The sequence below is a fragment of the Neovison vison genome, chromosome 3 (assembly GCF_020171115.1).
Source record: "Neovison vison isolate M4711 chromosome 3, ASM_NN_V1, whole genome shotgun sequence".
NCBI classification, from domain to species: domain Eukaryota; kingdom Metazoa; phylum Chordata; class Mammalia; order Carnivora; family Mustelidae; genus Neogale; species Neogale vison.
In genome coordinates this window covers 35,446,330-35,518,418 of record NC_058093.1, presented here as the reverse complement: position 1 = coordinate 35,518,418, position 72,089 = coordinate 35,446,330, and the positions used below count along the sequence as shown (strand labels likewise).

Sequence of the window (72,089 nt, the reverse complement as noted above, 5' to 3'; positions counted from 1 at the left end):
TTTAACCAAATGAGCTACCCAAGCTCCCCTCAATAAATTTTTTAAAAAGATTTTATTTATTTATCTATTTATTTGAGAGAGAGTGATAGAGCACAAGTAGGGAAAGGGCAGAGTGCCCCTAGTTTGCATATCCCAGCTCTTGTGATGGATTCCCCACTCTCTCATCTTCTAGCTGTTGCTGGGTCTTCCCCATTTTGCTCTGATCTTCACTTTTACCACTAGACCAAGTATTCTAACATCATTTTATTCAATATTCTATGGGATTTCAGTCTTCATCAGTGTGTAAAGGCTGCCACAACAAAATACCACAGACTGGGTGGCTCAAACAGCAGTTATTTTCTCAGTTCTGGAGTCCAAGATCAAGGGGTTGACAGGCTAGGTTTCTTTTGAGGCCCCTTTCCTTGACTTGCCGGTGGCCACCTGTGTGCTCACATGGTCATTCCAATGTGAGCAATGGTCATTCCACTGTGGATCCCTTTCGTGCTGTCTCTCTGCAAGTGAAGATTTCCTCTTTTTATAAAGACACCAGGCATATTGGTTAGGGCCCATCCTAATGGCCTCATTTTAACTTTATTACTTCCTTAAAGATCTTATCTCCAAATGCAGTTCTATTCTGAAGTCCCAGCAGTTAAGGCTTCAACATATGGAATTGGGGACACACTATTCAGCCCATAAAAACCTTAAGTTTTAAATACACTGGTTTTCAAACTTGCCTCAAATTAAGTCCACTTGAGAGCATAAAAAAAAAAAAGTACAGCTCTAGGTCTTCCTTAAGAGACTCATTGAGTACATTTGGAATATGGTCTGAGAATTTAGATTTTTAAAGTTCCCTGGATAAGAATGATGATCAGCCAGGTTGGGAATTACTCTTTGATCATGCATCCAAATGCTGCATACTAAGAAATCCAGACTAGCATGTGTGATGCACCATATGTGACTCTTCAAAGGCATGGTGTTTGCATCTTTATGCATCAGTTGTGAAAATTAAGTCAATTTAAACTAATTTTTCTCAGTTTTTTTCTGATCTATGATACTTTTAAGCAGAGCCAGGTACACTTGGAGAAAAGATTAACTTTCAAGGATGAGGCCAGTTTCCCAGGATGAGGTGGGTTCACTCTGTCTGCTTTTCTCTAAGTGATACTGCTCACATGCACAGAACTAGTGATGATGAGGGTTCCAGATAAAGACCCTCAGGCTGTATGCTGCTAAAAAAATATTTAAAATTTTGATGTGCCCTTGATTCTAAGTATCATTAAAAATTATAAGTAACTGAATTCATTAGCATGCATGCAATAGAGAGCTCAGGACCAGGTGGCCCAAGCTGTCTACTCTGGTTCACTTCCCACCAGACTTTTATAGGATTACTCTGTTGCAACCACCCAGCACTTCTCACTGTGCTTATGCACACGTTTTCCTCTCTATGAAAAGTTCTTTCGTTTACATTATACCTTTTTAAAATTGATTATTTAATTAGTTAATTTTTTAACATTTTAAAAATGTTAATTCAATTAATTAACATATAATGTATTATTAGTTTCAGAGGTAAGGTCAGTGATTAGGTAACACCCGGGGCTCATTATATCATGTTCCCTCCTTAATGCCCATCACCCAGTTGCCCCATCCTTCCACCCCCCAGCCCTCCAGCAACCCTCAGCTTATTTCCTATGATTAAGAGTCTCTTAAGGTTTGTCTCCCTCTCTGGTTTTGTCTTGTTTTATTTTTCCTCTCTTCCCCTATGATCCTCTGTTTTGTTTCTTAAACTTCACATATTGCTGGGAGCATATGATAATCATCTTTCTCTGAATGACTTATTTCGCTTAACACCCTCTAGTTCCATCCATGTTGTAAATATTATGTCTTTTTAAAAAAAAATGCATCCACAATCTTGATGTCTTCCCCACATCCTCAGGAAGAATTACTTATCACCTCTGTTTATTACTATTTACCTTCTAATATTGTAAATCTTGTTTATGTGTTTACACTGCTCAAGAGATCAGAGATGTCATCTACCACCCTTCATCTTCATATTCATTATAGACATTGATAGTCTATTATGGCCCTCTTGCCTGCTTGGATATGTGTGGACTCACAGCCCAGTTCACAAAGTTTTCCAGAAAGCCACCACTAACTGACCATTTGGCTTGTGAGATTATACATGCTTGCCATTCAGGTATTGAACAGACTCTTAAGAGTAGAGACTGACAATGAAAACTTGACAAATACAAATTGAATTAATGGAAACTTGACCTAAAAGAGAATAAATACAGCTTTTTTTTTAAATTAAACTTTTTATTTAGAATTATTTGTAGGTTCATAAGCAGTTGCAAGATATAATATGGAAAGATGCCATATACCCTTTATGCAATTTACCCCAATGGTAACACCTTGCATAACTGCAGTACATCACAACCAAGATGCCAACCTTAATACAGTAAGATACTGAACATTTTTGTCACCCCAAGAATCCTTCTTTTGTTGCCTTTTCATAGAGATCACTACATTCCTCCCATCTCCACCCCTTTCTTAACTCATAGCAACTACTAATCTGTTTTTCATTACTATAACATTTGTCATAATGAGAATGTTATATAAAGGGAATCCTACAGTATGTAACTTGGACTTGGTTTTATTCACTCAGTATAACTCTCTGGAAATTCACTCAAGCTGTTTGTGTACAATAATTTGTTCTTGTTTGTTTGTGATTGGTATGCTATGGTGTGCATGTACCATAGTTTGTTTAACCATTCACGTGTTGAAGGATATGAGTTGTTTCCAGTGTGGGGATATTATGAATGATGCTGTTATAATATTTGTGTATATGATTTGTATAAGCATATGTGTTCATTTCTCTGGGATGAATGTCTAAAATACAATTCAGAAAAGTAGTTACATGATAGATTTTTTAAAAAACGGCTAAACTATTTTCTAGGTAACTGTAGCATTTTACACTTCCACCAACAATGTATGAATAATGGTTTTCCCATATCCTTCCTGGTACTTGGTGTTGTCAATATTTTTAATTTTATCATTCTGATAGGTGCTATTTTGGTTGCAATAGGTTGTAACTCAAAGACCCTACATAGGTTCAGACTTTTGAACTTCTATAGGCAATGGGGAACAATGAAAACATTCTGAAGATGTGTGGATCATGTGCAAAGTCATCTTTCAAGAAAGTAATCAAGTTATTGAGTGCAGAATTGATAGAAAAAGTAAAACAAAACAAAAACAAAAAACAAAAAATAGAAGAGAAAGTATAAATCGTGAGCCTGTTGGCAAGTTTGAGAGACATATAATTAGGAATGGATCAGAGTATGGAGGAAGGGTGGTAATGAAGGAAATCCACAACTCTCCCATTCCATAGCAAGTTTTATGTGGGTAGATGTTAATGATAATTCTACTCTCTTTCAGCCATTATTTTAACTTAAGTTAAATGTTTTCTTTTCAAAAATTAGAAAACTCAGAGGTTCGTAGGTGTAGTTCAAGTCTATCCCTTAAGTCATGTCCTCCATAATTCCCCTTCCTTCCTAGTTATTGCAATTTTAACTTCCCTCAAAATCATGCCCAACTATGGGCTTTCCCCATTCCTCTAACAATGTACTTTTTTTTTTCATTTTTCAATAACACATATCAGCTTTAACATAAAATATGTTTTGCTTCTTTATTACGACCGTTGTCTGTCTCCTCTGTAAGTTCTACAGGGTGGATATAGTATGAGCTCAATACAAGTCTGCTGAATGCAGGCATGTATGAGGAATGAATGAATGAACGGTTCAGTTGCAGAGCTGGATTAGATCGTACCACTCAGTCTTTCTAGACATGCTTCCCTGGCATTTTTTTTTTTTTATAGGTTTAATTGACAAATAACTTGGAAGGTATTCTATTGATATTTGCAAACTACAAAACCATTATTGTGCAGTAAGTAATTATATTGGAATTTGAAACATTCACCTCAATTAGACTCTCCAGTGATATTACAAAAACAAAGTTGAATTAAATTGTGCACTCATATATATCCTTCAGTACTAATCAGTCACCTGTTACATATGGACAAGGGGAATTCTGGGAGGGTCACTAAAAACAGATGATCTTTCAGGTCACATGTCACACCTAAGAAGGTGTGCTCTACAAACGTGTGGCCATACGACAGTGCCCTGGTTAGCAAGCAGGTCTGTGGGACTAGATTTTGGCTTATTCAAAGACAACAAAAGAAGCCAACCATATGGTGTTATTTCAAGGATGTCAGAAAAAAACTTTGTATGCATTCCCAAATGCTTTTACTGCCTACTTATCGCTGCTTTTACAAGGAGGGGAGAAGAAAAAAGGGAGGAAAAAAAAAACAACTTTCTGCAAATACATATGTGGCTTAAAATAAAATTATTTGGCCAAAGTTCAACCCTGACTGAAAAATTCATTAAGGTATGAATGAGAGCAATCTTTTCCCAAGAGGAGGTTTTAATGTGGAGATGGCAGTGCAGAGGCACCGCAAGCCTGAGGAGAGGGAAGCTGAGAATGCCAGAACAGGTGTTTACATACAAAGAAGGAACGGAGTGCATTCAGGGAAGCATCTTTCTTTGCTGCAACATTAATGAGTTCAGGCCTTTCACATGTTTAGGAAGGTGGATTTACCTCTCATTGTCCTCTTCCTTGGGTCATCAGTATAGTTAGTTGGTAGAATGATTGTCTCATGCAGTTTATAGAATAAAATATTTTGATGTTCACTTTTGGTAGGTAAGTCACCATATAAATTAAGCACCTTTCCCAAGGTTCATTGGACTTAAAATAAGACTGAATTCTCTCTGCTCTGGGTGAACTATTGAATGGAGGGTAAAAGATTGTGAACTAGTTAACTAATCACAGAGCCTTAAGGGAATAGTTTCTTGTGTCCATAACTATTAATATCTTTATCTATTCACCAGTGGGATAAGGTGGTCTCTAACTGGCCTTCCATCTTTGAGATCCTAGACTTTTTTTATTCTTGCCAGCTCATGAGTAAACCAGATAAAACCTGATATCAGTGGACAAGGTCTCTGAAGGAGCTGTGATTGGACAATTTTGTTTAAATGGATCCAACTCTGGGGATGCCTGGTTAGCTCATTTGGTTAAGTGTCTGACTCTTGATTTCAGCTCTGGTCATGATCTCAAGGTCCTGGGATCGAGCCATGTGTCAGGTTCTGTGTTGAGCAGGGAGTCTGCTTGAGGACTTCCCTCTCCCTTTGACTATCCACTCTCTCATTCTCTCTTTCTAAAATAAATACATAAGCTCTTAAAAAAAAATACATCCAACTTTGAAATGTGCTTTATTGTTAACAATTATCCTTGTTGAGCCTTTGGTTTCCCCTTCTATGAAATGAAAATGTGGAACTATAGATTCTGTTTCTTTCTGATGAAGTATTTCATGTTTCTATAGTTCTGATATCAACATTAGGTTTTATAGTTGAGACAAGTTATGTAGTAAATTCATACAATGAAATAATGGGACTAACATTAATTACATAGTCTTTCCTTTGGTAAGAGAACAGCTGCTTAAAATCCCTTCTGTTCCCTTTATAACCCATTCAAGGTGGTAGGAAAATACATTAAAAAATTATAAATTTAAAATAAACAGGAACCCCATACATAGAAGAAGCAAGCTGAAGAGGTTTTGTTTGTTTGTTTGTTTAGAATTCAAAGTTATACTGTATACCTTGATCTTAGCATAAAAGATTTCTTTTTTGCTCGATCTGGAAAGTAAGGGAGAACTGCTAAATGATGTTGGAGTTGCATAGATTTTGTGGAGTTGTTTTATGTAAGAAAATTCAAGGGAGACTCAGATATGTATCTGATCTCATTCATTTACTTGAGCATTCTCACAAATATTTTTAACCCATTTTATTCTAGAAGAATAGAAAAGGTACTATTTTCATTCTTTTCTTCTTTCCTTCTACTAGAATTTACAATTCTTCTTAAATCACTGAGGTCACCATTAAACAAAAACGGGTTAGTCACTGTGTTTTCCAACATTTCAAGTTTGAATTCTTGTGGATTCTACTTGTAAAGGTAACATTTCAACTGCATTGCGTTCAACCTTAATTTATTAACTAGCAGATTCTTTTCTGCTAGCCAAGCTCCTGCTTGCCAAGTCCTTCATCCTTTATTTCATTATTTCCATCCTTTTTGTTTTGTTCATCTGCCTCCTGTAGGAGAAATATCCTCCAGTCAGCAGATTTTCTCAGAATCTGTGAAGAGGGGGCGGCTGATCTAAGTGCTTGCCAGCCATGAGAGGGGTGGAGCAGCACCGGGGGTATCCCTCAAGGTAGAAAGTCCCCTTGTTACCAGATTTGATAGACTGAAACCAAAATATTGAAAGAGATGACATAACATTATCTGGCTTTAGGTGCAGGTAGAAAATGAAACAGAAGACTTTCTGTTAGATTCCCAGAAAATATGAGCCTGCAAATGGACCTGTAATTGCGACAGTGTGCAGCTCATCACAGTTGAAAACCTTATTGCTTTGTGTCCCTGCAACTCCCATTTGCATGTTTCCTGGATGACCATACTGGCAGTAATCAAACACGTTCACATCTTGGCTGGCTCATTGCCTCGCTGAAAAGCCCTTCATGACAGCATGCTTTGTTGTTTACCTAGGTGTGTTGTCTGTTTTCTTTAAAGGAGATGTTCTGAGACAAAAAGAGCAAAGGGACAATGTGCCACTGGCACAGAAAACCCATTAAGGTTTATGTCAGGCCCGTTCTGTGCCAAATACCAGGGAAATCACAGGTGTGTTCTGAGACAATGAAACCCATGTGCTTGGGCATATGAGTAGATCACTAACATCAGCTCCATTGGGATGATGTTTTTCAAATATAAATCAGGTTAATAAGTACCACTATAAATTAAAAAATAAAATCAAATCAAGATCCAATGGCGACTGGGGACACTGCATAATCCTCATAAACTGAAATAATATAAAAATGTCTATGAAAGAGACAGTCATTTTCTGCCTATGGTTTGCTGTCATTTGCATTCTCTTCTCAGAGCTAGTTGATTTCTGCTGGTTTCTCTTTGCTTTTCAGGAACAGAGAGAAAAGGACATTTGTCAAATTCATGCTTGTTTCATACAACCTGGGCCCTCATACTGGATTTTGCAGCCTATAGAGTTCTAAGTTTATAAAAAAGATTCTTATTTCTTCAAAATCAACTTTCTTTTTCTCCAAATAATAATACCCTCCATGTTTTTTGTTGCTTTATAATAATAAACCCATTTTCACATATTTGCCCATTTAAGCAATACAGCACTCTTAGAAACTTTGGTTATTAAGTGCATTTCATAAGGTCATTAATTTTTATTATTATTTTGTTTTCTGTATGTCACCTCAAAATACTAAAAGAATGAGATGGATATCATTTTTAAAAAATAATAAATAAATAAAGCCAACATAGTGGTCCTAAAATAATCCTGACTGGGTCTCGGGTTCTTTGGTGCTTGGTTCAGTGGTTTCTGCCATCTCAGGAAGATCATCAGAATTAGTCTTACTCAGAGTTTCTGGGTGACTCAGTGGGTTAAGCCTCTGTCTTCGGCTTAGGTCATGATCTCAGGATCCTGGGATCGAGCCCCCCATTGTGGGGGGGGTGTCTCTGCTCAGCAGGGAGCATGTTTCCCCCCTCTCTCTCTCTGCCTAGCTCTCTGCCTACTTGTGATCTCTCTCTCTCTGTCAAATAAATAAATAAAATTTTTAAAAAAGAGAATTAGTCTCACTCAGCAGTTTTCATTCCATGACTTGTTATGCTCCACAACAACTGTGAGAATAAATGTTTAAATTGCTCTCAGAATTAACCATTTTAGTGACTTGGGAAAGTTAAGGGTGAGGGAGCCTGACTGGTTCAGTTCTGGGCACAAAGTGAGAATGGGCAGTTTGTCAAGGTGCATGCATTTCCTCCGTAATGAATTCCTCCACTAATTTAAAAGGGATTAAAGGTGGCCTGTGTTCAAGATGGTACTACTTGCATTTAGGAACAGAAGATATAAAGAACCATTGTTTCTATTCTTTACTGCCTAATACTACTAATAAGAATTGAAATAAGGTGTTGTATTTATACATGGTGGGCAGCTCATGGGTGGTAGTTAAAGCTCTGTGGTAGATAAGGTCATTTCATTAAATCACATAAAATGAGAGGGATAAAGGACTGAAAGTCAAACTCTGGTGAATAACATTTACATATTAAATGGAACAATAAGATTAAACTCTGAAAAGAAGTGGGAAATATCAGGAAATCATGTAATAGCATCCTGAGCATGAAAGGAGGGGAATATATTAATTTTTTAGGGCTGCCATAACAAATCACATAAACTGGGTGGCTTAAAACAAGAGAAATGTGTTCTCTCACAATGTAGAGGCTAGAAGCACAAATTCAAAATGTCAGAAGAGACATGCTGTCCTTGAAACCTGGAGGCAAGGACCCTTCATTGGCTCTTCCAGCTTCTTGAAGTTCCAGCCATTACTTGCTTGTGCTGTATCACTTCTGTCTCTGCCTCCATTTTCATATGGTCATATACCTTCTGTGTCTGTATCTTCACATGGCATTCATCTCTGTGTGTGTATCTGTGTCCAAATTCCCCCCCCCCTTTTTTTCAAAGATTTTATCTATTTGAGAGAGAGAGTATACAAGCAGGAAGAAGGGGCAGAGGCAGAAGGAGAAGCAGACTTCTCACTGAACAGGGAGCCTGATGAGGGATTCAATCCCAGGACCCTGAGGTCATGACCTGAGCCAAAGGTAGATGCTTAATCAACTGAGCTAACCAGGTACCCCAAACTTCCCTCTTTTTATAAGGACATCAGTCACATTGGATTAGGACCCACCCTATTGACCTCATCTTAATTTGATTACATCTGCAAAGCCCATTTCCACAAATCAGGTTATATGCACAGGTACAGGGAATTAGGACATCATTAGGTCTTTTGAGGGACATAATTCAAACCGTACCAGTGTTAGAAGAAAGGACAGTAAAACATATGAAATGAAGCAGAGAACTGGTAGGGTAAGGACTAAATGTGTCCGTTGGATTTCATGATTAGAAGTTGGTTAATAACCTTAATTTCAGCAGACTCATTAGAAGAATGAGAATGATGGCAGATTCTTTAGGGTTGGGAATGGGTAGTGTAGGAAAATCTGTGATGAGGGTAATGACCAGAATGAGATGTAGGGATGATGAGAGTTGTGTGAGTGAGTAGGAGTAGGTGCTGTGGAACACTTGCATATATGTGTGTATTAGAACAGATTTTCATGGTTCCTTCAATCTACTTATTCCTTCCTATTGGTCTTTATTACTAGGCAATAAGGAGTTTTTGCCATAATAACACTTAAGTGATGTGCTTGAGGTCAATATTTGTGAGAAAAATATCTGTAGCAACTGAAACCATGTATCAGCATGAAGCCAAGACCATTCCTTCTGAATGAGTTGATAGAAATGATGAGAAAGCAGTGAGATGTTCCACTCTATTTTCCTGCAAGGATGGCACATTTGCATGCACTGTAGCTGGATGGAGTTGCCAGAATAAATACAGGATGTCCAGTTAAATTTAAATTTTAGATAAAAAAAATAATGTTTGTATAAATATATTGTGCAATATTTGAGATCCACTTAGATTAAATGTTTTTCATTGTTTAGCTGAAATTTAATGGGATGTCCTGTGTTTTTATTTGCTAAATTTGGCACCCCAATATCTGAGTGACTATGTGTAGTAGAAGAAAAGGGAGAGAGAGGGAGTGAGAGAGATACTATGACTATAAGAGGAGTCCAGACAATAGGAAGGGAAGAATCAAGAGCTAAAAGGGAGCAATTAACTTGAAATACAAAAAACAATAATTCTTTCACTGAAGCAGGCAGAAAAATGTGGACTAAATATAAATATTTCCAATTAGGAGAATAGGAGTTTGTGATAATTCATTCCTAACATCTATACTTTTAGCTGAATTAGGAGGGAACATCATTTTCTAGGATTGAAGAGGTAGACAGGAAATTGGGAGGAGGAGCTTGGGGGGAAGTAGTGAATATTTGTAATAGCCAGTTGGGGGGACTATATATCACAGGAAGTTAGAGGTGATGATTGGTGGTCTAGGAGACCACTAATTGAGCCTCCCTGTGGTGCAATATGAGCAGCAAGAAGAGCAACCCGATTTCTCAAGAGTGCTGCCGAGGAAATGGTTTAAGTTGTAGAGTATGGAGAATTGCCAAGCCGGCACATCCCCAAGTCTGGGAAAGGGATTGATGACACTGGAAAGGGGAGAGAATACTGAAAAAAATCATCTCTCTCTCTCTCTCATGTTTTCCTTCATGTTAGTTTATTGTTAGGCAGGCTCTTATATCACTGTGGCAAGATGCCAACAGAAGTATTAGCCTTAGGCTTGCATATTAGGTTGATAGAAACCGTTGATTGTCTAATCCTGGACTAGGATTGGGGAACAGGGTCAAGAAAACTGGAGTGCCATATGGTTTAATGGGCAGATATAACCTGTCACATATATTTCCAGAATTTGAGAACTAGAAAGATGGAAAATGATGTTGGCGTGGGGGAGGGGGAGGACATAAAAGAGCCAAACATAAATTGGATACTTTGGCTTAAGGTTTATCCTCCTTTTATAATTTTACGTGTCCACTGACATTCAGCCTAATCATATAGAACTCATGGGTTGCAAAGGAGAATTATGGTGGACATAAGAAGTAGCTTCCTATTTGCAGGTGAAACTGAACTGAAGTATGTTAAGTTGATGGATGTCTATCTCGTTCTTCTAGATCCATAACTGCATACTGGCTAATAGTTATCCTAAGAGAAACATAGTAATTTGTGGTCAGAGTAATAAAGGCATGATCTAATTCAATTCAACAAGTCAGTTTAACAAGAATCTACTGCATGTCTATCACAAAAAAAATCACTGTGTTAGAAATTAGGAAATATGGTGTGCTATGTACACAAGTGTTCTCAGAAAATATTCTTGAATGGATTTACTGACATATATGAGGAACAGGATTAACAAATCACCTGAAATTTTTGTAATAAAAGTTTAATACTAGTAAGGATTTGTGTGGATGTTATTGGGAGAATAGTTATCATGAAGACTGAACTTTGAAATTTCTTCTTGTGTAACTCATGATAGTATAAGTTAGACTGTAATGAGGGAAAACAATTTTTTCAAATTTCAGGGGAAGAAAACAACGCAGCCTTGACTTTTTTGCCCACGTAAATGTTTGTCTTTCATTGGCAGGGTGCTGTGCTCTATATGGTCCTTACTGAAGGTGACAAGGTGGTATGGGTTGTGATCATGCAGAACACCAGCAAATAGTTCAGAAGAAAGCAAGGCTAAAGGATAGTGTAGTGCCTCTTATGTGCTTCCATCTAGAAATGACACTTCTGCTATGTCCATAGCAGAAGTATCTTTGGACATATATCTATGTCCAAAGAAAGTCCCATGGTCACACCTAACTTCAAGGGGGCAAAGAAATAAAGACTTTCCATTTGCATGGAGATAGAGAGAAGTGAGATGGCTGTCAATATTAACCTATCTCCATTTCTCAAAGCTGAATCAAAATATCCAGTCATTAGCTGCTTCACAATGAGGATATCATTATGAGATTTTAATGGCAACCACCACTTATAAGCATCTATTAAATTCTAGGTATTAATCTTGCAACACTGGGTGGTAACATTGGCTTTCTCTTTGTGTAGGCAAAGAAAATGAGTTGCGGAAGTTATAAAATTTGTCCACAGTCACAAGAGCTATTACATGACTATATAAATGGTTCACATTGTCCACTTCTGAGAGAATTCACAAATACCTCAGATGTTTTTACTCAGGGAAACTTAGTGCCTGATAAATGCATGTTGACTAACATTCACTGAGTAATTAATAAACCACTGACCTAAACACTGCTTGTGTATTTTCCCATTTAAGGAATAAACATCTGCCCAACTGTACCAGTTCTATAATTTGCCCTTTCCTTGAGGGATAGGTAATAAATTATTTCATTGCTATAGTATAATATTTACAAGTATTCAATTAGGCCAAAAAGAGCACTCAAAGTAGAGAGCATTACACAGAGAAAACCTGAGACTTGACATGGAGAGTTCACTCTTCATTTCATCTCCATCTCTCACTCTCTGAATGAATCACTCAACTTTCTCCCACCCTGGCTTCCTTTCCTGTAGAGTTAGTGGGTTAGATCAGTGACCACTATTCACCTACTTGATACTATCTATGATGGTTTTTCTTTATTCACTCTATATCCATTTAGACTAATTCAACAAGGCAGAATTTGAAGCCTCTATCACTTTTTAAAAAGGGTCTCTAGAGCAAGAAAGAATAATGACTACAATAATGGCCAGAAAAGGACAAGGATATGCTCAGTCCTCAGCAGAGGAATTAGCTTACTAGGGAACTCTTTGTTTATGTCAGGTTTTGAGGGATTACTTGCAAAGGAATCAGCATGACTAATTAAAGCAATGGTCCTGATTTATTCTTTGGATATAAAATAGGCCTACCAATTTCTCAGCTTATTACAACTTCTCTACAGCCTAAGGTTTTCTGCTTGGCATCAGACTTAATACTGTACCATGAATATGAATCAAGTGGAAGGTGAAGTCAGAAAGATGTTAAATAAAAGGTTAAAAAAAAAAACCCAGCCATTCTTCCCTCATTTCCAGCTTTTTCATTCCTTAAAGACTTTGAGATCATAATTCTCAGTTGGTGACTGAAATCACCTCCTTTCATGCTCCTACAATATTAAAATATCACATTTCTAAAATGAAGTGCTATAGCAATGGTATGAAATGTAGGCTATTTTATAGATTCAAATAACAATTTTCTCTCTAGACAATAAACTCACCACACCAGTTTTTCTCAAGTGACAGTAAACATACCAAAGAATGACTTCTTTCTCAAAATTTTAAAGTTAAGTGCATTTGCTAAAGAATAGGTTATATGATATGAAAAATGCATGCTGCATATAAAGTAAAGTTGTAATTATATCAGTTCAATCATACCATTATGCAGAAAAGATAGATGCTATTATATAATTCAGCTATGATGACCAACTGAGTCTCCAAACCTAGAGATTCAAGAAAGATTGAACTACTTGGGAGCATAAAGTATTTCAGGTGTCCAGCCAATTATTACCATAGATCATATCCAAGGAGTACAAATACCTTAACATAGTTTGCAGACTCCAATCTACTACTTGCTATTTCAGAGAAATCAGCTAGAGTTTCTTATTGAACAGAAATAGCCAATATTTCTATAACTTTTTTCTATATATAATTTTTTCACAAAAGTTATTTGATACTGTAACACCAAAAAGAGAGTATTATATTGATTTTCACTTTAAAGGAAAGGAAGCTGAAGTTCAGTGTCCAAAGCTCAGGTTGTATTAGGGAGATCACGATACAAAGCCAGGTCCATAGTCTCTAAAATCTATACCATCTCGCTGTCACACATAAGCCCTAAGTTGACCATTATATTATCCATTGCCCTCAAAGAAATAGTGACAAATGAAGTAGGATACTTCTGATGTAGCACAGATATAGTGTCTAAGACAAATTCAAGAAACAGATATTTATTGAGTGTCTACTATGTGCAGGACATAGCAATGGGCAAGACAGATCTAAATGTCTGCCTCATGGATTTTTTTTTTTTTAAAGAAAGGGATAGAGATGATAGGGACAGAAGGAAATGCAGAGAGATAATCTTAAGCAGGCTCCCTAACCAGCACTGAGTTAGGGAAGGTCTCCCTGAGAATGTAATATTTAGCAATAATTTAAGTCAAGAAAAAGAGATCGAAATGAAGGTAAATTGTAATTCAAAGAATTATCAGGAATAAAACTGAGAATAAAACTCTATCATAGCTTCCCAAATCTCCAAAATCCTCCACATTCAACTGAAGGTAGGAGGTATGAGGATAAGCCTTGCTCAGCCATCTTGGATTAGCAGGTGCTAGAGAGGAAGTGAACTTTGGGTTGACTCCAGATGGTATCAGTGGTGAGTGAAGTGCTGGCAGTCAAACACAGGGAGCGCCAAACTGACAAAATTCCATTCTCTTGAGGGAAAGGGTGTTTTTCCACTTCCCAAGTTGGGAGGGAGTTCCAGGACAGGACTCTAACTTTTTCTCCCCCTTTTTCCCTAAACACCTGGCACCTTTGCTTCTTTTGTTTCCCTCATCTTTTCTTTCTAATTTCTATATAATAGGAAAAGAAAAACAGTTTAAGAAATGGTAATTCCTCCTTTCCTACCCCCTACTCCTAATAATTTTACTCACTTCTCATCCCCAAAGTTGTTTTTTCCCCCTGGCTATACCTAATTCTCTTTTTTCATGTAAACTCATTCTGTTTGAGAATTTAAGAAATAAAGACTATATTTGCATGCATAAACAATATCTTCCATTGGGTGATTGATGAGCTTAATCTTCAAGGATCCAGCCAAAACCATTTTAAACCTTTCTTTGCTTTTATTTAGTGAAATATACCATTTTACTGAACTATTACAGCTAGACTGGTCAGTTTGGTGTGGCAAGTGTGGGACATCCTACAAAGAAAAATAAATTTGAACCTAACCATCAATCTTCAGTTAATTTGGACTATATAAAAAGAAGTGCCAAATATTTTTACTGTAATACTTCTGGATAGTATTGGAAGGTAAAAATATTCTCACTTTCTCCCTCCTTCCACTTCCAACAGGTGTATTCAATATTACACCAGATTGCCTTCTGTGCTGCTGTCCCAACAAATCATCCATCTGGGTTTCCTTCATCCTTTTTAAATCACAGTGATGAATACCTGACTTTAAAACTTTACATATGGTGTCTCATTTTGGTTGGCCTTTCTTTAAAAGAAAATTTATTATTTACCTGGGGGAAAAATAGCTCCTCATCTCACAATTTTCTCAAAACTTTCCAACATTTTAAATATTTAGTGCTGTAAGAATAAATGGAATGCCCTAACCTGATTACATTGATAGATGCCAATAAGGTTAAATTTGGGGCTTAAATTATATAGACTTGGAAATGACATTTTGAAAATTTAGAGTTTCTATAAGTTTAGAAATGCAAAGACTTAGAGAAAATCTAATTGGAAAGGCTATTAGTAGTCATCAATCTGTAATCTTACTTGATGTGTAAATCCAGTATATAACAGCCCAATAAATAGTGCCTAGTTCATACTTGAACACTACTACCATGTCTTTCAAAATATACAGAAGGATGGGGTGCCTGGGTGGCTCAGTGGGCTAAGCCTCTGCCTTCAGCTCAGGTCATGATCTCAGGGTCTTGGGATCTGACCTTATATCGTGCTCTCTGCTCCATGGGGAGCCTACTTCCCACCCACCCTCTCTGCCTGCCTCTTTGCCTACTTGTGATCTCTTTCAGATAAATAAATAAAATCTTAAAAAAAAAAAAAAATATATATATATATATATATATATATATATATATATACAGGAATCTCAAGCTGTGTTTGGTTGAGAAAAAAAGGAGAAGAATTAATTAGAAATATGATACTCTATTGTCTCAACAGAGACATTTAAAGCATCAAGTTTCAGGACAAATCTAAATATTTTCATGTGTTCTCAAAGACTTTGATAACAAACTTGGGTTTATAAGAGGGTAATGACTGTATTTTCAAACAATAACAGACAAGAAATCTAATTTCTGCAAAATTCTAATTTGGTCTATTTTTTTTTCTAATGCAGATACTTCTCTGAAAAGGATTCTAAGGTTGACATCCACTTTGAACATCTTTTCCCTAATTACAATGAGAACATAAAATATGTTTTATGAAATTATATTGCCAAAACTATTAAGAGCAGTATGTGAACTGTTTAATTCCTCTAGTCTCTGTTTTAAGTACATGGAATTATTTGTATGCATTTTTTACTGCCTTGCACATGGATTAGTCACATTTATTTAAAGATTGAATCAAAAATTTAAAAAATTAAAAATAAATAAAAGTGGATTTATCAGTATCAGAACCTGTCTTGAAATGTCTAGCTTCATCTTACTTCACATATGGTATTTCTGTATCTTAACTCACTAACAGTTTTAGATGAGAGTAATTATGTCATGGAAAATAGTACAGCTTGTTTATTCTTAAGCATACAGTTGATGTTTTCTACAGGTTTCAAATAATTTTATGGCCTTAGTGTATATTAGCACTGGGGTTAAAAGCCAGGAGTCAGATTTCCTGTGTTTGAATGTTGGATCTTCTATTTCTCATTATATGACTTGAGCTCATTACTGAATCTCATCCTTATGATGTGTAATAATTATACTTCTTTTTAAAAAGATTTTATTTATTTATTTGGCAGAGAGAGAGAGATCACAAGTAGGCAGAGAGGCAGGCAGAGAGGGAAGGTGATGCAGGCTCCCCGCTGAGCAGAGAGCCCAATGTGGGGCTAGATCCCAGGACCCTAAGATCATGACCTGACCCGAAGGCAGAGGCTTAACCCACTGAGCCACCCAGGTGCCCCAATATGCTTCTATTATGCCACTAGATTTAAAAAGCAATATCCATGTGAATGTATTCATCTCTCTGCCTATAACATAATAGACTTAAATTTTAGTTATTCTACTTGTAATTTTTCCTAAGCACAAATTTGAATTGATAATGCTGACAAAGGATAGTTTTCTGAGTTATACTGCATTGGTCAAGAGTCAACATTGTCTGCCTATTTGCCTGACCAATTCATTCCAGTTTCCCAGAGATTTGCTGAATGTTAGTGCTGACAGCCCTACATCCTGGGAATCTTTCTTTAACCTGGGAAAACAGGGATGATGGTAAGCCTACCTCTAGCCTGGATTTATGACTCTCTAGTCTCACTTTCATTCTCTTTCTCTCTCTCTCTCGCTTTTTTTTTTTTCCCCCTTATTGGTAACTCCTGAATTATGATAATTAATTTTTTTAAATTTTTATTTATTTATTTTTTATTTATTTGAGAGAGAGTGGGAGAGAATGAGAGAGAGAGAGAGAGTATGAGAAGGGGGAAGGTCAAAGGGAGAAGCAGACTCCTAGCCGAGTAGGGAGCCTGACATGAGACTTGATCATGGGACTCTAGGATCATGACCTGAGCTGAAGGCATCCACTCAACCAACTGAGCCACTCAGGCTCCCCTATGTTAATTAATTTTAAAACACCTAAAATCTTACAGTATGTATCATTTATGAATGTAAAGGTTTACTCTAATTTTTAAGTTCTGGATTAAGAGAAACATGCTACCTTGTTTGGACAGGTATTACTAAAATGGGTGAGGGTGATCATTTTTCTTCCCCACGCTTACAACAAATTTAGTGCTGACTGGTTCTCAGGGTTGGGGTCTAGAATGCCTGGGCTAGCTGAAGAAATCTCAAAGTATAGGCTGATTTTACCCTGAGTAGTGATTATTTTCTTGGAGATCATGAGCTGACACTCAGGGAATCTGGGAAACTCTTAAACATGTAATACAATACATGTGCATATGTTTGTGTATGCATTTTTCAGGGAGAATACTCATAAGTTTTATCAGATTTCAAAAGGAAACCATGGTACCCAAATGTGTAAGTTTTACTTCCTGGAGAAGTCTTGAAAAACTAATATTTGTGTAATTTGGGTCTATTTGATGCTAGGTGTACATACTCCCAGTTCCCTATTCCCCCACCACATGCACACTCATCCTTTGAAATCCTTAGATTTAGTGATTGAAATCACTTGATTCAATAATAACTTCAGAATAACTTGATGCAAATTAGACAAGTTCTGAGTTGGTCACAAATTTGATTTTATGAAGGGTGCCTGCGTAGCACAGCTGGTTAAGCTCCTGACTCTTCTACTAAAGTCATGATTTCATGATTTCAAGTTGTGGGATTGAGCCCCACATCAGGCTCTGTGCTCAGCATGGGGTTTGCTTCATATTCTCTCTCTGTCTCTCTGCCCCTCCTGCTTGTGCTCTCTCTTCTTCTCGCTCTAAAATAAATAAATCAATCTTTTTTGAATATTTGATTTTACTATATGGAAAGCCTGTATTTGATAGAGCATTTCTGTGAGGACTTTCTTTTTAAGAACAATGATTAATATTATTATAACAGTAACAGAGAGGATGTGTTAGAATAGGCAAGGTCTGCTCTAGGTTGTATACACAGTGTAACCATGTTATTTACCCTAATCATGAGCTTAGGTCAGTGACTAAATAGCACTTCTAATTTTTTTTTCTTTTTTTTAAGGTTTTATTTGTTTGAGAGAAAGAGAGAGAGAACAAGCAGGGGAAGCAGGAAACTCTCCACTGAGGAGGAAGCTAAGTGCAAGACTCGATCCCAGGATCCCAGGATCCTGGGATCCCAGGATCATGACCTGAACTGAGGGCAGACGCTTAACTGACTGAGCCACTCAGGTACCCTGAGCACTTCTAATTTTCTAATGAAAATCATTTCCTTATGGTAGCATGAAATAGCATGTGCTGAATGATCATCATTGGCAAAACCATAGGCATTCGGTGTTTGAGAGCCGAACTGTAGTTGTAAACACAAAATGATCCTAAGCTCCAATAAAAGGTTTCTGAACAAGAAATGGATTAGGAAAAGTGGTTTTAAGACTAAATTTGAGAATAAGAGCATTAGAGGTGCGTCTTTATGTGGCGACAATGCAGGGGTGCATAGGTGGACATGGCAATTTACAGGGGTATATATTTTTTAATTTTTTAAAATATTTTATTTATTTATTTGACAGAGAGAGAGATCACAAGTAGGCAGAGAGGCAGGCAGCAAAAGAGGAGGAAGCAGGTTGCCTGCTGAGCAGAGAGCCCTATGCGGGGCTTGATCCCAGGACCCTGAGATCATGACCTGAACCAAAGGCAGAGGCTTTAACCCACTGAGCCATCTAGACAACCCAGGGGTATATACTTTAAATTGCATATAGAGCTGTAGCAAGAGGTGAGTCCTCTGTCATCCAGGCAAAAACATTCCTTGTTGGGTTGGACATACTGAACTTATTTGAAAAAGCATTGCATAAAACTTATCAGATTACCTCTAAATTCATGGTTGCTAATGTTAAATGGACCTTCAACATTGCTTTTTAAATTGACTTGAAATTCCATAAAACATATTGTTTATTTCAGTATTTCACAATACTGTCAAACCTTTAGCCTTTCACCATTCTTCACGCTCAGTAAATGATTACTTATTGCTTCACAGAGAAAGTATAAGCTGCTAGAGAGGAAAGCATTCAGTTCCTGAAACCAAAAATGCCCATCTGCTAAAATGGAAGTGATAGATCTAGGGCTTCTTCCATTCAAGTCCAGCTTCTTCACCATTAATCAAGTCCCTCTCTTCCTGCCACCACAGGAATCTTGTACTTTACATTATCTACTGTATTCTGAGTCTTGTTACTCTACTTGAGCTTTCTTATTTCAGATAAACTTGCCTCTTATTTAAATGAAAGAGAGAGAGAGAAAGATCTTTCCTCTGTTTTGTTTTCTCCCACTCCTGCACTTTTCTTTTATTCCCTCCTAGTCAAAGTTTTCAGTGGTTGTCTCTACTCATTGTCTCTACCTGCTGCACTCCGTACTATCAGTTTTCCACTCCCAAGCTGGCTATGCTAATACTACCAATGAACTCAGCATCACAAAGTCCAAAGGGCAAGCTTTCATTGTTATCTTATTTGAATCTCAAACCCATTCAATGTACTGGATTTTCCTCGAAACAATTTCTTTTTTTTCCTTGAAACAATTTCTTGATTTGACTCCACTGACACCAGAAACTTGTTTTTTTCATTCAACTCACTGGTCAATCTTTCCTGGTTCCCCTCCCCTCTCCCTATCTTCTTCTCTTCCACTCAATCTTCAAAGGTTGACATTCCTTCAAAGGTTGACGTTCCATCCAAATGTTTGACCCTTCCCTCTAGTGCTCCCTTTCCAGGCAATATGTGGTCCTCCCCTCCTTCAAACTCAACTGTTGACTCAACATGTGTTAAATGCCTCAAACTCAAGTCTTCAAAACCAAATCAGTTCTCTTTTACCACAAACCTGCTCTTGACCTGTGCATTACTTTCCATTCTTTCAATTTTGCTTACTTCTCTTCATATCTAACATCCTAGTCTAAATCAACAATGTCCTGGACTTGTTCTTTTCCTATTCACTACAACTCCTTCAACAACTTGCCTCTTTTTCTTTTTTCTCTAAGCAGACAGAGTTGTCTTTATAAACACAGATTTGTATCATGTTATCCCTCTTCTATTATCCACCAATGGTTTGCCAGTGCTCCTAGAATAGCCTCCAAAGTCTTTAACATGAACTACAAAGTCTTGAAATTATATCACACATTGATTTCTTAGCCTCATATCTTACCATCCCCTGACACACTGTCTATAATATAGTCACTTTGGCTTCCTTTCAATTTTTCAATTACTGTGTGCTCTTTCACATCATGAAGAGTTCATGCATTCCCCTGCACCTAGCTAATTCATCCTGCAGCTTATGAATCTTTCACTTGACCCAGATTAATTTTCACAGTAGCTCTCTTTCTTAATATTTATAACAATTGTCATATGTGTAATTACTTGTCATTATTTGTTTAAAGACTTTATTGCCAACAAGATAATAGGCTCCATGAGGCCAGGCATTATTTGCATTATTTACAGCTGTATCATTAGTACTTTGTTGAATGAAAGAAGATACACCAACCAAATCCCCGTTGTGATAACTTCTTGATTAATCTTGACACACACACCCACAAAAATCACTTGGAAAGCTAATACAATAAAGCCACTGCTTTTAAAGTCTTCTCAGGTGGCCAATGAATTTTCAGAACTCTTCTCAACTGTTTATAAAGTTCATTTTTTAATATATGTATTTATTTGTTTGCCTGCTTGCTTACAAATATAATAAATATTGCAAAGAGTATAAAAAGCTTATATCAAACAAACAAAATGCAGTGCTTCTGTGATTTGCAAAGTGTTATAAATAGATAACATCACCAAAGAGTTTAGCTGTAACGAATCTAAATCACAGACATGTGAGCAGGGGTAAGGAAACCAGCAAAGGTATGGTGACACATCTGGGATCAGCCACAGAGTGAAACTATCATCACACAGAAGTCTAAGGGGGAGCAGGAACTGTTCCTGGTCGCTGTTGTGTAAATCCATGGAAGAGGGATCTCCTATCTGAAGGAGATAGGAGACCTGAGACCTGAAGGAGAACCGTTTCTGCTGAGAGACTGAAAGGCACCAGCAGCAGGATGTAAGGTGGGGTCATGCCTTACCCTTCCTGCATGTAACTGCCCCTCGGTCTCTCACTGATGCCTGCCACTGGTCTAACACAACAAAAACCAGGGGACAAGGTGGGGACAGGATAGAGAAAAGTAGAGAGTAGTTTGCTGGGTCAAGTTTGAGTAGGAGAGCGAGCCTCAGAGAATATTCAGCATGTCTCCTTTCTTTCTTAATATTGTGTGAAGGTGGTTCTTTTTTATTGTTGCTGGTTTTTTTTTTTTTTTTTAAAGATTTTATTTATTTATTTGACAGACAGAGATCACAAGTATGTAGAGAGAGAGGAGGAAGCAGGCTCCCTGCTGAGCAGAGAGCCTGATGCGGGGCTCAATCCCAAGACCCTGAGATCATGACCTGAGCCGAAGGCAGCGGCTTAACCTTCTGAGCCACCCAGGTGCCCCTTGTTGCTGTTTTTTAATGTCTGTGGGTTTATCTGTTCTAGATAGCCTAACAGTACAAATTTAGTTTTTTTGTTTCTAGAATGATGCTTAATAATTTTTTCCTTAGATTCTTTCCATACCACACTGAAGTAGGGAGGTAAAATGACTAAATAAGAATTCTTTAAATTAAAAGTACAACCCATAAAATATAAATTTGCCAATGGAAACTTTTTTCAGATGATCATGTGAATAAGATACAGGAAGAAGTTTTTGTGAAGATATGACCAAAATGTAACAGGTGTCATCATGACTAAAAGAAAGCTAATGTCATGTATATGATAACACAGAGATGTGTATAAATGCTTTAAGCCAATTTTTCTGGATAAAGCAATATGGTAATAGACAAGAAACAACAGAGGTAGATAATAGTCACTAAAAGCATTTGTAATTAGAGAAAAGGATTTAATTCTACCTCAGAACCCACTTAAATACTATTGTAGGTCAAGACTCTTACTAGTTTGCAATTTGGACAGCTGAGCCTCTCCTTGTCATCTCTGTTGGAAAATTAAGCAAGAATGGTGTGGCCTGATAACAGACATTCTGTTAGCTTGACCCATATGGACTGCTGATAATTGCCCATTAAACAGTGGTGCCATCTAATATAAGAGTGCATGTTAGCTCTGTGAGTTTTCAAATAAATAGTTAGATAAATACATGCATTCTGGTTTTCTGAAGTTTATTAGTTTCTTCAAATTACTTGGCTTTTTAAAAATAGTATTCATTTATTTGGTAAAATACTAGCAATTTTTGAAGAAAATGTACAAAACTTGTATTATAGCCAACAAATAATGCATCTGTGCCAGAATTAATCTCTTTGACATAGCACTTTCTGAAAGTAATTTGTTTATCTTTTCCATAGTACATGCTTGTACAAAATTCTTTTGTGAATATAACACATAGACTCATCTTTTTCATTAAGCACTTTAAATGTAGCCAGATGCTGTGGTGATGGGGGAATTTCAAATCTCTCTAATATATTTTAAAAAATAGCATAATTACTATTTCTTCTTTGACACTTTTACTATTTATAAAAATGCTCTATGGATATATTCTCTTATTCAATTTTCATGTTTTCACTTCTGTAGAATTTAACAGGAGCAGAGAGTGTTAATGAGAATATCCTTAGGCAGTATTTTTCAAAGCTCCAAATCCAAAGACTTCTACTTCTTTGTTATTGGAAGCAAACAATAATTTTGATGTGTTAAAGACTTAATAAGAAACATGCATAATACTTACTTTTGATACAAACCTTCTCACATTGGGCATTATATGTTGTATTTTTGTACAAGGGAGATAGGAAATATCTACAGAGAGGTTTATATTTAGGCTTGTGACAATTTATAAGGTAAATAATTTGCTTTAAAATTGAGGTTTAAAATTATTCATATGATAAAATGCAATTGAAATTAGCTTACAACAACCATTTTCTACTCTAATAAAATGTAGTGGATTTTTATATTTCTGGGTCTTGAATAAATAGGAGATTGAAAATGAATATAAAATCTTTAATTTCATAAACTATTCATTAGCACATCTCAAAATCCTATTCCACTACAAATGAACTTTATGGTAAGAAAAACAAATAAAGAATAAAGAAAAGAAAACTCAAAATAATGGCAGGAGGTATACCTGTGTGCTGGAGAGTTTACTATACATGTTTCTTAATTTGGCTTCACCCTTTAGTTGACCAGAGATGGCAGGTGACATTGACCTGGGTTATGTGTGCTGAAGGATGATAAAGGACAGGAGCAAAGCCCTCCCTCATTGACTTGGCAGGCATTTCCCTCTACATCACCATGGCTCCAACTTTTGTTTTCAGAGGAGAAGTTTCTGTGAAAGCGAGAAATCTGAGGTTTCCAGCCAAACAGGAAGCAGAGAGCGTTATTAAAGCAATGGCCACCTTTGCTCAGGTTTAGTGCCAATGTCAGCTTGACATTTGCTTAGGCCTGGTGGTCTCAAAGATTTGGCTTACAGAGTAGTTTTTCAACACTTGATGGAACTGGAGAAGCTGTCAAAAGTAAGACAAGAGTAAGAACCAGGCTGGCTGGACAGTTGATCGACCTCTCTCTACGTATTAATAATTAAATCATCTCATGTCTCTGAGCCTTCACATGTAAATTGGTATCTGTCTCACTGGTCTCAGGGTGGTGTTATGGGGTTAGATGAGTGACTGTATTAGAAAGTTCTGTAGCAGCTACCAAGTATTGAGTAGGTAGAAGATGTAGGATTACAATTGCATTTAATAGCTAATATGAAGCATTGACCTGGGAAACTTCTCTAAAAAAGAAACAGAAGGCAGTATATCAAAGAAAATGAACTGAACCATTTGAACTTTTGAACAGTCTCTACTCAGAGGCTGTATATTTATTTCTGTTACAAGGATTCAGTCTATTGTTGTGGGTCTTAAACATAAGAAGTATCTGATGCACTTAATAAAAGTGTGATTTCCTAACAATTCCCTTAGGTATTCAAGGTCAGTGCATTTTCTGAAGTTTGGTGATTCTGGTGAAGAGGTCAGTATGGAGTGGGTCCATCCAGCTTCTGTGCTTTTATGGAATATCCTAGCATTAAGGGGTGTTAGCCCTTGGTCAACTGTGATACTTACTACCTATGTGCTCTCAGGCAATGATACGGACTGCATTTTTTTTGGGGGGGGTGTCTCTACAAAATTTATTTTATTACTAATGTGAAGGTATTTGTAAATAAAGCCTTTTGGAAGTAATTAGGTTATGAGGATGGCACCCTCGTGATGCGATTACTGTCCTTATTTGAAGAAACAAGAGAGCTTGCTTCCTTTTTCTGCTCCAAGGCATGTGAGTGTACAATTTGAAGGTTGCCTTCTATAAACCAGAAGGAAGGCTCACACCAGAACCCAACCATATTGGTACCCTGATCTTAGACTTTCGTGCTTCAGAATTGTGAGAAATACATCTTTGGTCTTTAAGCCTCTGGTAATTCTTACAACAATCTGAACTAACTAACATAGGCAAATATGTTTATTTTTCCATCCCTTTATCATTCATTCATTCATTTAATATTCATTGAGCATCTATATGCTAGATACTGGGAATAAAAACAACCAGACTGAAAAACTCTTCCCTCTTGAAATTCTAATTCTTGTGGTATAAAGGCAGATAACAAGCAGACGAAACTGAATGACAATTCATACTAGGAGAATGGCCATCCATGTTTTAATAGAGAATAGTCATAGGATTTATTTTAGTAAGGTGGGTAGAATTAAGGAAAACACATTATTATTTGGCCACTGATTACATTAATCATGTTTATCCTGAGAGTACACATTTTTAAACATTCTGTTTTCTCATCTGTAAAATGAGAATAAATTAGGGAACTATTTCAAAATGTTGTTGGGAAGATTAAATATGATCCCTGTGAAGCATTTAGCAGATCCTCAGGTAGATAGCAAATGTTCGATAATGGTAGCCATTGTTGTTGTTGTGATTATTTCAGCTCTTAGTATAGTGGAGAAACAAAAAAGCACTAAATAAACAAAACTATTAGGTAAATGATATACTCACTTTCCTCATTTTTGGAATTTTATTAGTGACTCAAGAAAGAAAATGGCTGTTGATAACAGATTTAGACCTTATATAGATTAAAATGTGTATGTATATATATTACATGCATTTATATATTATATTATATATTATATATGTGTATATGTATTTAGTTATATATTTTTATATATACATATATACACATATATTTTTGCCACAAGTTATAGGAACAAAAAATCTGTTTAAAATGGTCAGATAAGCAGAATTCATTGTCTCACTGAAGGTAAGGCAGTGATTAGGGCTTCAGGTCAAGGACAGACCAGGGGTTTCAGTCAGCCTTCATTCAGCTCCAGTTTCCCATCAGTCTCTGGATCTGCTTGGCTCTTCCAGTGCTGCTTCATATAGGCAACTAAATCATGATAATAGTGCCAGGCCTCATATCTGAACCCAACTAGATCCAGTGGAAAATACACAAACTTTTTTTTTTTCAATTTATTTATTTTCAGAAAAACATTATTCATTATTTTTTCACCACACCCAGTGCTCCATGCAAGCGATGCCGTCTATAATACCCACCACCTGGTACCCCAACCTCCCACCCCCCCCCCCGCCACTTCAAACCCCTCAGATTGTTTTTCAGAGTCCATAGTCTCTCATGGTTCACCTCCCCTTCCAATTTACCCAAATTCCCTACTCCTCTCTAACGCCCCTTGTCCTCCATGCTGTTGGTTATGCTCCACAAATAATACACGAACTTTTTAAAGGATTTTTCAGAAGTGAGAAATATTTTCTTTCTCAGCAACTTTAACATCTCTCTGCACCTCCTTTAACAATCGGGTCACTTGATTATTCTTGACCAATCTCCATAACGAAGAAAAAAGCCATTTATTGCCATAGACCTTCCCTTCCTTTTCCATTAACTGTGGAAAGGGCAATGATCGCAATTGTTGTGGGCTCATCAGCGCCAAGTCTTCAGTTTGAAAAAAAATTCTTACGTCCCTTGAAGGAACTGTTGAGACCGCCACACACTCTGTAAGTAATTCTGGAATCCTTCTTAATCTCACATGGGGCTTTAGTGCATTGGGTTTTAAGTCTAAGGGAACCAACTCGAAGTGTTCAGAAAACAAGTAAAGGTGACTTGAGGGGGCAATACTTAGATCTCAAGAGCAGAGTTGTTGGTGATGCTGTGTGTGTGCCTGTGTGTGTGGTGTCAAGTTGAAATTCAGAAATGTGTAGGGATAAAACAGTTGTTCCTTCATTCTTACATTTATTAAGTGCCCAGACAATAAGTGCCTGGAATGCAGAACCTAACTTCCGGGATGTGGAGGTGAGAGCAAGAAGGGAGTGCGGAGTAAAAACGGGTATAACATTAGGAACATGGAAAAATGTCATGCTGCTGCAGTCTGCAGATTAACTGGATCATCCTGAAAGGTAAGTTAGGCTAAAAGAAGCTATCTTATACCCTCTATGTCTAGAGAAAGGAGACAAAGGGAGAAAGGGAAGGAGGGTAATTTTTTTTAACCAAATTATATTATGATCTGTTGCACAATCTTAGTCCTTTGAGTACCATCTTCAGAATATTTGTCCAAATCAACATGTCATCTGAATCAGTATTTTCTTACTATTTTCCTTAAATAAACTCTATTAAACTTAATTTAATTTTATTTTTATCATACTAATCCCCAAACATGACAGTTTAATATGCTCATTATATTTTAATATATATTCATTAAATGCATATTCTAATTTTTTATAGGTAAAATGAAAAAAAAAAGTCTTTTTGCATAATGCTTGAAATAATCTTCCACCGGTGGAACCTGTCTCACACTTTGGGAAGCATGGCTTTATTCTGGTCATCCCTTTGGGAGCCCCCAGATTTTAATTTTAGCATGCAACACATTCACAGGGCTCTAAGTCTCTAGATTTGGATGTCCTTCAGTTTAGCAAATATTGAGGAAGCATTTTCTGGGAATTTAAACTTTTATTTTTAAATCTACCTAAGCATTTTCACTCACACTTGTGGGTGAGTCCTGAGAAAGTTCCCTTTATTCTTTTCCCAAGATGAAGTTAGAAGTCCCATGCTTTTGTCCTCCATCCTTTGCTCACAGGCCTGATGCCCTGGACTCAGCCTCTGGAGTGAACACTTTACTTTCTCCACTGTAGTTTGATCAATGTATCAACTATGACATTTGCCTTTTATAGATAAAGGGGAAAAAAAAAGATGTCTCTTCATGTGTCGCTTGTGCTAAATATTCTGACACATTTATTTTTTATTTATTGCATATTAGATTTCAGGTATTCAATTTTTATTTTTCTGGCAAATGGTGTCAGAAGGTTACATCTTAGCATATGTCTGGAGCGGTACATACATAAAACACAGACACTTTCAAATGGCAAAACTCAGAGGAGGAAACAAAGGACACGCTGTAAGAGTTTAACCAAATTGTTTTACCCTTTCTGCTGCAGAAGTGTGAGAATATAAAGGGACATCATTTAAAGGTACTGTAGATTATATAGTTGTTCATTGGTAGCTGTGTTTTGTCCTGCGCTTAGGTTGAAAGGAATGACTGACTTTGGGAAACATGTTTTTTTATTGCAAGAAACATGTTTTGCTTCGTTTAGTTTTTAATTGTAAAATATACAACATGTACCAAAGAGAAGCTTTTAAAAGAAGTTCATGTCGGGGTGCCTGCATGCTCAGTGGGTTAAGACTCTGCTTTGGCTCAGGTCATGATCTCGAGCCCCACGTTGAGCTCTCTGCTCAGCAGGGAGCCTGCTTCCCCCTCTCTCTCTGCCTGCTTCTCTGCCTACTTGTGATCTCTGTCTTTCAAATAAATAAATAAAATCTTTTTTAAAAATTAAATTAAATTAAAAAAATAAAAAAAGTTCATGTCAATTATCAAATTATATCATAATGAATGAAATCAGGAAATCCATGAATAAATTCCTTCTAACAGGACTTTCATCAGAATCGTTTATAAACGCAGGTTCTCGCTCCTCTTTTGTGTCATTAAGAATACTATTTAGACAATGATAACCACACAGGAGAATTATCTATTTAGTTTGGAAATTTCTTATTTTGTTATTAATAAGCTTAGATGACTAGCTTCTGATTAACCTTTTTCAGTTAAGAGTCCAACAATCTGAGCCAGGTGCAGCCTCTCAGACTCTCAGTTTCCTTAACTGGAAAATGGGCATAATAATAACTGAGTTAACAGCTGCTGCGTAGAGTTGTTAAGGGAATTGAGTGAGAAAATTTATTTGAAACTGGTTTGTAAATTCTATGGGACTATAAAATGTACAGCAAGACTGTAACACATATATAGCACACATGTAATGTATTTATAAATTACATAATCTATATAATATAAATTAGCACATATTACAATTATTGAATGATGGTCAATAATACCATGCAACTTTATATATTTAAAGTGTGGCTTGGATTCATAAATATGTTTTCTATTTAACATATTATTGTCTATCTATGTCTAAACGGGCACTGACATGTAATTGTTCTACTGGTTCTGGATTATTTGTGATTAACATGGATTTAATACTGAAGTAATTTCTATAGTTGCTTAGAGTTTTAACTTTTATTTTGTGTGTTTTAAATATCTTCTGCTGGAGTCATCTTATTAAATTGGACTGTATAAACATGTAATTATTTATACCAATTCATGCTAGGGCTATGGCATAAGGACTGCCAATTTCCCACCATTGCAATTTTAGCCATAACCGGTCTTAAGTTATTTGAATTAAACAGTTCACTGTCTCAAAATCATACTTTTTGAATTTTCCCTACAAGTCATACCTTCATTAAATTAAAAAAATAAAATTACTTTATACATATATATTTTATATATACAGAAATTTAAACTGTGTGAAAGATGTATTCACAATTCTTAAAAAGTTGGTAATTCTGACCTCCAATATATGTTTCAGAAACAGTAAATAAAACTTTCTCTTAAAAAGATGTTCTTCATATTTTAAAATAACTTTAATTTCCTTGGATGTGAGTACTATGTAATTAAGTAATCCCTTATACAGAAAAAAAAAAAGTGTTAGATGTATATACATAATTCTGCCACCACAGTTAACAGAAATGTTATCATTAAGGGTTTTCTACATTCTTGAGGAAAGTAATAAATGTGCCCAGGGCTGTCCTTTTTTTTTTTTTTTTTTTTTTTAAGAAGCATTAATCATATTGACTATAGAGTTGTAGCAGAGAAAAAGGAAAACAGAGAGGTCATACCTAGCAACAACTACTTCTGAGAGAAAACATTCTGTTTGTCAACCTTGGCTAACATGAATGTCATTATTAACCAAGATTTGCTGTCATAAAGTATCTCTTACAGTTCTCACAATTCTTTATATATTGAAATATTTGTTCTTTGCTATTTTATAATTCCCAAATTTACCCCTGGTTTTATAGATAATTTTATTTTCTTAATGGATAATTTTTACTAATTCATTTGATTTGCCTTATGGAGTACAACTTGTATATGGTGGTTTCACATGGTTCTAAGCTTGATCTCTTGCCTACTTCTGAACCATCAGCAAAATTCACATAATTGTGTCAGGTAAACTCAACATCAACTGAATTTAGTTGTGTTTTCACCATTAATTCTGGCAAAAGTTTTTTATAGCAATGTGGAATGTTGGCATAATTAGACTTTTCAGGGTAGATCAAAGACGCTTATGTCTGAGAAAGGAACATGATATACTGTTACATTTCAGAGCCAAACATGTACATGAGACCCATTTTCAACAAGCCCAAGCCATTTTTAGAATGTGCCTGATTTGGATCAAATTGTCTTTTTTTCCCCCCTTCAGAACTTGGCATCACTGATATCTTTCATATTTTTCTTAGAACAAATGAGTTAAGAAATTCCTGAACAAGTTGTGAAACTCCGTAATCACCACTAAACAAATTTAATTTAGTAGTTTATCTGAAAACTATTCATCAGCAGAGGAAAAAATATACCAGAAACACACTTGTGGGTCTATGTGTTTTTCCAACATCTCCTAAATGAATTTTTCTTGATTGTGTATGCTGATTCATTTGGAGACACACATAAGAGAAATCTGACATACATGTAAGTGTTTGTAGTCTGAGAGAATATTTATGCTCAAATTTAAGCTAATTTTCTCTATAATTCCATTGCTTTGCACTCATAAAAGATTACATTTAATTCACTCAATTCAGATGATTTCAGACTTTGTCCCTGTAAGTAATATTAATTGTATTTGAATTGCAAATGACCACATAATCTCATTTTTAATTTCAAGCCTGGGGACCAAAAGATTCTACTAAAATCCAAACAGATGTTCAACACGAAGAATGTTTACAGTCTTACTGAATATAAAATGTTTTTTGGTCACTAAACTTTTTTGATATTAACAAAAGGTTTTTGCAAAAAGAAACCCATTTTTGTGTGTGGCCTCATTTATACAGCAATTGTGTGTGTAATCAATTATTTACAATTCTTAGTTTCTGCATTATGGGGTTGGGAGGACACAACAATGTATTTATAAAGTAAATGTCTAAACTTCTACTTTTGGTAAATAGGGTAAAAGGGACAATTTTAACCCTCGAGTGTTCAATAAATTTTTATTTATTTAGGAAAAAAAATATATGAGGCAATGATTTTAAGGTACTAGACAACAAGCAGTGAAGGTCAGTGATGCTGGAAAAGAGGGAAATAAACAAGTTAAGTTCTACAATTACCCTACTTTACTACCTGGAGAGTTTCCAGGCCATGGTACAGGAGGAAATGGAGGCAAAACCATGTGGTTACCCTACAATAAGGAGAAGAATTAGAAGGTGTAAGAGGACCAGTAGTGGAGGTTCTGTGGACAGGCAAATGGTGAGGAGAAATTTGCACAGAAAGAGAATGAGCTTCAGAAATATGCCAAGGGTTCCCTCTTACACATCCTTAGCTGAATGTTGATCGTGCAAAAGCAAAACTACCAGTCCAGGAAAAGAGCAGACAGAAGAATCCTGGAGCTATACCAAGTCTTTAAGAGTTGATGTTCTCAGAAGTCAGGATGTAAAAACTTAATAAAACATGGGTCATGAGTAGAATATTACAAAATAGTATAACCTCAGTAGTAGAGAAAAATCAGCCCTGGACTAAAATCTTTTCTGGTACCACCTAGTAAAGCTCATAAATAAGCTTTTAAAAAGATCAAATTATTTACACATGACCTGAGATTCTCAGAAAAGAGTGAATGAAAGAAAGAAAGAAAGTCTCAAGTATTTTTTTTTGAGTATTAAAGAAAAACACAATATTTAAAGAAATAACCTGAAAAATGTCCAGAAAGAAAAAAAGATCAGAAAAATTATTACAACAAGACACATCACAATCAAATTGACTAATACCAGTGATAGAGAAGAAAATCTTTTGACAGAGAGAGATCACAAGTAGGCAGAGAGGCAGGCAGAGAGAGAGGAGGAAGCAGGCTCCCCGCTGAGCAGAGAGCCCGATGCGGGACTCGATCCCAGGACCCCGACATCATGACCTGAGCTGAAGGCAGCGGCTTAACCCACTGAGCCACCCAGGTGCCCAGTATAGAGAAGAAAATCTTAAAAGTAGTTACAGAAAAAAACACATAGTACCTGTAGAGAAATGAGAATTAAGATAACAAATGATTTGTTTTTTGAAACAATGGAAACCAGAAGAGAGTGGAGCAATATTTTTAAAGTACTAGGGGAAAGTAAAACTGTCAACTTGGAAGCTTACACCCAGTATGGATTTTTTCTAAAACTAAGGCAAAATAAAATATTTTTAGACTACAAAAGTTGAAAAATTAACTATTAGACTTTCAATATAAGAATGTCAAAAGAAATTTTTCAAACAGAAGGAAATTATGCCAGGATAGATACCTTGATCTGCACAGAAGAACGAAGAACATCAGAATTAGTTGTATGTTAGATATGTACAAATTATTTTTTATTTTAATAATCAATTTAAAAGTTAATCATTTAACCAAAAATAATAAAAGTGCAATGTGGGGTTATAACAGATGCAGAAGTAATATTTATGATAATTATTTAAAAAATGCTAGGATAGATAAAATGTAAATATTCAGTTGTATTTAAAGTAGTATAATACTATTTGAAGACAAACCATAATAAGTTAAAAATAAATGCCAGAAAACCTGAAAGCAAGTACCAAAGAAATACATATAAGTAGTTAAAGGAAATAAACCAAAATGGAGCAATGAAATCATAAAAGATAATTAATTCTAAATAAGGCAGAAAAAGAGAGGAAAAGAAGAACAAAGAAGAGACTGAATAAAGCAAAAAAATAAAAAAAATAAGAAGGTGGTAGATCTAAACCCAACTATGTCATTAATCACATTATATACAGTCTAAACAACTCAGTTAAAAGGCAGAGATTGTCAATTTGTTAGACTATTAAAAAAAAAAAGCAAGCCTCTACTATTTGCTGTCTATAAAAAACTTACTTTAATGCCACAAAAACTTGAAAGTGAAAGGATAGAAAAGGATATACAAGGAATAGAAAAGGATATATCATTCTAACACTAATGAAAGTAGGAGCATCTATATAATATTAGGAAATGTGATTACATGGGACGTCTGGGTGGCTCAGTGGGTTAGGCCTCTGCCTTTGGCTCAGGTCATGATCTCAGGGTTTTGGGATTTAACCCCATATTGGGCTCTCTGCTCAGCAGGGAACCTGCTTCCCCCAACCCCTCTGCCTTCTGCTCTGCCTACTTGTGATCTATCTCTCTGTCAAATAAATAAATAACATCTTAAAAAAAAATGTGATTACAGAGAAGAGTTTAATTAGGGATATAGGAGGTCATTTCATAAGGATAAAGTGGCCAATTTTTCATGAGGACATGAATAATTATGAATATTTATCTAATAACAAATTTCCAAATACATGAAGCAAAAGGTATCATAACTAGAAGGATAAATAAAACAATTCACACTTATTTCCAATTATATCAACACCACTCTCTCTACAATCAATAGAAAATGTATAGTGAAGATTGGATCCCTAATGATTGGATACAAAAGACTTAACAATGCTTCACCTAGTTATCTCTTCACTCAACAATAGCAGGATATCTGTTTTTTCTAGCACATACAGAAATTTTCAAAGCGGACTATATTCAAAACCATAAACCAAGTCTTAGTAAATTTAAAAGTATCCAAATAACACAAAATATGACTATAGTGGAATTAAATTAATATATAATAGAAAGATATCATTAAAAATTCTCTGAAGGTTGGTAACTAATAACCTATAGCTGAAGAGTAAATAAAACAGAAAATTAGGAAGTATTGTGAACTGAATGAAAATGAAAATAATATATTAAAAATTGTGTTGTGCAGTAACAGCATTTTTGAGAGGAATTTATAGCAATAAAAAGCCCAGAAAATTTACAGCATCATTAAACTACAACATTAAGAGTAAATTAAACCCAAAGTAAGGAGAACAAAGGAAATAATAAATTTGGCAAAAGGAACCAAGGAAATATATAACAATAGCAATAAAGAAAACCAATGAGGGCTGCCTGCGTGGCTCTGTTGGTTAGGTATTTGACTCTTGGTTGCAGCTCAGGTCATGATCTCCGGTGGTGAGATGGAGCCGTGCATAGCGCTCTGCGGTCAGAAAGAGTCTACTTGGGATTCTCTTTCTTCCTCTTCCTCTTCCTCTGCCCCTCCCCCAACTGACACTCAATAAATAAATAAATAAATAAGTACCCTCTTTTAACTACTAAATAAATAAATAAGTGAAAACCAATGATATCAAACTGGTTTTCTGAAAGAATCAATATAATTTATAAATCTGTAGTCAGACTGATCAGGAAAAAAATGATATGACACAAACTGCCAATGTCCAAGATGACAGAGGGAAGAATATCACTGCAGAACTTGGGAAAAATGGGAAAGGATTATAGGAAAATAGTATAAACAAATTTGTGTCAATTTATTTTATAATTTAGGTGAAATGAAAAATCCTTTGAAAGACACAAACTACAAGAGCTTCTCAAGAAAACAGAAATACATATAAAAAGAATAGATAAATATAGATAACATGAATGGCCTACATCCATGAAATAAACTGAATTTGTAGTTGCAAACTCTCCCCCAACGGAAACGTTGGACCCTCATGACGTTACTGATGAATTCTTCTTAACAGTTAAGTATAAATGATGCCAGTTCAACAAATTTTTTTTCCCAAAAGTTAAAGAGAAGGAGATACTTCTCAACTTATTTTATGAGGTCAGCACTGACCCTAACTTCACAACCAAATAATGACATTAAAAGAAAACTGCAGAACGATAGTCACCATGAACATAGATATCAATATTTTTAAAATTTAACAAATCAAGAAATGGTGCTAAAACTGTTGGTACCTATATGTAAGACAAAAAAGAAAAACAAACAAACAAACACAACAACAAAACAAAACCCAAACCAAAGAACCTAAAAAGACTTTGATCCATACCTCTGACCACATAAAAAAGTAACTCCCAATAGATTATAAACCTAGAGCTAAAAATTATAAATCTTCTATAAGAAAGTACATGAGAAAATACTTGTATCCTTAAATTAGGCAAAGATTTCTTAGACTCAAGATCAAAAGCACAATCCATAAAAGAAAATTTGATAAATTGAATTTTATTAAATTAATAACTTCTGTTCTTTGAGAGATATTGTTAAGAAAATGAAAATGTGCACAGACTGGGAGACATTATTTGTAAGTCAAATATCTTAAAAAGGACTTATACTCAGAATACATAAAGAAATTTCAAAAGTCCATAAGAAAACAACCAGTCAAATAAAGAAATGAACATGAGGTTTAAACAAACCTTTCATGAAAGGAAATAGAGAAATGACAAATAACCACATGGGAGGTGTGCAACTTTGTTAATACAGGAAAGCACATTTAAACCACAATAGTTTTTAAGCCATACCTATAAAGATAATTTTTAAAAAATAGAACAGCAATGCCAAATTCTGGTGAAGATACAGAGCAAGTAAAATGTTCATAAACTGCTAGTAGGTATGTAAAATGGGGAAGCTTCTTTAGTCAATAGTTGGCCAATTTCTTCTATTCTTAAACATACACTTAACATGTGGTTCAACAATCCTACTCTTTATTGTTTAAATGAAATGAAAAATTAGGCTCACCTTCAAATCCGTACTCAAATACCTATAGCAGTTTCATTTGTAATCATTGAAAATGAGAAGCAATCCAGATACCCCTCAATTGGTGAATGGATGAACAATTTGTGATACATCATACAATGGAAAAAAATTCAGCAATAAAAAGAGATGAACTATGTTTAGATATGATAACATGGAAGAACTTTGTATTTGTTTCTAGGACTGTTGTAACAAAGGGCCACAAACTGGATGGCTTGAACAACAATGTATTTTCTCACAGTTGTGGGGACTGGAAATCCTGAAATCAAGAGGTCAATAGAGTTCATTCCTTCTGAGGGCAAATCTGCTTCATGGCTCTCTCCTAGCTTCTGCCAGTTTGTGAGCAATCTTTAGTGTTCCTTGGCTTGTAGAAACATCACACTGATCTGTCTTCATCTTCATGTGGCGTTCTCCATATAAGCCCACCCGATTTCAAATTTCCTCTATGACACTGGTCATACTGGACTAGGAGTCTATTATATGCCGGTATGACCTATCCTGACTTAACTAATTATATCTACAGAACCCTATTTTCAAAGTCACATTCTGGGACATGGGGGATAAGGAACTCAACATATGAACTTGTAGGAATGCACTTCAACTCATAACAAATCTCACACGTGTCATGCTAAGAGAAAGAATCTAGACTTAAAAAGCTACATACAGTATTATTCCATTTATATGACTTTCTGATAAAATAAAAACGGTAGGGACAGAAAACAGACCAGTGGTTTCTAGGTTGCTAGAGAGGGGAAGGGACTGACTACAAGAAGGACTGGAAGAATTTTTTAGAGTGACGAAACTGTTGACTATCTTGATTGTGGTGGTGGTTACTTGACCACATTTACTTGTTAAAACTTGTTAAACTGTACCAGAAAAGGGTGATTCCTAATCTATGTTAATTGCATTTTAATAAAAGAATGTGGAAAAAAGAAATGTGTTACCAATTAGGTGTATATTTCATATAAAGCCTTGAATTTACATGAGCAAAAATCATCTTTACTGTATGGTGAGACTAGAAAAATACTTTTATGCATCCTTGGCCACCACCTAAGTATAAAATTGATGCAAAGGAAAGTATTTGGGCAAACTAAAAATCTCTATATATGCACAGACTTTGAACCATTTGTGGAAATTATTCCTAGGGAAATAATGTTTTATGTTATGAAAGAAACACAATTTAGGCATAGAGGATGAAAGACAAATATAAAAGACACTTCACAGAAAATGTTTTCTAAAGATTTTATTTATGCAAATGTTAGGAACCATATGCTGAACCTTGCAGTGTAACATGCAGAGAGCTCATCTTCAAGTGGCCCAGGGGATATTGCCCAGACTTATGAAATTATTTAAAGTTATTTAAAAAAAAACCAAATCTATTTAGTCTATAGAACCAAATACAGTGTTCAAAAAAGCTATCCCAAGTAGGAAGAAGTCAACTACATTATAAAAAAACAATGTGTTTGTTATATTTTCAATTCTCCTTTGGGTCAATTATATCTGTACATTACCCCCAAAATGAAATGTATATGTTATTCCTTCTAAGATCCATCTGATCATTAGCAGTTTTACCTATTGGCAGGTTCCAAAGAAGCGCCAACATGCTCCAAAAATAGATCATCTCTTATATTTAGGACTGCATTTAACTTTCAAATGTGTTTTCCATGCACATGAAATGCTTAAACTTCTTAAAAAGGCTCTCCATTGTTCAAACAAAATCATACCTAAAAAAAATGATATATAAGGTCCTCTGTGATCTGGTCCTTGCTTGTCCAACTTGTTCTGTCATGATTGCCCTGTCCCTCAATATGCTCAGATTAAACTGAACTTATTTCAGTTCCTAGATTGCATCACACTATTTTGTTTCTTATGCCTTTGCACATGCTGTTCCCTATGCTTAGAACATATGGCCCCTTCTTCTAACCAACACCTACTCAACTTTGAAAGCTTGGCCAAGATATCCCATTCCATATGGGAACTAACAACATCATAGTGGTTTTCACAGTGACAACAGTACAATCACCTGTTCACCTTGGTAGGGTATAGAAAGAAGCTGAGTCTCTTACTCCCCGTTGCATCACCACGTTCTCACATACAAAAGGTATAGATTGAATATATAATGATGAATATCACACAGTTTCTTTTCGAACATTATTATATTTTCACAGGAAGAATTTGATTCTTCCCTTAATTAAAATGGTAGGTAGAAAACACCAAGAGATGTGGAACCAAAAGTTTCTGTTGCTGGGGTCCTGTATTTGCTGTGAATGTGATCTGTAATGAGTTACTCAACCTCCCTGACCCTTAGTTTCTTCAGCTGTAAATGGGGCCAATAAAAATATCCTTGTCACTAGTTAAACTACAGGAAGAAATTAGGTGATACATATGAAAGCATTTTTTGAAGTGATAAAATGCCATATATATGTCAGTTATTTCATGGTCCACACTTCAGCAGAAGTCACATGTGTAACATTTGGTAGTAGTTGAGTTGTCACTTCTAAAGCTCTATTAGAATCCATCAACAGTAATAATAAGTAGATGTACAAACTAAGTACAGGTAGTATGCTTGTTATGCAAATACATTCAACTCATACATCCTGAGTTGCTTATTTCAAATGTACTTTTGTTCCATCTGTTAAAAAAATATCCAAAGGCATCAACATCATAACCTGCAAGTTTCTTACAGCTACAAGCATATATCAGTCAAAACCCATCCCACAGATTTGCTTAAAATTAAGTTGGCCAGATCCATTATGGAGATTTCTTTTTAGTCTACTTATTCTATCATTAAATATCACTGAAGTGAAGTTTTGAGCAATGAAAAAAGTATAATTGGGCATAGAGTTAGCACCAAGATCGATAGAGGAAAAACAATTTTTTAATGGTTTTTCAAAGGGGCTATCTATAGAAGAGACTCCATTGAGGAAATGGTGACATTTGACTAATTAAAACCTGAGATATCTCCAATGGCAGCTTCAACACTGTCACCTTTTTTGACTGTCAAGGACTGTCTTTAAATAAGGTGTGTTGGGCTCATTGATTTGCATGAATTCTTCTGGTTTCTGTCATCTAAAAGTCTAAAAGTCATGTCTTACAATTTGGAATGTTTATGGGCTTTGACAGTTCCCATCTGGTGCAGGGATGTCTAAGTGCCCCAAGCCTAGTCGGCAAAACTCAGTTAAATCTTTGTTTTTACTTGATATAATTTAAATTATTTATAATGGTTATGTCTCACTGATTATTAGAGAGATTTTTTTTGATGACACAAGGATTTCCTGTCACCATTTTCCAGATGATGAATAAATGCAAGGTAAAATGACACACACTTCTTATTAACATGAATTTTCTGATATTGTGATTATAATTAGTTGGACTATACTCCCTTCATTAGTTATTTATTTATTCACCTTCATTTTCCACTTCATTTTGGAAAGGATTTGTGGTGTTGTCATTTCATTAACAGAAGTGCAAGGGCAATTGGATCAGAAATGTCAAGTATTCAAAAATTGACGACCTTGAAACAATCATCTTTACAACTCCACAGAGCAAAAATTTAACTATGGCAGAATGGCTTTCTACAAGAAAGCAACTAGAGTAGAGGTCAGCCATTAATGTCACATATGTGGAGATGGCTGACTCACATATTCTAGTTGCTAATTATTTATTCTTAATTCATGGACATTCATGCTCTCTGTTCTGCTTTACTTAATAAATATTTATGAAGAACCTACTGTGTGCCAGTCATTGTCCTTAGTACTGAGGAAAGATAAAGAAAACAGAGAAGATAACTATCCTCATGGAGCATACATATTAATAAAACAAATGAAGCAATAAATAGTAAGCAAAAGAATTTTTTTTTTTTTTTTTGGTGGAGTTCTGTGAGAAATACAGAGAACTATGTCTGAGAACAATGGAGATGGGGAGGTCAGGCAGAGAGACGCTCTCCTGAATAAATTTCCAGTAGCTCTGTCCCTATGTTTGTTGTAAAAATACCCTTTTAAATTAAAATATGAGGTTGTGATATTATATAAACAAAGAATCTTGTGCTCTAATGTTGTGGATTTATTTATTTTTTTTTTTTTTAAAGATTTTATTTTATTTATTTGAGAGAGAGAGACAGTGAGAGAGAGCACGAGCGAGGAGAAGGTCAGAGAGCGAAGCAGACTCCCCATGGAGCTGGGAGCCTGATGTGGGACTCGATCCCGGGACTCCAGGATCACGCCCTGAGCTGAAGGCAGTCGTCCAACCAACTGCGCCACCCAGGCGTCCCTAATGTTGTGGATTTAGATCCGACTTTTCACCTGTTATAAAATGATCTTTCTTCCCAAACATTATATTGGCTACCTGGATGTAGACAATATTTCAATTCCAATTACTGGTTTTGCATTAGTAAAATTATCCTACATAATATTTATTAAGCTCTTATGCTAAGCATTAATTATGTCATTCAGTCTTCACAGACCATAAGATAGGTTTTTTTTAATATTTAAATTTTCCTTTCTAAACAAATTTTGATTATACAACAGTGTTATCAGTTATAGTCACCACTTGGGATGCCTGGGTAGCTCTGTCAGTTAAGCATCTGCCTTAGGCTCAGGTCATGTTCCTGGGGTCCTGGGATTGAGCACCACATTGGGCTCCCTGTTCAATGGGAGACTGCTTCTCTTTCCCTCTGCCTCTCCTCCTGCTTGTGCTCTCTCTTGCTATCTCTGTCACTAGCTGTCTCTCTCTCTCAAATAAATTAATAAAATCTTTAAAACAAAAACAAAACTATAGTCACTGTGTTATACATTGGATTCTCAGACTTTATTCTGCTTACTCCTGAAAGTTTATCTTTTTATCAACCTCTCCTTATTTCCCTTATCTTCTTCCCTGTCCCTGACAACTGCTTTTCTATTCTCTGTTTCTATAAGATTGACTCTTTTTTAAGTTGCCAATTATAAGTTATGCATGTAGTATTTTGTCTTTTTCTGTCTGGCTTATTTCACTTAGTGTAACATTCTTGCTATCCATCTGGATATCCATCCATCCATATTATCACGAATGACAGGATTTCCTTATTTCTCATGGCTGGATCATGGCTGGATACTCTAGAGTGTGTGTGTGTGTGTGTGTGTGTATGAATCTACTATCTATATCTATATCTTGATATGTAATATTATATATATATAACAAAATACTATATATGTATGTATATATGTATATCTATATACTCATATCTAACTATATTTATGTACATGTACACATATATTTATATCACATCTTTATCCATTCATCCACTGATGGGCACTTAAAGTGCTTCCATGCGTTGGCTGTAGCAAATAATGCTACAGTGAACACGCAAATGTGGATATCCCCTCAGTATCTTCTTTTCATTTCCTTTGGATATATAACCAGAAGTGGGATTGTGCGGTCATATGATAGTTATATTTTTTTTAATTTTTAAGGACCCTCCAGACTATTTTTTCCATAGTGGCTGCAACAATTTACATTCCCACTAACTGGACACAATTGTTCCCTTTTCTCTACATCTTTACCAACACTTGGAATCTCTTGCCTTTTTTATGATAGCCATTCTAACAAGTGTGAAGTGCTGTTTCATTGTGGTTTTGATTTGGTGTAGCTAATGATTAATAATGTTGAGCAAATCTTCATGGGCCTGTTGAGCATTTACATGTCTTCTTTGGCAAAATGTCTATTCAGTTCCTCTGCCCATATTTTAACTGGGTCATTTGGTTTTGATTTTCGTTGTTTTGTTATTGAGTTGTGAGTTTTTGATATTTTTTACATTAACCCTTTTTCAGATATATGATTTGCAAATATTTTCTCCCACCCCATAGGATGTCTTTTCATTTTATTGATGGCCTCCATTGTTTTGCTGAAGCTATTTAAATTGACATAGTCCCAGTTGTTGATTTTAGCTTTTGTTGTCTTTGCTTTTTGATGTCAAATACAAATATCATCTCAAAGACTGGTATCAGGGAGCTTATCCTTTATCTTTTCTTTTAGAAATATATGGTTCCTGTCTTTTAATTCAAGTCTAATACATTTTGAATTGATTTTTGTTAATGGTGTAAGATGGGGTCCAGTTGAATTTATATTTTACACGTGCTATCCAGGTTTCCCAACACCATTTATTTAAAAGATTATCCTTCCTCCATTGCGTATTCCTGGCTCTTTTGTTATAGAGTTAATAGACCATATATGCCTGTGTTTATTGCTGGGCTTCCTATTCTGTTCTATTGCTCTGTATGTCTGTTCTGTTTTTATGCCAACAGCACAGTGCTTTGATTACTATAGCTTTGGATTATAGCTTGAGATTGGGAAATGCAATGCCTCCAGACTTTTTTCCCTCAATATTGCTTTGGAAATTTAGGGACTTTCATGTTTTTCTTTTGGGTAGTTTTAGTATCATTTATGATATTACATTTTTCATCATTTTGTTCAAGTATAACATGGAAGTAATAGAGTGCACAAATCTTGATTTATAATTTAATAAATTTTTATGATGTGAACACCAAATATAACATTACCAGTAACCAGAAAATGCCCTTGTACCAACGCCAGTTAATACCTCCTCCCAATGGCTGCCACTTTCTTGAGTTCTATCACATTCAATTAGGAAATTTCTTGTGAATATACATTCTTTTATGTTGGGTTCCCCCCGACCCCGATGATATATCTTTTCTTTTAAGTTTTTATTTATTTATTTGACAGACAGAGATCACAAGTAGGCAGAGAGGCAGGCGGAGATAGGAGGAAGCAGGCTCCCCACTGAGCAGAGAGCCTAATGTGGGGCTCGATCCCAGGACCCCTGGATCATGACCTGAGCCGAAGGCAGAGGCTTTAACCCTCTCAGCCACCCAGGTGCCCCCTCAATGATATATCTTGAGATTCAACAATGTTGTTGTATGAAGCAGAAGTTTGCTCCTGTTCATTGATGTATGTTATTCTAATGTGTGACTATACCATGATGGGTTTATCCCTTCTACTCTTGATAGACATTGATTATTTCCAGGTTTTGACTCTGATGAATAAAAACTATGGGCACTTTTCTTCATGTATATTTGTGTACTTAGGTACTTATTTCTGTGGGTGGACATTTAGGACTAGACTTGGTGATTCACAAGGTATGTATATGTTCAGCTTTAATAGATATTAATACATAATTTTCTATTAGTTGATACTTTGTCAAAAAACCCAAATCATTATGAGTGATATAGAGTAAGACATTTATTATGGTAGTTTGATTTACTCATTAGTTGAAGCTGAAGAAGTAGTCTATTGAGGATGCTGTATTTATGTCTAGTGTTGAGCTCCAAATCACTCAAAGTCAGCCAGATCAGCAGCTGGGGAAAAAAAAAAAAAAAGTTGAATTCAAAAGAGAACAATGACAACCTGGAACTCAAGGAAGAACCAGAACCCTTGAGGAAAGCTTAAAACTCTTGAGAAAACCTCTGACTTGTTAGGAAAAGACAAAATCCTTTTGTCACTTACCATCTCCAATATTGAAGATGGGGATTATCTACAGGAATAGCTGGCATTGTTTGCCAGGGACGTGTACACATATTTGGCCCAGGCCTTGGAGAGGTTGAAGGAAGAGATCACCCAGAGCTGATAAGTTGTGAGTGAGCTGGAGATCAGTGACAACATGTAACAATTGCCACCATGCCTGACTTCCTGCAGTGAACCTCAGAGCAAAAGGAAAATGGCTCCTGATTTACTCTTGCCTTTTGAATATCACTTGTAATGTTAACAAAGAATCCTATGAGCAAAAACTTCTATAAAAACTAGTTCCAGTTAGTCGAGTCAATAAAGGACAAAGCCACCTTTGTCATCTTGATATGCGTAAATATCTTTTCTAACTATACTTAACTTTTTTATTTAACTATCCTTAACTTGTTTTTAAAAAAAGAAAGAAAAATAATCTTTCTATCTAGCATAACTCAACTATCTTTATGCAACTCAAAATGTGCTATCCATCTCCTCGTACCATAACATCAAATCCTTTATTTTTTAGGTTGTGTTATTTACTCTCCTAGTTGAATTACATGTTTATTTTGAAATTCTGAGTTTAAATCATGAGCTATAAGTTCAAAGTCCATGGATATATCTTATGGGGGGTGGTTGAGAAGTGGTAGAGAAAAAAAAAAAAACTTGGTTAATATTTATACAAATAGAGTCATATCAAAATAAAGAAGGGATATTCATAACTTGCATAGACTTCATTTTCACAAGTAGCCACAACGTTGCAGCGCATATCTTTCAGCTTCATACTTATTTTTACCCTTAGCAAGTACTCAGCTGGTTACGGTTCCCTACTTGGTGTGGTGACTTAAACTTTTACTCCTAAAGGACCTGGGCTATTTATAGTCTTGCCTATATTGGGTTATAATTTTCCACTGATTTTTGTTTCTTTTCCAGGTTGTTTATTTAAATTCCAATTAGTAATATACAATATAAATTTTTTTCCAGGTGTACAATTTAGTGATTCATTACTTCCATACATCACCCGATGCTCATCACAAGTGTGCTTCTTTATCCCCATCACCTATTTCACCCCTCCCCCGGCTCACTCCTCTCTGATAATTATCAGTTTGTTCTTTGTAGTTAAGAGTCTCTTTCTTAGCTTTTCGCTCTCTTTTTCACCCCTCTATGTTCGTTTATTTTGTATCTTAGTATCCACATATGAGTGAAATCATACGGTATTTGTCTTTCTCTGACTGATTCAGCATAATAATTACTAGCTTTATCCATGTTATTGCAACTGGCAAGATTTCATTCTTATTTTATGTATGAGTAATATTCCTGTGTGTGTGTGTGTGTGTGTGTGTGTGTGTGCGCGTGTGTACCTCATCCTCTTTATCTGTTCTTCAGTCACTGTATATTTGGGCTGCTTCCATAATTTGGCTATTGTTGATAATGTTGCTGTAAACATCAGGGTGGATATATCCCTTCAAATTAGTATTTCTTTAACCTTTGGGTAAATATCTAGTAGCCCAATTGCTGGATTGTAGGGTAGTTCTATTTTTAACGTTTTGAATAACCTTTATACTCTTCTCCAGGAGCGACCTGCACCAGTTTACACTCCCACCAAGAATGTGAGAGGATCCCCTTCTTCCGCATCCTTGCCAATATCTGTTGTTTCCTGTGTAGTTAATTTTCTTATTGTAGTTTTGATTTGTATTTCCCTGATGATGAATGATGTTGAATATATTTTCATGTGTCTGTTGGCTGTGTGTCCTCTTTGGAAAAATGTCTATTCATGTCTTCTGTCCATTTCTTAACTGGATTATTTGTTTTGGGGGTATTGAATTTGATAAGTTCTTTATAAATTTTGGAAACTAACCCCTATCACGTATGCTACTTACAAATACATTCTCCCATTCTATAGGTTGTCTTTTAGTTTTGTTGATTGTTTTCTTTGATGTGAAGTGCAGAAACTAATATCATCCTCAATGGGGAAAAAGAGCTTTTCATCTGTGATCAGGAATAAGACAAAGATGTCCATACTCAACACTGTTACTTAACATAGTACCAGAAAGAATCCTAGCCACAGCAATCAGATAATACAAAGAAATAAAAGGCATCCAAATTGGCAAGGAAGAAGTTAAACTTCCACTATTTACAGATGACATGATACTCTATGCAGAAAACCCAAAATGGAGTGCCTCAGTGGCTCAGTGGGTTAAGCATCTGACTTTTGAGTTCAGTTCAGGTTATCACCTCAAGGTTGTGAGATGAATCCCTGCACCAGGCTCCACACTGAGTGCAGAGCTTGCTTGACATTATCTCTCTCCCTCTCCCTCTGCACCTACCCCCATCCCACTCATGCTCTCTTGCTCTCAAAAAAAAAAAAAAAGACTACAAAAATTTGCTAGAACTGATATACAATTCAGTCAAATCACAGGATACAAAATCAACATACAGAAATCTGTTGTATTTCTATACACCAATGTTGAAGCAGCAGAGAGAGAAATCAAAGAATCAATCCCATTTACAACTGCACCAAAACCCATAAGATACCAAAGAATAAACCTAACCAAAGAGATCAAAATCTGTACTCTGAAAACTATGAAAGAAATTGAAGATAATGCAAAGAAATGTAAAAACATTCTTTGTTCATTGATTGGAACAACGACTATTGTTAAAACATCTATATTATCCACGGATTTTAATGGCAGGACATACGTGTGTTACGAGGCACTCAGAGGATATTCTGCATTCCAGACCCACATTGTTTTAGCAGTAATACAATTTTCTGCTGATAATCAGTATCAACATGCCAGATAGTAAAGCAACTACTGAATCACTGTCATGGAAGCTTAAAATGCCCAGCTATCAATCTTAACTTTCAGTTTAATGGAACCAACACTATTCCTCATGGTGTAAGTATACATCTTTTGGGAGCTCCGGACCTTGTGATATACATTCGCCCTACACTATAGTTACTAGTCATATGAGAATGTTTATATTAAATTTAAATTACCTTAAAATTAAAAAAAAATTACTTTATATTAAGTACATTTTAAATTTATCACTGGAGTGACAATAGCCATATTTCAAGATTTCAATGTGGCTCATGTTTACATATTGGACTACACAGATAGGGAACTGCACTATATAGTCTAAAGACCAGCAGAATCCAAGATTTTATTTACAGAAGCAAAAAAAAAAAATTGCTAGAGGAATGCAAAAGCTAATGGTGAGAGAGTCTCCCTTTCCATGCATTGATTCTTGGACCAAAGAATTTTCACTAGAAAAAGCAGTGTTACATAGAGGTTGCTCATCTACAATATACACTGTATCCTGGAGGACCCTATTTCAGATGTTCTCACCAGTTGAAGCCCTAATTGAGTCTAAAAAACCATTCCACCATGCTATTAGTAAAACTGCTGCAGGATGATGAGAGAGATGGTAAGAGACTATGTCCCTGATCAGAACAAAGCTGTGTGGAATATTATGCTGCTGAGTAAGGTTTTCTATAAATCTTTGAATAAAGGTTTTTGGCAAAAGTCTTAAGGGCAAAAAAGGACAATCCATTATCAGAGTAAGTGTCTATTCTAGTGAGAATAGTACTGCTCCTTCCAATGGAAAATGGTCCAATGCAATCAACTTGTACCAGTTTGCTGAGTGATATCCCCAGGGAATTGGGGGAAATGGTACAATACAGGATTCAGCATTGGTTCTACTACTGAGAGTTTGGGCATTCAGCAGTGTTTTACCCAAAATTGCACTGGTGGTAGTACTTTATGTATTTGAGCCCATGTGTAAAGTTTATCCCTAAAATCATAGCCATTTTTTGGTGGATTTATTGGACAAGGACAGCAGTGTCTGTGGACAATCTGACTGACTTATCTCCATAGAATGGGTCATATTTTCCAAATGATCATTAAAATCCTCCTATTTGTGCTCACTTCAGCAGCACAAATACTAACATTGGAAAGATACAGAAAAGATTACCATGGCCACTGTGCAAGGATGACACAGGAGTTCATGATGCTGAGTAAGGTATTTAATATCTATATATATATTTTAATATATTTTTAATATCTACCATTTATATTGACATGGATAGAACTGGGAAGTATTATGCTAAGTGAAATGAGTCAATCAGAGAAACAAAATTATCATATGGTTTCACTCATATTTGGAACATAAGGAATAGAGCAGAGGACAACAGGGGAAGGGAGGGAAAACTGAAAAGGAAGAAATCAGAGAATTAGACAAACCATATGAGACTGGACTCCAGGAAATAAAGTGAGGGCTGCAGAAAGGGATGTGCGGGGGTAACTGGGTAATGGGAATTAAAGAGGGTACATGATATGATGAACACTGGGTATTATATTCAACTAATGAATATTTGAACATTATATCAAAAATGAATGATGTACTAAACCTTGGCTAATTGAATTTAAATGTAAAAAAGAGAAAATAAAAAGAAGAAAAATAATTTAAAAAAAAATCCTCTTGTTAGAGGTTACTCTTTGAAGTGCTCACATGAAGAACAATTATCTTCACAATCCACGCATGTCCCTTAACAGAACCAATATTACAATTATATCCCTTTCAAGTTCTCCCTCATTCATCTAATCATTATTCACTGTCCATTAAGTAGTGTAGATTCGTACCACTGGTCATTTCTTTCTCCTTCCAGGCAAAGCAAACAACTAGGTACATAGCTCAAAGCTTTGTCTACTGGAAGATTTTCCTTTATCACTATTCTCCAGGGCCACTCCACAGTAGATCTGTATAAGTGCCCCCCTCTCTAAAAGAGGCCATTGTTTTCTTAGCCTGCTGGTTATAGGGAAATCTCCATATTGTTATGAGGGAAGGTTGAGAGGCCGGAGTGGATGCAGTGTGAATATGGCCTGTGGGCATATGGACAAATTGCTCGGTTGAGCTCAATCTTGTACATACCACTACCATGTCACAATGAAGTATTGTTGTGCTGCCCAACTTTATGGTTTGAGGGTCAGATGACACCTACTTCATTATGAGCTGCTTAGGTCTTATGATAATCTGGTGGTCTATGATCAAGCATTCATTTGTTGCTTGACCCCAGCAGTAAGCCTGAAGCTGTTTCTCAAAATGATAATAGTAGTGTACAGAGGATGACATGGTTTTGACCCAAAAATTTAAATGTTTACTATGTGATCTAATTATAGGGTCTTGCCAAAGTCTCTGTAAAGTATCCCAATCTGTCATAGATGTGTCAAGCATCATCAGACCGGGCAAGGTCATATTCAAGTGGCAGGGAAACTGAAGACTTTTTTTTTCCTAGCCCTTACTCAGATCTAGTGGATTATCAAGCTACTCAATAAATTGGTCAGAGTAGCATGCCCAAATTAGGTTTATAGTTCTGCAAATTCTAAAGTGGCACACTAAGCATTTAGTTCTTAGTTTTAAGAACTAAACTAGTTCTTTTTGGTTCTTTTTGTTTTAATAATAGAAAGAAGCAGATGCAACAGTTAGTCTTTTATTTTATTTTATTTTAAAGATTTTATTTATTTATTTGACAGAGATCACAAGTAAGCAGAGAGGCAGGCAGAGAGAGAGAGAGAGGAGGAAGCAGGCTCCCTGCTGAGCAGAGAGTCAGATGTGGGGCACGATCCTAGGACCCTGGGACCATGCCCTGAGCTGAAGGCAGAGGCTTTAACCCATTGAGCCCCACAGGCGCCCCCTAGTCTTTTATTTTAAAAAGAGTATCTCAATATTCTTCAGACCACTCTGTCCCTAAAAATTGCAGTGAGGTAACAGGTATCTAAATTTTTGTGGGATTTCTTTCCCTTGCCTCTCTCATGCATGTATTCTACCAAAATGTCTAGAGTAGCTTCTGCTTCCTGCTCATCTGGCCCATTCAGCATGATCTTATAAATGTAATAGCTTATCAATGTAATGATGCCTTGTGGCAAAAAAAGAAAAAAATGTAATGATGCCTTATGGAATGAAGAGGCTGTATAAGTCCCTATGGACAATATTATGGCATAGGACTGGACATTTAATATGGTTTTGTATTACTGACGCTCCCAGAAGAAATAAATTATTTCTGATAATCTTTACTAATAGATAGGGGGTAGGAGGGCTGAGAGAGAGAGAGAGAGATGAGAGAGAGGGATGGAGAGACATTTGTCAGATGCCAGGACTGTGTTGATTTGTTCCAGTAATGATGCTACCTCTGGACCAGCAGCTGCAATTAGATTTCCCCACCTGATTAAGTTTACAAGAACACATTATCAACTTTTAAGTCCCATCTGTCTTCTGCTCAGGCCAAGTAGGGAAGTTGAAGGAAAATGTGGTAGGATCATCACACCATATGTGTGTGTGTATGTGTGTGTGTGTGTGTGTGTGTGTGTATGTATGTATATATTTCAAAACCTTGTTAATAGAAACTATTTCTGAAATTCCTCCAGGAATATGTTATCTGTTTTGGTTTATCATTTTGGTAAGTAGAGGCAGTTCTTCTACAAGTTTTCATCTGAATGTTTCTACTGTACTTGTTATGGAGCTACTCATGTACTTGGCTCATGCCTGTAAGAAGCTAGTGGAGGAAGTCTGGTGGGAACAGAGGGAGCTGAATAGCAACTGCTGCCCACGCTAACTAGGTGAGCTGGCAGATAAGTGACAAGATCTATAAACTGTCCTGGTACTTGTGTCCTGTGCTTGCTTAAGAGTGTGAGAAATATGACCATCGCTTTTCTTTGCCTTCTAAATATCATCTCAAAATCATGAAGATATTTTTCTATTTTATTTTACAGAAGATTAATTGTTCATTATTCAAATTAAATCTATAATCTATCCGGAATGGATTTTTACATGTGGTTTCAGATAAACACTGAAATGCATACTTTTCCCATGTTGATTCAGCATCATATATTAGAAAGATCATCCTTTCCTCCATTGCATTGCTGTTTCATGCTGGTGATAAAACAGAAACTGCACACAGAATGGAATAGAATAGAATTTTTTTTTTTTTGCTTTAATAGGAAGTAATGATATCTGGGAGTTAAGTCCTCTAAAATTTTTCTCTTCATTATTTTGCCCTTTTGCCTTTCCATATATATATGTTTCACAATTCGTTTGCCAATTGCCACAAAAATTTTTATGGCTTTGGTTGGGGTGCATTGAATGTAGAAAACAATCTGTTGAGAATCTATATTTTGACAGTACTGAAACTTCCAATCTATGAACATGGTGTATTCCTCTATTTTTTTTAAGTCTCCTTTAACACTTAATACAGCTTTTTTTTTTTTCATTTTTTGTCCAGAAGTCATATGCATGTTTCTAGTTGGATTTATTCTTAAGTATTTCATGGTTTTGACATTATAGAAAATAGTAACTTTTTAAGAATTTTTAATAATTTTGTTACTCTGTAGGAATTGTGTAGATCTTTCACCTTGTAATTTTCTCCATTTTATTATTAATTACATTTACTGAATTTTCTTTTTCTCAATTATGCCAAATGAAAATAATACCCTTAAATGTCTTTCTGATTCTGATAACTTCTATTTTTTTAAATTTCCTTTTTTTTTTTTTAAAGATTTTATTTGTTTATTTGACAGACAGAGATCACAAGTAGACAGAGAGGCAGGCAGAGCGAGAGAGAGGAGGAAGCAGGCTCCCCGCTGAGCAGAGAGCCCAATGTGGGACTCGATCCCAGGATCCCGAGATCACGACCCGAGCCGAAGGCAGCGGCCCAACCCACCGAGCCACCCAGGCGCCCCTAAACTGTCTAGGACCCCAGTACTCTTTGGAGTAAATGTAAAGTTAATGGACTATCTTGTCTCATCCATAGTGTTAGCTGTACATTGTTGCTGTGTTTTGTATTTTATCAGATTGAGAAACTATTTTTTCTGTCCTTCTATTCCTGGTTTTATAAGTTTTTTTTTAATTAATAGGTATTAATTGCTTTTCTTGCAAGTATAGAGATGACCATATGATTTTTCTTCATTTTTCTGATGATATAATAAATCATGTGGATCAAATTTAGAGTGTTAACTAATCATGCATTTCCTGAATATGCTTATCTTTTCTAACACATTATTTTGAATGTGACTGCTATCTTTTAGTTTGGTATGAATATGCATACATTTACATTTATGCTCATGAGATTGCTCTTAAATTCTGTTATAATCCCTACACCATAGATTTGGAGACTGAGGTACAGAGATTTTAAATAAATGATTAAAGTCAAACAGACAGTGATTTAGAGTGAGGAAATTTGATTCAAGAATATATTTTCATAACATTAAATTATTAAATACCAGTTTTTTATAGTGTTATGAATTATAATGTTTTCAGAAAATGATATGTAATGATGCTGTTGCTCTGTGAAGCCTCATATATTAAATTTGTATTTTTTGAGAAATTATACCACTTTGGCAAGTGTGACAATTAATTCTATGTGTAACATGGTTGGGCTAAAGGATGTCCAGAGAACTGGGAAATTATTTCTGAGTATGTCTGTGAGGGTGTTTCTGGAAGAGATTAGCGTTTGACTTGAACAGTAAAAAAATCATCCTTCCTAAGGCATACAGGTGTCATCTGACGGTGATTGGCCTGAGCAGAGTAAAAGGATAGAGAAAGGGTGAATTTGCTGCCTTTGTTTGAGCTGGGACATCCCTCTTCTGTCCTCAGACATGGGTGCTCCTGGCTTGGACCCTCAGACTCTCCAGGTCCTCCAACTCAGAGATGACAGATGATGGGACTTCTTGTTCTCCATGATCACATGAGCCTAATTCTATAATAAATTCCTTCATACACCATTTATATATATATATATATATATATATATATATAATATAAATACATATAAATACATATATATAATGCATAATTATATATATAATTATGCATTTTTACCATGGCTTATAAAGCCTTAAATAATCTATCTTCCTTCTTGTTCTTTAAAAATTTCTTTTCTTCACATGCACATACATTCATTATGAATCTTCAGCCACAATGATCACTTGCCATTTTTTGGACAAGCCAAAGCCAAGTGTGCTCCTATGTTCGTGTCATTGCTCATGCTCTTCCCTTTGCCTAGAACTTTCTCCTTGTAAACATCTGCAAGGCTCATGTGCATTTCCTTCACTTCTCTGCAGAAATGATATCTCATGAAAAAGAACTTCCCTGACTTTTGTCACCTTCTTATGTAGATTATTAGCAGAAATACTCAGAGCCATGCTCTTTCCTTCCCTGCTTGCCTGCTTCTTCCCTGCTTACTTGCCTTTTTACTAGTTTCCTTTACTTGTTACCAGCCTCCGCAGCCCGTATTGACACTCAATATTTTAAATTTATTCATCTAAGATCTCCAAAATAATCTGAACTCCTTAAAAAGACAGGGCTTTATTCTGGATTTATTTCCAGGTCCCAGATGTGTATCTGATATATTATAGACTTTTTTAAACAGATATTTATTGTATGAATGAATAAATAAATGAATGCATGAGTTTCAAATTGTTAAAGTTACCTAATTTCTCAGAAATTCGCCAATTTTTTTTTCCTGTAAATCAAACCCTGAAGAAAGACAAACTTAGGGCCTTCATTATTATCTTCTTTTTATAGCAATGATTCAGAAGGTGTTGATAGGTATTTAATACTTCTTTCAGATGCATCCTGACTAGGTCCAAGGTAACTTGGAGGTGGGAGCATTCATCATTTGCCATATGATAAACTTCTGTTGTTTGCTTGTAGTGCAAGGAGTTCATAATGCTCACTTTATATGCAATATACTTGAAAAATGAAAGATTATTGTTGATATTAAACTAAGATATGCAATATCATATGTAATTTATTTTCCTCGATGTATGCCCTTTAGCTATATTCAACCCTGTCCTTCACACCTAGTCCTAAGATAAATGTAAAAATGGGGTTCTGTATTTAAATGGTGCATCTATCTACCAAATTGATTTCTGGGGCCAAAGAAATAATTGTAATTTATGAGATACGCTTGTGATAGTCATGAATGTTAAGCAGTGTAGATAGGTCTGGGTGACATGACTTTGATTTTTAATTATAGGTCATCTCAGCTTAATTCCATAGTGTGACACTTCACTCTTCTTTCTTTAAACTGAAAGCTAAAAGTGCAAATGAACTAACCTTTGAATGTCAACCTGAGTTGCAGCAGCTAAATATGGAACTCTGAGCAAGTAACTTGACCTCCTGGGCCGTCAGTTTTCCTGGCGTGGCCCACATAATTTCTAATGTCCATCCTTAAATCTGCAAATAAGACAATGGTTCTGTATCATCATCTATTAAAGGAACCATCTTGGGAATTAGAACTTAGGTGAGAAGTGTTTTAGTCCTAAGTCTAATACACAGCTTTTTGATGACAAGAGAGGGAGAAAGAAAGGGAGAAATGAGAAAGAGAGCGTGTATGTCCCCTACATCAGAAACCTTTTTACTTTAAATTTTTAAAAAAGATTTTATTTATTTATTTTATATTTGAGAGAGACAGAGAGAGAGAGCGTACACAAGCAGACTCCACACTGAGCTGGACATGAGGCTTGATCCCACAATTATGAGATCAGGACCTGAGCTGAAACCAAGAGTCTGACACTCAACTGACTGAGCCACCCAGGCATTCCCATCAGAAATCTTAAAAAAACAAAAAAACCCAGTTTTAAAAACACAACTCCAGTTTGCCAGACCTTGCCTATTTTGGAGAACAAAAGAGGTCAGAGTCACAAAGTACTCAAGTTTTATTGGAGCTTTCCTTTGACTCCAGGATCTCACTATCTTCTTGAAAATCGTTCTTCCTCAGCATTAAGATGTTTCTTAGAATCCCTAGGGTTTGGGCTTAGCTATGAGGAAGGGAGTTGGGGAAAGCCTGAGGGAAAATGTTTCAATGATGTCAACACTAAGAATAAAGTTGCCATGACCTGAAGGAGTTTGGTGCATTTAAAATATGATGTGGTTAGATCTGAAAGAATGGGAGTGGGGTTTGGGGACGGGGGAAGCATCATAAGATTAGAAAGTAAGGTGGGGCTAGAGCATGTATGGGTCTGTACAACAGCTACTTTAGCTTTCATATGTGATATTTCTGCCTAGCATATGTCTGGGTAGAGCTGAGGTAGAAGGAAAATTTGAGTGCCAGACACCATGATATATTGAGATAGAGCCTTCTCTCACTGCCAAGGATCTCCTCACTCGTTCAAGTTCATCCTGGGTGGTTCCTTCTTACATAAGTGTAAGAGGCCTCCCAGCAAGTCTTAGATCTTTCACAGATTTCTTGGAGATTGGCGCTGCTAACTCATCACGTATGCCCAGTCATGTCAGAAGCACATTTTAGGTACAAGGCAGAAATACCTCTAGTCAGACTATATCATTATATAATACCATAATCAAAATTTGTGATGCCTTCAGGAATTTAGAAACTTAAATGCTAAGTGCACGTTAAGTTCTAATTGGATAATCTAGATAAGATTACTGCTTGTGTCTCTCATCAAAAATGGATTTTTCATTAGTTCCTTTGCTATCTGCTTTCTGAGTTACTGATTCTAGCCCAGCCCACATATCTAACACACAGATGAAGTTATTCCTCCTCTTGAGCTAGGTCTCCTTGCTAGTAAAACAAGCTGGTACCAGTGGGATGATTTTCAAACTCTCTGACGAAATATAGGCAAACCCTTGCAGAAGGGCTGACAGAGAAGTAGCTGGCCTAATTGGAAGCTGATATTTAAAACAATGATATAGAATCTTCTGTATCACCTTAAAGGTTCACTGACTTTATGCAAACATGCCGAGGGTACCCTGCTTTCCCATTAGAGAAGATGATAAGATATATTCTCCTGTTATATATATATGGCAAGGCTAGTTGGTAATGACTAACAAAATGCTTGTTTCAGCCACAATGATGAAAACAAATGCTTGCATTTGGGAAAGGTCCACTACTGAAAACTATCATTTCAATGAAAGGATCTATGCTGCTGAAGTTGTGTCCCAACATAAAACGTTCATCTGTGGAAACAATACTTTATTTAGCAATTTTCTCAAGCTCGATGAGGAAGTAAAAGGATCAGCAAACTGAAGTGTAGTATGAATTTCTTTGTAAAATATTTTATGTGACTGAACTATTTGTGGGTTGGCTTATGTGGTTTTTGTTTATGAAAAATTATTTAATAACAGTACTCTTGAAATTACATGTCTGTAGAGAAGGTCACAATACTCCCACAATAAAACTGGTTTCTGAGGGGGTGGAGAGCAGGGCTCACTTGAATAGCAGTTGGAAGTCTGGGCTCTTTGGTGTGTATGTGATTGTGCTCTTGGTTGGTTTGGTTTTTGTGAGCAATGAGCTGAGAGAAGAATACTTTTAAGTAAAAAGATATGCAGTTGATTAAAATTTACTAAAGAATAGGGCTTTTAGGCTATCTTTCAAAATCAGTCCTCTGCTCTGAATTATCCATTAACTTGCAGATTCAGGTTCACCCCCTTATTATCAAAATACATATTCATAACCTTTCACAGTTGTGATGTTCTAGTTACAATTAGTTTCTTCTGCTTTTCTAGGACAAAATTTCACTCTGTTTAAGCAAGGATTCTTGACTTAAGTGTTTTTTGTTTCTGTTTTTAGAGGGAAAGAATTCATTAGCTGATTTTTTTCCCTCCTTATTGGGCTCATCAAATGATTTCAGGCACATTATTTCAGGCCCTTTGTTGATTAACTCTTATTGGTTTAACATTGCCTTTATTTGTTTCTGAGATTTGATTCTGTGGATGTTTGTGATGAACTCATTAACATCTAGATTCTTTGTGAAAACAGAAAGCTTTTTCATCACAAAGTTGGGAGTGAGAACTGGGCAGTGGTAATATCTGTTACCCAAAACCCATTATTTGCAAAGAAACCCAGTAAGGTCCCAGTAAGGACCCCTTGACTTTTGCCACATACCACTTAACAGAGTTATTAACTAAGAGATGTATGTTATTATATTGGACCTCTGAGTGCAGATAAAGATTTAATGCAGGGAGCGCCTGGGTGGCTTAGTTGGTTAAAGCCTCTGCCTTCGGCTCAGTTCATGATCCCAGGGTCCTGGGATCCAGCCCCACATTGGACTCTTTGTTCAGCAGGGGAGCCTGCTTCCCCTCTTTCTCTGTCTGCCTCTCTGCTTACTTGTGATCTCTGTCTGTCAAATAAATAAATAAAATCTTAAAAAAAAAATAAAAGATTTAATGCAGGATACCCTCCTAGCACTGGTTAACAGCGTGAAGAATTACGTACTGCAGGACAAGTGTCAAAATGCCTGGCAAATTTCTGTGAATCTATGGAAGAAATATTTTTAAAAATGGCTCTTACTAGCTAATTGTATTGATTTCATTTGCCAGAGTAGAAGAGTATATATTAAGTTATGTAAGGCTAATAAGATTCTATTAAAATATAATTTTCTTAGAATTAGAGATATAGTTTAAAACTTACAATTAAAAAAAAAAAAAACAGAAAAAAACAACCTACGGGCACCTGGGTGGCTTAGTGGGTTAAGCCTCTGCCTTGGGCTCTGGTCATGGTCTTAGTGTCCTGGGATCAAGCCCCATATCAGGATCTCTGCTCAGCAGGGAACCTGCTTCCCCCTCTCCCTCTGCCTGCCTCTCTGTCTACTGGTGATCTCTCTCTGTCAAATAAATAAATAAATAGCCAAAATTCAAAGGAAAAAAACCACAATGTTTGATGCTATTGACTCTTGGAAAGTTTGCATGAATGGCTGAGGACCAGTGACATCATAACATGGACAGAACTGCTACCACAGGGAAGGGTTTGCTAACTTATACCTAGGGTTTACACTTCATGTATATTAGCTCATTCAATTGTCACAATAATTCTCTGGGGAGGAGGTTTACTATTGCAATACCTCTTTTATTATTATTATTATTATTATATTTTTTAGAGAGGGGTGGAGGGGCAAAAAGAATCTTAAGCAGGCTCCACATCCAGCAAGGAGCCTGACATGGAATTTGATCTCACAATCCTGAGACCAAAATCAAGAGTAAATGCTTAATGAACTGAGCCAGACAGGCACACCTGCTATCCCTCTTTTAAAGATGATGAAATCGCACTTACAGAGAGTAAGTGCAATCATGTGTCCAAGGCTAGACAGAAAGGGAGTAGGAAAGGGATAATCTAATCCCAAGATCTCTGGAGACTAGACTCTGAGTTTCACCACTAATCTATAATGGAATATAATCTCTAGATTTTGTGACTTTCACCACTAAACTATAAAGGAATATAATCTCTCTGGCACTAGGAATAGAAGTTGATTACTGTGACACCTTCTGTGGCTGGGTTGTAATGTTAGTGGGACTTGTCTTGGTTTGAGAAGCTAGAAAGATACTTCTTTCTAGCTTAAGGTTTCCCTGGGTACGCTAGAATCTTCCATGAGGGTCTGATCCTCCCACCCTTTTTTCTTATATTAGTAGAAGGAGCTGGCAATTGGGTTACTTTTATGAATCTTGTGATGGGAGAGAGGAAGAGAAGTCAACATTGACTTTTGTTCAAGCTAAGCATGAAGAAGAAGAGCTTAATTAGAACAGAGTCACACCTTTCTTAACAATAAACTTAGAGGGAAAAAAGTGAAGAAACGTGTTACGCATTTTGTCATGATCTAGAATAATGGCTTTCTATTAGAAGTCCAGGTACCAGGATACCAGGGTTTCTTAACCTCAGAACTATTGACATTTTTGAATGAATAACCGTTTTGTTGCAGGAGGTTGTACTGTGCCAGTGTAGGATGCTGACTAGCACTCCTGACTTCTCACTAGAGATGCCAGTAGCACTGCAGGTGTGATACCCAAAAATGCCTCCAGATATTGCCCAACATTCTTTGGAGGAAAAATCATCCCTGGTTGAGGGTGATATATATATATATATATATATATATATATATATATATATATATATATATCAAGTTGTATGTGTTTACAGCTGTGATCTAAGTTGGGTGAAGGTTTTTACAACGTTAATTAAAATTAATAGAATTCCTGTGAATTTCTGTATTTTGGGGGAAATGGGAGTTTTTATTTCTTTGTTGGTTAGCATTCATACTTATCTTTTAGTTGATTAGCAGATTTTTGCTAGAGTGATAAGTGGCATATCATCTAGAGAAAGTAGATTTTTTTTTTTTCCAGGGCATGGAATCATGAAAGCTAAAACAACCAGGAATCCTAAGACACTGACTTGTTGAGAAATTCCAGAAACAGTTCAACAGGGATATTTCTAATCCAGGCAGAGTGAAAGTTTATCATATAAAAAGGTAGTTAGAGCTCAAGCCACTGTATGAAGAAACAGTGACAATGGTGACTTTATTAGTTTTCTTGAAAGATTAGTATCATGGCATATCAGAGCCGGAAGATCTACTTAGGATCCACTTATTCAATTCTCTTTTTTTATAAAGGAGTAGGGTTTAGGTAGGTTAAATTACTTGACGAATTTGCTGGTGGCAAAGATAGAATAGAAGGGAGATCTCCCAATTCCCCTGTCTGTTCAACACAATTTCTCCGGTGAATGCATGAAATCCAGACGTTAGTTGTCAGGAAGAGCCTTCCATTTTCACCTGTAAAAACAAAGCCTCTCTTTATTTGCTCACGTAGCTCGTTATTTTTTTCTCTTTAATAATATTTCTGCTAGAATGCTGCATCCTGTGTTTCTCTTTTGTCAACTAACTTTTGTTTTTTATAGAGAAGAGACTATCTTTATATCATCTTGATACCTGACACCATTATTCAAGTGTTTAAAGAAACAATATTCTGAGAACCTTAAAAATAATGAACTCCAAGCATCGTGGATTGATACAAATGCTACTACTGTCCAAGCATGGTGGATTATTAGAAAGACTATTACTGCTAAGCATCCAGATGGTACCTGTGTTTCCCCAGTTTAGTGAAAACAATTATTGGATGCTATCGTTTTATTTTATTGATTTTTCTGTCCTCTCCTCAGATTGCTTTCATGAGAACAGGACTTTTTTTCTCCCTTGCTCAGTCTTGGTCTCCAGGGCCTCACATGGTAATTGACAAATAAGAAACCCTTAATAGATATATTTAATGGGCTAAATGTCCCAATGAAAAGACACAGGGTATCAGACTGGAAAAAAAAAAGGCAAGACCCATCAATACGCTGTCTGCAAGAGACTCATTTTAACCCCAAAGACACCTCCAGATTCAAGGTGAAGGGGTGGAAAACAATTTATCACGCTAAGGGACATCAAAAGAAAAATGGGGTGACAATCTTTATATCAGACAAATTAGATTTTAAGCCAAAGATTTTAGTAAGAGATGCAAAAGGACACTATATCATACTTACAGGGTCTATCCAATGAGAAGAGCTAACAACTGTAAATATTTATGCCCCTAATATGGGAGCAGTCAATTATATAAGCCAATTAATAACAACATCAAAGAAACACATCAACAATAATATAATAATAGTAGGGGACTTTAACAGTCCCCTCACTGCCATGGACAGATCATCCAAGCAAAAGATAAACAAGGAAATAAGGGCTTTAAATGACATACTGGACCAGATGGACATCACAGATATATCCAGAACATTCCATCCCACAGCAACAGAATACATATTCTTCGCTAGTCACATGGAATATTCTCCAGAATAGATCACATCTTGGGTCACAAATCAGGCCTCAAATGGTACCAAAAGCTAGGAATCATTCCCTGTGTATTTTCAGACCATGGTGCTTTGAAACTGGAACTCAATCACAAGAGGAAAATTAGAAAGAACTCAAATACATGGAGGCTAAAGAGCATCCTACTGAAGAATGAATGAAAGGAAAGGAAATGAAAGAAAAAAATTTAAAAATTCATGGAAACAAATGAAAATGAGAACACAACTCTTCAAAATCTTTGGAATGCAGCAAAGGCAATTCTAAGAAGGAAGCATACAGCACACAAGCCTTTCTCAAGAAACAAGAGATGTCTCCAAATACACAACCTAACCTTACACCTGAAGGATCAGGAGAAAGGATCTGGAGAAAGAAAGAAAGCAAATAAAGTCAAAACCCAGCAGAAGAAGGAGAAATAATAAAGATCAGAATAGAAATCAATGAAATAGAAGCTAAAAGAACAGTAGAACAGAACAATGAAATTAGGAGCTGGTTCTTTGAAAGAATTAATAAGATTGATAAACCCCTAGCCAGACTTATCAAAAAGAAAAAAAAGACCCAAATAAATAAAATAATGAATGAAAGAGGAGCTATCACAACCAATACTGAAGAAATACAAGCACTTATGAGACCATGTTATGAACAGCTATACGCCAAGAAATTAGACAATCTGAAAGAAATGTATGCATTCCTAGAGATGTATAAACTACCAAAACTGAACTAGGAAGAAATAGAAAACCTGAACAGACCCATAACCAGCAAGGAAATTGAAGCAGTCCTCAAAAATCTCCCAATGAATGTATTTGTCAAATGATGAAATAAAGTAACAGATTTGCCAGTATGGACAGAGTAGAAATTTTCAAAATGAATTTACATGCAACCTAGTCTCTTGACAACAATTGGCCAAACAGAGCATGCATCATAATGTTTAGAAATAGCAGATGCAGTCAGCCAGACTTGGATGAAAATTCTAGTTCTGATCATTATGAACCATGTGACCTTAGTCAAGTTGTTTAACTCCCTGAGCCCCAGCTTCTGTATTTGTTAAAAGGTCATAATAGAATATTCAATTCTTATGGTTCTTATGAAGATTAAATGGAATAATGCAAGTAAATTGATTGGCAGGAACTTGGCATTGGCACTTAGTAAGCACTTAATAACTGTGAGCTGGGTGGGAAGAGTACTTCTATACCACATGGCCATTTTGCCCATGGAGAAACTTTTATTGACCCCAGGTTTTTGGAAGAATTACCATGCTGTAAGTATCAAGAGTTATGCCAGACAAGTCTCTCATTGCTTCCAGCATCGAAGCAGAGGTGCCCTTGCCTCCTTCCCTCTCTGCCACAGGGGTGAAGCATGGGCCAGTGACTAGCTGTGTAAATGGATTAAGAACTTCACCCACAGACCTGTTATTCTGGATTCATATAAAGGGTGAATGAAACAGTGCTTTGAAATTCAGCCTGAGTCCTTTCCAGAGAAGTCCTGCATGAGGAGACATATTGAGTGTACAGTAACATCAATAAAATGGACTTCATGGCACTTGGCTATTTTTTCCTTTGTGTCAGGGAATTCTAGAAGGTACCAAGGATGAAAAACCAAGACCTAGTTCTTTCAATTATTATGAAAAGGAATATTAGTCTTAGGATCCTACACTTTATTTAAATGAGAAAATAAAACATAGATAACAAAAAGAACTAGCTAAGGGATGGAATATTTATTTATATGGAGAAAATTTCAACATATGATATATAAATGATGAAAAGTAGCAGTGCCTGGGTGGCACTGTCAGTTATTGTCCAACTCTTAGTTTCTACTCAGGCCATAATCTCGGGTTCATGAGATTGAACCCCAAGTCAGGCTCCACACTCAACACAGAGCCTGCTTAAGACTCTCTCTCCCTCTACCCCTGCCCCACTCCCCACACTCTCTCTCTTTCTAAAATAAATAAACACAACTTTTAAAAAATGCTAAAAAGTATACTGAGAAATGTTGAGTCTATTTTAATCAATCCCACACCTCCATACATATTGCCATCATTTTATGATAAATTAAATTAACATCTACTTATTTCTGAATAATGAAGTCACATCCCTCCCTGATGTATGACTTTGGTTTTGCATATAGAGACTTTTTCAGTCATTTAAGATGGATTAGTGAATAAGAACACTGGTATTGCAAAATGGTAAATCAGAGGGCTGATCCAGAAAGTACCCCCTTGAGGGAGATGAAGCCAAGCAAGTTAACAGCCCAACCTAAGGAAAGCAAGAAGTTGGAGTGCTATGACAGATGGAAAATGTGGTCTCTGAAAATGGCTACCTTCTGATGAGCACTGGTATTGCTAAACTGAGTAGATTGTAAAAAATAAAAATTAAGTAAAAATTTCCAAAATTACTTCATTTGTTTCTTCTTGAGTGTGGAAGTTTCTTTATGTCTCTGGGGTCACTGTGGGGAAGTCAACAATTTTTTTAAAAAAAGATTTTATTTATTTATTTGATAGAGATCACAAGTAGGCAAAGAGGCAGGCAGAGAGAGAGGGAGAAGCAGACTCCCTGCTGAGCAGAGAGCCCAATGCGGGGCTCAATCCCAGGACCCTGGGATCATGACCTGAGCTGAAGGCAGAGGCTTTAATCCATTGAGCCACCCAGGCACCCTGTAAGTCAACAATTTTAAGACTTAAACAGACTTTGAGCACTCAAAGAGAGTATTCATTCATTCAGTTGCTCATCATTCTATCACTTATTTATTTCTTTAATGAACATTTAGTATGCTTCTTCTATGTCCTAGACAAGAAAAAAAAAATTAAGATTCACATCTCAGATATTTTGAAGTTCTTAATGACAATCCTGGAGATAAGAAAATCTGGAAAGATTACAGCAATCCAGAGATAGTATATTAAAAATAACAAAGACATAGTTGTTACTGTAAAGGAAGCATTAAGAAATATATTCTTTTTAAATTATTTTATATATTAGAAAAATATATAAAATATTTAAATATAACATAAAATATCTATGTACAAATGTCTGCATACATTTATTGATGTCCTGAACAGGCTTTAAGTCTTTAACAATTATTAATTTTTTTAAAGGTAATGGTTATATGGAGCTGACACTCTAAGTTTGGTTGTCAGTGCTCTCTCTTATAACAGAATGATAAAAAGAAATATAAGACTATTTTAGATTAAATAATCTATCACCCACTTATCATGGTATAAAAGATGATTAATGTTAGTTCATATTGTTGATTGGCTTTTTATGATAATTGCTTTTTGATCGGTTTTTGAAAATTGGAACTTGAAACTCCATGGTGAGATTTATAACACTGGGAAGATTTTTATTAAACCACGAGCAAGAACAAAAAATATGCTTATAAAGTAGCTTTAATTATATTCTTCTGCCAAAGAAAGTTCATATTTCAGAATTAAATAAAAACTACTTAGAATTAAGAAGTTTCTATTGATGAAACATTCTAAATTCCTTGGGAAAAAAGTAATCTGTAATATAATATGGAATTGGGATGTGGGAAATACTGTTCATTTCTCACTCTAATAATCAAAATCACACATAAGCTCCATAATTATAATCATAATAACAATAGTAATGGTATCACACATTTATTAACTGCCTAGAGTGTGCCAGTTCAGTGTCAAGCTCTTGTCTACAAGTCATTTTACTTAATGCTCCAGAAGACAAGCATCCTTACTCTTCTCATTCTATGGATCAGATACTATGACACTGAGATGTAGAGTTTATTGTCCAAAGTCACAGAGCTGATAAATAGAGGTTGGATTCTCCAAGTCTGTATGTCTTCTAAACCCACTGGATTAACTATGCTGGATGGCAAAATATAGAAATTACTTTCTTTGACTCTGTCAGCTGACATTTGTATTAAGGAAAGAAAAAAAAAGTCTTACTGCAATTCTTGTTTGATTTCAGAACATGGAGGAGAAAATAGGAAAGTGAGTCCTGTCTCTTGGCAATTCATAAATTCTATCTCAAAGGGATGAGACTTTTCAGTCTCCTTGAATTCTGAAGCACAGCTTTTCACACAGCACTAAGAACCTACTTAGTTCTAAGAATATCATAACCAAAGCATACTGGTTGTTTGAGGAAAATTTCCCTTGTGCACCAATTATAGGGGGAAAATCTCAAATGTAACCCAAAATGAAATAAGATAAATAAAAGAAAAATGAAAAAAAAAAAAGGAACACTGTTCTCCCATTTTGTCCAGCACTCTTCTCCCCTACAATCTCCACTTGAAAATACTTTCTCAGCTTTCTTATGGTTTTGAGCACATATTTAACATTTTGAGAAACTTGTATTTGTCTTTGGCGAGAATATCCTACATAAACATCCTCTACCTACTTATTTAGAATAGCTCCTCTTTCTTCTCACACTCTCCTCTTGCAAGTTCACTTTGTGATAACAATCATATCCCCCCAAATGTAATAATTAACACTTAGTAATAGGAATGTAGGAAGTTTATTTTTGGTTTCTCTTACCTCAAAATGAAATTGCTTTTTCTTTATGGTCTCAGGGGAACACTAGTAGTGTGGCTGTATTCTTGAATTTCCAAATCTCATTCCTGAAGAATTCCACAGACAGAGATCAACCATTTGGCATTATGCTGAGGACTGCTCTTCTTCCTAACATCTCTTGAATGAAGAACGCTATAAAAATGAAATTTTAGTCGGAGATCCCAAAATGGATTGACTTCCTCCCTTCTCATTATCCTTGAGCCAATCAGAGATGATTGCAGTATACATTCACTTGGAATGACAAGGCAGACAAATATCAGGATGATTGAAGAAAGATGAAAATAGAAAATGGACTTGGAAGATAGACTGAGAAGGGAGATGGATATGCTTTGATTTGAACTGAAACATCAAATTTATTTGTGGTATGACCCCAAATATCAGTGTATGTATAATGTATTATTTTGGTAATAATTATCTCTGGAGATAGTTGGAATTCTTAATTTGATTTTCTAAACTTCATAATGCTTTCATTCTCAACATCATCTTGATTCTTTCTTCTAATCATTCAGCTGGATGGCTAGCCAACTTTTTCTGAAGTTGCTTTTTAAAGAGCCTTTCCAAAACAATTTTCACAATCCCAATTTAAGTGGCCTACACCTCTCAGCATGCCCTCTCTTCCATACCACTTTGAGTTCACTATCTCTTTACCACAGCTCACTTCCCCATTGCACATTTTGTATTTAATAGTTTCTGATACTCCCTAGTCATAGGAAAATTTGCTTCCAATTTGTATGGGAGGGGAAAAGGTTGAGTATTTTTTTCTTTTTGAGCTGGAACCTCTTGATTATATCATTTCAAGGCCTCACCTTTTGTTATGTCTTCCAATTTTCCCAAGAGTGGTAAAATTGTCAAGATCGTAGAAAAATGTAATTATTCCTTCAAGAAAATACAAAAAAAGAACTGATATAAAATATTTGCTTCTCTTTTCCTGTGAAGTAAAGCAACAAAAATGTACTGGGCTTTGCATTCTAGTCCTGAATGGTCATTTGTTTCCAGGATAGTTGAAGCATTAGCCTCTTGCTGCAGTGCTACTACCCACAAGATAGAGAAAATTCATATCAATTTTGAAGGTGTAGTTTGAGTTACAGCTGTTGTTCCATTCTTGAAACAACTGTATCTTTATCACACTCATGAAAATGAAAGAAAATAATCCAACTTATAGATCCAACTTTTTGAAAATGTTGACAATTTCATCAACATATGATAGGATTTGAAGGATCCTGGAAGAATATGATTCCTGATTTTTTTCCCCAGACACTCTCCACACCTCCCTATTGAGAACCACGTCTTCATGCTGGGTTAGCCCTCTATTTCCTCCACTTCAGTTACTTTTTTTTTTTTTTTTTAAAGCAAGCTTGAGACAGAGAGACACAGAGAAAGTGGGCAGAGGTGAAGAGGGAAAAGGAGAGAATCTTAAGCATTTTCCAAGATCAGTATGGAGCCTGATGTGAGGCTCCATCTCATGACCTTGAGATCACAACCTGACCAAAACCAAGAGTTGATCACTTAACTTACTGAGCCACCCAGGAACCCCTTGAGTTACAACTTTCTAATTTATAGTTTTAAATTCTATTAACATGCAAAAGCATCTTTTTTTGTTGTTGTTTTGTCAGAAAACGATGTATTTACTTTGCAGATATATCACTCAGTTTGCTGCAGAGCGTAAACATGATTAATACCACCTTAAACTGTTGCTTGGCCCAGATTTGTTTGCGTAGGATGTAACTTCATTAACGTGGAACCTCATTCACCTTGCAAATGAAGAATCTGAAAGAAGGTTTTGATAAAGCAATAAGAGCTTTGGGGGTGAATTTAAGAACCTGAAGTGCAGGCGGTGATGCCAGTTAATGGGTGAGAGGACACAGAAGGAGGAGAGAAGCACTGACCACACACAAACTTGCCCTGCTTTACAATTTTGCTTAAAACAGCTATGACAGAAGCCCTCATTTATTTTCACCTAACTTGTTAACAGTTTTCAACCTACATTTTAACCTCACCTCAACCTTCAGATTGCAGCTAAGACACATACTTATATTTAAATAAGAACACCTATCATCCAATAATAAACCATTGGGTCATGAGAAGCCAGGATGACAAATGACAATCCTGTATTGATGCAATTGTGAATTTCTTTATTTCAAACCTCATCTTTCATTCACACTCTCCTCATTCTCTCTTTTGCAGGTAAGGCTTTTCCACAGCAGTATCAGAATATAGTTAATGCTTCTAGTAAAACAAGCTTTTAGATGACACTGAGTTATTCTTTATTCTTTACCTATACTACATTAATAGTTGGGTATTTTAAGCATAAGTATGTAACAGGTCTTTGTACCCACTGAATAATATATCATATTATTATACATATAAATAATACACATACATATATACATATACGCATGTATGTAATTCAATATACATAAATGTGAAACAATCTTCTGCACTCCTTATGAATCTTAATGACTGATAACACTTTGTCTCTTATGAGTCATGATTAGTAATATTGTTTCTCCTTTGACAGAGAAGTTACCTTGGATAACCTATCCCCACACAGGGTTTTATGGCCTGCTTTCCAAATTATACAAATTACTCAGAAGTGAAAACCACAATGGAAATATTACAGAATTGCATTCCTGGCTCTGGAACACAATACCTTGGTTGTTAGCCAATTTTCTTTTCTTCATCGTTCAAAATAGTTTTTAAAAATGTTTTTCTATGCCAATACTGAGTACTGGCACTAATGTGTTCTCCTTTAAATTTATTGCTGGCAGCTACCAGGATAATTTGGAAGGAACATATCAGTACAAACTGAATACTACATCTAAACCCAGAAGTTCTCTCATTTTCCTAAATAGGTCATTAATTTGCATTATGAAGACTCCATCTGAAATGTATGGACAAAGAGTAAGGGAACAAACCAAGACTTTTAGGAACTTGCTGATAGAACAAGATGTTACTGCCACTTTAGGGTCTCAACAGGGTAAATTTTCTGTGTCTCAATAGTTTCATTACCAGTATCATTAAACAACCATGTAAGAATTTTGTGCACTATCCTGGACATTGAAACAAGACAATGCAAAGAACATAAATTCTAGATCAACATATATAGGAGCTATAATACAGTATATTACATTAAAAAGTGAAAACAAAATTATGTAAAATTCATTCAAGAATGCAAAAGAGCTTTAATATTAGGAAATATGTTTATCTGTTTATATAACTCATCATATCATATCAACTCGTTCAATAGATATTAAAAGCATCCAAGAAAATTTCATAGTATTCTTGTTGAAAAAGGTTTTGAAATGGTCATGTTTATTTTCTTCATAGGATAGGAATAATAAAACTACACGAGTGACTTGCATCACAGTGGGTGAATTCTTATTAAAATAAAAAATAAGACATGAATTCCACTATTACCATCACTATCTAGCATTATCCTTTGAGAGACTGCTTATCCATTAGATGAAAAAAAACAAAAAAAGAGGTGTAATAATAAGAAAAAGAAGGTAAAATTGTCAATATTTGACTTTTTGATTGTATATCTATTCTCCAACATAACCAGTTGGGTAGAAGAAAGGGTATTAACTCAGAGCCATTTAAAAAGTAACTTACAAAACTCTTTATTCCATTTTCACAATAATCAGTTAAAATATAATAGAAACAAAACTAAAGTGTCTAGGAATAGCAAGAAATATGTGATATCTTTTTGAATAAAATTGCATAATAATTTTTTGAAGCACAAAAATAAGAACTGAGACAGTTGCTTTCTAAGGAAGCCAATTTTCTTTGAATTATATACAAATTCAATTCAATTCTGATAAATGTCTTATGTTTTTCAAAAATATGATCAAATGATGTTAATGTTGATCTGGAAAAGTAACTATCTTATTATAGGCAAACATGTTCTGAAAAAGATGAATATTGAGGGGGATCGTAAAAATTCTTTGAAAAGCCATGGTCATCAGAAGATTTTGGGACTGAAATACATTTTTTAAAAATTGGGAAATTTAATTCAATTTTGTACCACTATGATATTCCCTGAGTACATGTTAAGCAGAATCATCATTTCCTAGGCATGATTGTTTATCATCTTTTAGCCATTTTCCTGTAGTTATGTACACAGCTGATACTCACTGAAAAATGTACAGTTCTTGCTATTGTGTTCAACCAGCTATTTTTCTTGATTTGGAAGGACAGGTTATGTAGATGCAAACAAATACCACTTTTTAATGTCAAAGGTTTTGATTTTTTATTTCTATTTCCTATAAAAACCCATACATTTCATAATCAATTATATGTTTATAATTTTAAAATGTTTTAAAGCAATAATTTATATGTAATACATGTTTAATGATAAATTAGAAAATATAAAACTTTACCCACTCTAGGATATTCTTCTTATTCATCATTGACAATATGAGGACTAAGAATAGTATTTCACTCTTTAAATTTTGTATTTAATTACAAGTTTGAAATGTTGCCCTGTTTATGAACTACTTGTATTTTCCTGTGTGGATTATATGTCTATGTATTTAGATAATTTTTTCCTTCCAATTTGAGGGTTTTTTGTTGTTGTTGTTGTTAACAAAAAAAAAATCTACATAGTATGTTTGCTAGACCTTTGTTTTTCAAACACAAGACAAACATTTTCCTATATTGCCCTTTGACTACTTGTAATGAATTTTATCACAGAGATATTTTAATTTTTATGTAACCATATTTGTTAATCTTTAACTTGCACCTGTCATACTTAATGGGAACTTCCCCATTCTTATATTCATTCATACTTCTCTTATAAACTGGTGGTTTCATTTTGATATGTAAATCTTTAATCCATTTAGATTTATCATAGTGTCAATTACAGGAAGGAATATAACTATTAGTTTCGTCCAATTATTAAATGTAATCATTATTTGATATTAATCAATATAATTTGATATATATTAAATATATTTAATACAGATTTCTATTGTCTATATTTATTATTTAATATAATTTGATAGATTAATCAACATTAATTTTAAACATAATATATACACATGAGTTAAACTCTGAAATATCTTCCTTTCTTCCTTCTTCTTGCTACAGCAGAGAGATTTGTAATGCTGACATTGGATGAGATAAAGCAGCTGCCATGGAGGCCCAGAGGACCAATTCAGGGCACATAGACCTGCTATATTTCAAACATAAGCAGTCAGCATTTTGAAAGGCATATCAGAGTGGACCTAGAGGACTTTTATTCTATTCACACTCCAAATCTTCCTGCCCCCTTTATCCCTACTTTTATCATCATCACCATCATTGGCAGTAAGGCCTCTCCATTATTATATCAAGCAGAAATCTCAGGTAGCAATGATGAATGGGTATACACAAAACAGTGTCCTTCATTGCTATTCTAATATATGCAAAATGTCATTGGTATTATTTTTAGTTAAGCTACCACCTAAATTAAAGTACTTTTCATGATCGTATACATAAGTGCTTAGAAAAATTATTGTCCAATTTTTTTCAATACGATTGTATGTCTATTTAAACAGGTTCTCACACCAAAGAGAAGCCTGGAAGGTACTACTTTACTCATGTGATCAAAGCCAATATTAACAGTAACAGGAAAAATTTAAATTACTGATATGATCTAATGTGAAGAGGCCACCAACATTTCTGTAATATTATTGACAGAATGAATATCATGAATCTAATCATGAGAAAGACATCAAAAATGTCAAGGTTATGAAAGTCAAAGAAGACTGAGAAATAATATCAAACTGAAGAAGATTGGAGAGATATGCCAATTAATTGCCATGTGTGATTCTGAGCAAGATGTGGTTTTCTGTGGTTGTTTGTTTTGTTATATATTTTTTGTTTGTCTTTATTAGTTTAACTGAAAAACCTGAGTAGGAGTCTGAAAAATTAAATGGTAACGATATATCTGTTCTAATTTCTTGGTTTTTGGAGGTAATGTGACTGTAGTGTATGACAGTAGTATATGACAGCAAATTTGTAAGGATGATTGGGTTGGATATCTTGGTAGCAACTTACTATCAAAATTAAAAGTTAAGGAAAGAAGAGTTACTTCTACAGTACCCACAACTTCTCTGTAAGTGTAAGATTCTTTTGTTTCAAAAAATAGAAAAAATTATTAAGCATAGTTTGATAGCAGGCAAACTATTAACCTGTAGCTATTGATTTCCTGCAATGTTGCTAGCATTCTGCCATGATCTATTAGTGATGGGTGGTCATTATTTAAGATATGCTTGCTGCCCTTGAAGTGTTACAGTCTACTTAAGTATATCATATATGAAATGTAGTTATTTAAGGCTAATGAAGTTCTTTTGTGTTCAATAGGCATTTAGAGGTTGACTGAAATATGTAGAAATCAAAGAGAATGCCTTTAGCAAATAATTTGCATGAAACATTCCTTAGGAGATAAGAAGAAACCTCTCTTGCTTGCATCAGTGAATTGTGGTTAAGCGAGGAGCAAAAATGACAGTCATGTTGCTGTCATGGTGAGAATGATGACTGGTAGAGGACAGTCAGCTGAGCTACTGGTTGTGTAGGTAGGCTCTGGACAGAAATTTGTGTATTTAGAGTCAACAAAAATCCAACACTCTACTTCCAAATTGAAAGAAGGCACATGGCAGATCTTCATTATTCTTTCTCAGATAGAGACTGTTTGTAAAAGAGGGTTTTATATGTCAAAAATTAAGTAAAATGTTAGAAAAAATTATATAAACTTAATAAACAAATATATAAGAGAACTAGAACAAGTTTTTTATATTTACATTATTTTTATAAAGAGTAAGAGTGACTGATTTCTCCCAGGCTTCCTGAAAACTTTCAGGAAAGCTCTATTATTCTTTCAAACCATATGAAGGTTTGAAAGGTTTTTTTCTTCATCTTTTGCTTCAACCACCTCACACTTCTTGGGCTTCCTTTTTGAGCATCACCAGTTACCTATTAGTGATCTCCTATCTCCCAGAGGGAATAAAAGAAAAAAGGAATTAGGATATGAAAACAAATATACAAAGTGACTAATCTCAATGAAATCAAATGGAGGAAAGCTAGATCTAATCCATGCTCTCTGCTCCAAATCTTAATGACTACCTAGAGCTCCCTGAGGCGTCTTCAGCTCCCAGATACATCGCTGTTTAAATGAATATGTATATATGTGTGTCTGTGTATGCAAGTCATGACAAAAGAAACAAAATCTTTCACACTTCTAAAGGATTTTCATTTTTTTCTTATTTGTAGGCTATATAGTGTTTTAGATTTTTGGAGCATCATTGTGATAAACTATCATTCCCATCTCCTTCAAATCTTGTCTTTAACATAATAAGTAAGCACCATTGCTATTTTAGATTCATGAGAGTCTTTGGACAATTTTTTTTTCCAGAAAAGATTAAGATATTTCCAGGATCTGTATCAGCTGACAGGTTCTGCAAACTCTTTTGAATAAAGATGGTGCTATCTTCTGATGTGAACCTATTGAGGCCAGGTGAATACATTCTTTAGCCTGATACATGTAGTTGTACGTCGGTTGGAATATTCTACACTCAAGTATCTCCTCTTTATTTCATTGCTTGCATCAGAAGGTCCCTAAAGGTTTCAATCGCTTTGACCAACATAAAATGGTTCCTAACACTTGTGACCTATTAGAATTATTTGAGAAGTTATGGAAAAAAAAAACAAAAACAAAAACAAAACTTATGACCGATTTATTTTTAAAAAGGTGAACTAATTGATTTGGAGAAAAATACAGTTATTGTGACTTTGAAAATCTTCCCTGAGTTCTAAAATATAATCAGAGATAAACACTGGATGGATCAGGAGGTGAAGGGTTCCTAAAAATTGGATCCTCTCCATCTTGTTGTAGCGTTCAGATGGCAACTGGTGTGGTTTTTTTTTTTTTTTTTTCTTTCATTGAATGGATGTAGTATACTCCGATTGAGTGGAAATTCAGAAGCTGCTTTGATGGCAGGAGAAGGAAACTCAATATTGACAAATAAGGTAAGGAGATAGATGCAAAGTGTACAATGAATGTTTTCCC

General features: G+C 35.5%; 1 non-coding gene across 1 annotated transcript; it reads left to right on the top strand.

The window, feature by feature from the left end:
* The first annotated feature begins 46,807 nt into the window (after positions 1–46,807).
* LOC122903818 lies at positions 46,808–46,914 on the top strand. The gene has a single exon (XR_006384040.1). It is a non-coding gene; the product is annotated as a U6 spliceosomal RNA (small nuclear RNA).
* Positions 46,915–72,089: the final 25,175 nt, after the last annotated feature.